At 34.6% G+C, this 72,089-nt stretch overlaps 3 protein-coding genes and 2 pseudogenes across 3 annotated transcripts; 2 read left to right on the top strand and 3 right to left on the bottom strand.

Annotated features, from left to right (window-relative positions):
* The first annotated feature begins 12,278 nt into the window (after nt 1–12,278).
* LOC143391078 (olfactory receptor 8G50-like) lies at nt 12,279–13,220 on the top strand. The gene has a single exon (XM_076843641.2). The coding sequence runs from the start codon at nt 12,288–12,290 to the stop codon at nt 13,218–13,220; it is 933 nt and encodes a 310-aa protein (XP_076699756.1). The 5' UTR covers nt 12,279–12,287.
* A 15,128-nt stretch (nt 13,221–28,348) lies between these two features.
* On the top strand, nt 28,349–29,278 carry LOC143391077 (olfactory receptor 8G50-like). The gene has a single exon (XM_076843640.1). It carries the CDS (start codon nt 28,358–28,360, stop codon nt 29,276–29,278), a length of 921 nt encoding a protein of 306 aa, XP_076699755.1. The 5' UTR covers nt 28,349–28,357.
* An 8,981-nt stretch (nt 29,279–38,259) lies between these two features.
* On the bottom strand, nt 38,260–46,935 carry LOC143386941 (mortality factor 4-like protein 1 pseudogene; annotated as a pseudogene).
* A 1,761-nt stretch (nt 46,936–48,696) lies between these two features.
* On the bottom strand, nt 48,697–49,635 carry LOC143391076 (olfactory receptor 8G50-like). The gene has a single exon (XM_076843639.2). The coding sequence runs from the start codon at nt 49,627–49,629 to the stop codon at nt 48,697–48,699; it is 933 nt and encodes a 310-aa protein (XP_076699754.2). The 5' UTR covers nt 49,630–49,635.
* Nucleotides 49,636–61,214: 11,579 nt separating this feature from the next.
* On the bottom strand, nt 61,215–62,155 carry LOC143386929 (olfactory receptor 8G50-like; annotated as a pseudogene).
* Nucleotides 62,156–72,089: the final 9,934 nt, after the last annotated feature.

Raw genomic sequence — 72,089 nt, 5'->3', positions numbered from 1 at the left:
ACCTGATCTTTTTAACTAATATATTGGAAAACATTTCTGAAATTGTGATCTAAAATAAACTGTTTTAACTATTTGGAATGTACAAAATATAACCTCTAATTTTTACAAAGTGTATACAACTATATTAAGAAATATTGAGCACACAATGTGTTATGGAATCATTCCTATTCAGAAGATAACAATACAATAAAAGAAATTGACAAAAAAGACAATATATTATGTACATTTAGACATATGTCCATGCAACATTCCTTTCTTGACCATTTTTGACTATGCTACTGCCTCTATTTTTCTGACAATTCTGTGAACATTACTCTATAGCCCAAAAAGTTAGTGCCTTATATTCCAAGCCCTTGTGTGGATTCTCAGACTGAGAAATAACATTTTTAGCTAATGCAGTGATGTTTTATTTAACCTCAAAGAATAGTTAAAAATCAAATAAGTCCTATTTAAACTCACTATTAATAAAAATTACTTGTTTTGTGGATCATGTAGGAGACTTCCAACCAATAAATTTTCTTTTCTCCCTTTGCCCTATTAAGCTCCTCTTGAAACTTTTGAAAACAGCTGCCAGAAAGACTTGAGTTAGTCTTCCTGAGTGATGTTCATCTCCATCAGCTAGTCTCAATAGGTCTTGGTGGCATCTACCAGTTGCTCAGCTCCCCTGCCTTCTCCCATGGTGGTGGCACTACCTAGAGGATTTTTCTCATTCCTCTCTAGCAAAGTTTCTCAGACTTTAAGAGACCAAATATTTCTGTTTTATGTGAGAGCCACATATACGTGGTAAATCATGGTTGTGTTTTTGTATGGCTCTAAGCTTCCAAGCCTTCAAAAAATGTTGCTTTGGAGACACAAACATTGACATTTCTAAAAAAAAAAACCAAAAACAAACAAACAAACAAACCAGCACATTCTTCTCTGTTCCTCTCTGTTATGCTATGCCCTGAGACAGAGAACAGTCTACTTATTATTCTTTAACCCTACACAAAGATTTAACCTCCTGAGATTGTATTTTTAAAGCCACCTATCTCTGCTGAAGAGGAGTTGAGAAATGATGTGGGTGTCATTTACATGACAGTGCATCAAATTAAGACTTTAGATATCTATTTTTTTTTTTTTTAGGAAAGAAGAGAACAGATCAAGAATGATTAGCATTATGTAGTACTTTTACTATGCCATAGATGACTCAATTTTGTCTCTCTAAAGTTTAACATTTGTATTTAAGCACTGCATCTAAGAGGAATAAGAGTGTTAAGTATGATTAAAATGGAATGTAAACTACATATGAATAAAAATACAATATTTTAATATCTACTAATATTCACTAAACGGTGTATGCCATGCTGGGTGAAATAGTCTATGTAATATCTCAGAAACTCTGTGTTCATTCCTGTGGGCTTATTTTAATTCTCACAGCTCTCCACCCAGAAGGGACTTTCAGGCTCAATTCTCTTCTCTTTCTTTTTTCTGGTTGGTTTGGCTAAATGCTTATGAATCTTGTTTATCTTTTCAAAGAAGTAAATCTTTGTCACATTAGTCTTTTGTATTTTTTCATTCTCAGTTTCATTAATTTTGACTCTGATCTTAATTATTTTCTGTCTTCTACTAATTTTGGAATTAGTTTGTTCTTATTTTTATAGGCTTTGAGGTCTGGTATTAGATTATTTGGAATCTTTCTATATTTTTAATGTAGAAACTCAGTGTTATAAATTTTGCTCTTAGAATGCTTTCATACCATCCCAGAGATTGTAACATGTTGTATCTCAATTGTCATTTGTAGCTAAGAATTTTTTCTCCTCCAATTTCTTATATGATCAATTTCATATTTAAAAATGTATTATTTAATCTGTAGGTATTAAAATGTTTTCTATTTTATCTACTTATTGAGTTATATTTTTATTACACTATGATCTGATAATATGAAAGGAATTATCTGCATATAGTTAAATTGCTAAGATTTGTTTTGCCCTAAATAATTATTTTAAGAGAAATTTCTGTGTGACTATAAGAGAAAAGTGAATTCAGTTTTCTGATGGATGAAATATTCTATAGATGTCTGTTACATTCATTTGATTAACAGTGTTTTTGTTTTTGTTTTAGTTTTGAATAAACTTTATTCAAAATAAAGTTTTATTTTTGTCTGGGTGACCTAACTAATGGTGAGAGAAGGATGCTGAAATCACCCAATATTATTGTATTGTCATCTATTTGATTCTTTATATTGAGAAGGCTTATGTATGTAGGTCTACAGATGTTTGGGGCAAAAATATTTATAATCATTGTATCTTGTTGTTGGATGATTCCATTAATCAGAATAAAATAACTTTTTTGTCTCTTCTGATTGATTTTGTCTTAAAGCTACTTTATCTCATATAAGAATAACTGAAATCACCTTCTTTTTTTTCCTTTTCCATTTAGTTTGTATATCCTTTTATTTTTAGTTTGTTGATATATTTGCCTATAAGTTGATTCTCTTGCAAAGAACATAAGGTTGGGTTTTGTTTTGTAATCCAATTTGCAAATCTATTTCTTATTATTGTAGAGTTTAGATCTTTTCAATGTAATTAAAGAAAAAATATTTTTTATTTCCATCTGTTTTCATTTATTTAATACTTAATACAGTCTTGATTCTGTTTAATTGACTACTTTTCTAGTGAAATTCATCCCTCTGCTGGTTTTCATTTCTCTGCATGAAATACTTCATTGAGTAGGTTTTGTATTGTAGGCTTAGTGGTCATGAATTCTTTTAGCTTCTGCTTGTCATGGAAGACTTTTATTTTCAATTCTAAAGGATAATTTTTCTGGATGTAGTAATTTTATTTGCTACCCATTTTCTCAGGATTGTAATATATAATTCCAAGTCCTGGCATTTAGGGTATGGTTTTAGAAATTAGTTGAAATTCATAATGACTTATCTCGAAATATGACTTACCATTTTTTCTTGTGACATTTAAAATTTTATCTTTATTCTGTATATTAGGAATTTTATTTATAATATGCCTTGCAGATGATCTTTTTGATCACTGTTTGGCATTCTAAATGGATTTTTTAATTTGAATATTTATATCAATTCTGAGGTTTGGAAATTTTTCTGATACTGGTTCAATGAAATGATTGTGCATTCCTTTATTTGTTTTTTGTTGTCTTCATACACTACAATAATTTTTATGCTTATTCTGTTAATATTAGCACAGATTTTTTGAATATTGTGATCATGAGGTTTTTTTTGTTTTGTGTTTTGAGAAAAATAAAAAAGAAGTTTTATTACTTTGATGGAAAATGAGAAACACAGGGGACTCTTGTCCCAGAGGCTATGATTCTCCCCATCAGCAGGAATACTGGTTTTTTTAAAGAGATGATTCAGAGTCTACATTCCACATTTGTTGTTGTTGTTGTTGTTGAAGTAATTTCACTTATTAGTTTGGGAGATAGTCATTTCTGAGATCTTCTGGTACCATTTCCAAAGTCTGGATTACTTATTCTTATGGTGGGTGTGTACTCAAGGACAGATAAATCTGCCTGAGGTGGGGAAGAAAGATAATCCTATTTTCCCTGAGATTAGAGAGGGAGAGGAATTAGAGAGGAGCAGAGAGAGAGGAAGAGGAAAAGAAATTGCAATAGCAGTGCAGCAAGGGGTATATTCAAAGCATAAAGTGGAGCACTGTTACATTTCCCCACTGTCAATTTCTACATTCCATTAATATGAAAATATGGGTGACAACATCTCCAAGCTATTTTTGCTGAAAGAAGGTGAAGTTGGTGGAAGTAACCCAAAGTTCTTGTTCTCTATCAAGTGTGGTGTGGATAGTTAAGGGTATTCAGCATCAGGGCAGTTCAGAAGTTCACAGTGGCAGATGGCAGGTGACTAGACAAGACATATATAGTGCAGGGATCATGCTAAGACAACAAACAAAATAGCATAATATTACTTTTTTTGTAAACAATTAACACAAAAGCAATTAGTATCTCAACCAGTCTCTAAAAACCATAACAGCAACTCATAATCATATCAGTGGAAAAAAGATAAAGTTTATCAATGTAAGAGGTTAGTAAGATTTGTAGGTCTATGAAATCAGGCTCAGATTAACTCAGGAGAAACTTGCACCTCTAGAGTCCTCTGTGGTCACTAATATTAGGCACTCCCACACACGAACCCAGCCTCTACAGCCTGGAGCTTCACTGACTTTTGGTCGGGCAGACACAAGTGTCCATCTTAAATTACATCAAAACAACACTGTTTTTCCTTTAGATGTCCATGTCGGATTATGCTTAGGTTCTACTCTTCTTCCAGGTGTTTAAGACAATTTGGTCAAAACTGACTTTGTTTTTACCTACTCTTCTGTGTGTGTATTTTTTTCAATTCTCAATTTTATTAGTTTTGTCTCTGATCTTAATTATTTCATGATTTATACTGATTTTTGAATTTTTAAAATTTGTTTTAATTAGTTACACATGACAGTAGAATACATTTATGCACTTTGATATATCATACATAGACGGGATACATTTTCTCATTTTTCGGAGTGTACATGTTGCAGAATCATATGGGTCATGCAGTCACATATATACACACAGTAATAATGTCTGTTTCATTGTACTATCTTTTCTATCACCACATCCCCCCATCCCCTACCATCACTTCCCTTTACCTAATCTAAGGTAATGCTATTTTTCCCTAGTGCCCCTTCCTTGTTGTGATTTAGCATCCACATATTAGAGAAAACAATCAGTCTTTGGTTTTGTGAGATTGGCTTATTTCCCTTATCATGATATTTCCAACCATTTACTGGCAAATGCCATAATTTCACTCTTCTTTAAAGCTTAGTAATATTCCATTGATTATATATACTACATTTTCTTTACCCTTTCATCTATTGAAGGATACCTAGGATGGTTCCATAGTCTAGCTACTGTGAATTGAGCTGTTAAAAACATTGATGTGGCTGTGTCACTATAATATGCTGATATTAAGTCCTTTGGATATAAACCAAGGAGTGGGATAGCTTAGTAAAATGGTGGTTTCGTTCTGAGTTTTCTGAGGAATCTCCATACTGTTTCCATAGTGGTTACACAAATTTGCAGTCCCACCAGCAATGTAACAGTGTACCTTTTTCCCCACATCCTCACCAACATTTATTGTTGCCTATATTCTTGATGATTGACATTCTGAAAGGGGAGAGATGAAATCTTACAGTAGTTTTGATTTGCATTTCTCTAAATTACTAGAGATGAGATTCCCCAGAAATCACTCTTGAGGATGTGTTTGAAGGCTCTTGGCTCCTTTAGCATTGCTCTATGAGTGGGTAGATGGGTCACTGTCCATACATGGGTCAGAGTATCACTGACCATACATGGCTTCTCTCAGAAGCATAAGGGATATTTCCCTCTCAGATAACCCTCCTCTTTGCAGAATGTGAACTATTTGGCTTCCTGTACTCTAGGGTCTTCTCTGTCTTCCTGATTGGCAGATAAGATCATGATCTCTTAATACATTTTCTTCATTGTCAACTTTGTTTTCATAATTATATCTGTGTCTTCAATGCCTAAGAATCTGTCTTCTATGTGATGTAATCTATTGATGATTTTTTTCCACAGAATTTTTATTTGATTCATTGATTTTTTATTTACAGAATTTCTGTGTTTTTTCCCAGAATTTATATATCTTTATAGACGTGATGTTTTACTATCTCTATTTTCTCTCTACATTCATCCCTTATATTGTGTTTTAGCTCATTGAACATTTTAACTATGAACTTCCTAAATTTTTTTTCCAACATTTCCTCCACTGATTTCTCCAATCAGTTGCTGAAGTATTCTGGGCCTTTTGGGTGATTTGTTCCTTTGATTTTTCACATCACTTATATGTTTACTCATCTGCTGCGATGATTATCACTCTTACTTTTATGTTTCTGCTTGATATACAAGAGATACAAAAAAAGCAAGGGAACAAATTACCCCAGGCATCCGAAAAAATTTTCGTGACTGATTCAATTGACACTACAATGATTTTCATTTTTTATGAGCCAAGAGCTGGCAAATCTTCAGGTACTGATTCTCCCACTGAATGTGAGTTCTCTGCTGTACCTACTATCAGCACCACTTCGAGAGAAAACACTAACCCCTATTTACTACAATCATTTCCAGACTGAAGCTATGTACTAATCAACCTTAGGAAAAGCAAACTTTGTGGAAAATGTTGTCCACAGTTCCTCCCTAATTCAGGAATAAATGTGTGACAATGTTCTGGACTAAGAAATTAATTACTAAAGATAAATTTACTCTTACATTATGTAGGGGCTGAAAGTGATAAGAGAGAAAATCTGGGCAAAGGAAAAGAAAACATTGAAGAAAAAAAAAAAAGATAATACAAACCAAGGTAAAAAGAAGAAGATTACCAGAGGAGATTTGAGAAAGCAGCAGGTAATGAAAGAGGGAATAGAGTGGATAAGAGGAGTAAGTGTAAACCTGAGATAGGAAATCAAAGATAAAATTATTTCAGTTAATGATTTTAAACTACTAAAATATATTGAAGGTATAATATCAGACACAAAGGGAACAACTATCAATTCAGAATAAATACGAGAGCTATTTATAATAATTTCTGATAAGATAGAGAAAATTCTTATTGGTTCTTTCTCTTTGAATTTCATCAATTGAAACCCTTAGAAGATACTGATCATTGTTCAGCCTAGAATTCTTCTAGAGGTGCTAGGGCACAGGAGCTAATTTCCCTGGTTGCTGTGGATTTCTCACCACCTGTTTCTTGTTTGTCAGTCTAGGGTCCTGAGGCTACATGCTCACAGGGTGCTCTGCTGCATTTGGTGATTGTTTTAATTGGGTGTAGGCTCAGGGTGTTGCACTGGCTGCTGAAGGATGCTGTGCACCTGGTCCCCTACACAGGAACTTTTTTAATGTGGCATAAAACCTAGTGGCTGTCTGGAAGCATAGGACTTGTGATTTCAGGTTCTCTGTGGTTAGTTTGTGTTTCAGAAGTCTCCCCTCCCTGACTGATGTAGATTGCCAGGGTACTGTCACTATGACTGGGATGTATAGTTCATTGGCCTACCTGTATCTGAGCTCCTGTTGCACATAGTTGTGAATTGTTGGTGCTGACTACCCTTCACTGAATCTTTGTTTTTGTTTTGTGTTGCTATCTAAGCACTTGCTGACTGTTTACAACTGCAAGGCCTATGGTTGTAGGTTCTCTGTGGGCCATCTATTGTTAAGAAGCCTCTGATCAGGCTTGTATAGCTAAAACCAGGGTTTTAGCCATCACCATGATGGATGCAGGATGTCAGTTTGCCCATCTTCGCCTGAGCTCCTGTGGAAACTCTCTGATCAGCTGTTCTTTTACTACTTCCTTTCTGGGCTGGGAGGTGGGGGCAAGGTGTGCAAGGGTTGCTGCCTAGATCCACTCTGCCATCTTCAGTGGAGGAAGAAAGAATGTGATTACATTCTCTTGCCTCTTCAAATTTTAGGGCTCTTTCCTTTGCTCCAGAAATGTGGCTAGGGATGATGGAGAGTCAGCAAGATCCAGGAAGTCCAGGTTTCTGCTTTTCTATAACATCAAATCACTCTATAAAATTCCACTTAGCAGGGCCCAGGCATTTACATTTCTCTTGAATGAAGTCCGTAATCATTTCCCTGAAAATCAATAGTTCCTTTTCCTGGCTTCCAGGGTGCTCAGCATTCTCCTGTGAATCTTCAAGTGCCTTTGTAGCAGAGAAACATGTGCCTGCTGGCATAGAAGAGCTTAGAAACGAATCCAAAGAATCTATTGCTATTTTTAATCTCAAAATTCATACATTATATAAAAATGGTAAAAAATATTAAATGTAATTTTTCACCCAAATAAGTAATTTATTGTAAAAATAAAAATTTCTATATCACATGTTGTCATTGTTTTCAAAATTTTTCTTTCATTTATAGGTGGGAAAATTTTGATCATTCTTTTTTAGTCAGAAAGTCCACCTGAGACATCAGCAATATCTAAGAATTTTAAGATTATATCTTAGTGCAACTGTTCTATTCATCCTCCAAGTTACACTGTCCCTAAAATCACTGGTTTATGAATATGCATATTATCTAAATGTATATATTAGTGATCAGAAATATTAAATCTTTCAATTTTATAGACCTTAGTGGCATTTCCTGCTTTTTTATTTTTCCATAGTATAATAAAATCTCTTCCTTTAGTGCATATCTCAAATTTTTTACAAAATTTTAATTTTTGTGTCTTGTCATGAAACTCACTGAGCTCTAACAATATCAATTACCTCCTTCTTGTTAATTCATAATCAAACAAGAATAATGAATTGCACAAGTGTGATGATGTTAAACACTTGAGAATCAATTTGGAAAAAAGGAAATTCTATTTGTTGATATTCCCCAGAGTAGACTTGTGTCATGAAATTCCAGTGGGAGGTCATTATAATTGCTTACTTCTTAAACTCTGATGACCTATATCCAGGATGCAAAAAATCATTGCATCAGCCAATTTTTGCAGAGAATTTGGGCATCAACTTCATCAGAGATCAGGATCAGTGACTCAAAAGAATACCTTAGGTCTATCACATCTTCTTACCATCAAAGTCATTTTTTTCTTCTAGAGTAACTAAGAAGAAGAAAAAGAAAAATACTGAACTCTCCATGAAGAAAGAGTGATAAGTCTTAATCCAAGACCTTGAGTTTTAAAATATTCGGCTGAAGTCTGTCTCTCAGACTTAATAGAAATCTGAATGGTTGTTTTATGTTCCTCCCTGTCCCCATTGTAAGAGTTAAACCTTCTGGTAAGCATAGATTCCTTTATCATTTTCCAGTATCCTGCAGTATAAAATCATGGCAAATGCTTCTTTGTTTACTCATTTTAATCCAGGCAGTGTAAGAGTTTTGCTCATTCATTTGGATTTTGTATAAACTTATCTGTAAATTTCTTGCAATAATGATATTATTAATCACATCTTGATTGAGACTTGCTCAGTGCAAGGCACTGTATCAGCCTGCAATAAAGCTACAATTAAGTGTAGAAGAAAAGATATTCTGGAATTAGTATATGCTACATAGAGGCAAAAGTAACATGCCCATAGGCACACAAAATTTGTTCTTGTTAACTGTGATGTCACTATTAAAGGTACTAAGTAAATTTTAACCATTATATGGGATTTCACAGGATAATATGATAGAGAAAAAGAGAAAGAAAATGAGTTATGAGTTAAGACTGAAGACCTACCAAAGGCCCTTTCAGGTAATAGTCATATCTTGATACTTATCTAGACATAGAAGAAAAGCTATCATTTTGTTAATCTACAGAAGCCTTCACTGACCCCTATTCTGTTATAGAACTATAATAACTGTGTCCTATAGCTCCTACACAAAGTATTGCCACAGTATCTAGTGGGCCTCAGTGTCCCCTTTTAGGTTTTAGTATTCTGAAGATAAAAAGGTTTCTATATAATTCACCCCAATACACAAACACCCACAGCAAATTTTTGCTGAGAAGTATTAAATTTGTTTTAATATTAGTCCACAATCACAGCCTAGAGATATCTTTTTTTTAAAAAATATTTATTCTTTAGTTTAGTTTTGTTTTAGATTAACATAATATCTTTATTTTATTTTTATGTGGTGCTGGGGATCGAACCCATTGCCTCACGTATGCTAGACAAGCACTCTATCACTGAGCCACAACCCCAGCCTTCCAGAGATACCTTCTTGAAGTATTCTCACCATATACATGTTCATTATTATGAATTCTTAATAATTTACTTGTGGCTTCATTCAAGTTTTTGATAAAAGATTTTCTCAAAGACAAGGTTAAATATAGTCCTATGGATTAATAAATCAAGATTTCTGATTTGCAGTTAATCTTTAGATATTTTCTGAGTTCACAAAACTATGAGATATTGTCCTCTATTTTCAACTTTACCACATAAGATCACATATGTGCCATGTCCATAAGACTATTACAAGAGATTTATCAAATAGTATACAAAACTACGTATATCCCAGGGCTATTCATTTATTCTATTCATATGGTTAAGTTGTAAGAATTTACTTTATGTATGTTACATGAAATTGACTTTTCCAATTCTTTGTTTTTTCTTCTCACTTTTTAGGTCGTGTTCTTTAAGGAAAAAAAAATTCATGTCCAATTTTTCTATGTTAGCCTCCAGAACAGTATGTTATCTAGGAAACAATAATCAAATCCAAGGTCACAAAGACTTAGACTTGTGATTTTTTTCTAATTGCTATAGTGTCTAACATTTAGTTCTATGATCCAATTTGATTATGTGAGATTCAAATTAATTTTTTACATGTAACTATGAAATTGTGCCTAAATCGTATGTTTAAAAACTTATTTTTCCATATTTTATTCCTATGAAGCACAACAGTCCAATTTATCACAGAAGTGAATTTATTTCTGAATTTTCAATTTTATTTAATTGATATGCATGTCTATACTTACAAAAATACAGCACAGTCTTACTGTAACTTTGTTCTAAGTATTATAATGGGTAAATGTGAGCCTTCAAACTTTATTATTATTTTTATTAATTTTTATTGGTGAATTGTAACTATACACAATAGTGGAATTCACTGAGATAAATATTAATATATACACATTGCATAATTTAGTCTGTTTCATTCCTAGAATCTCCCATTTCCCACCTCTCCTCACTCACTCCCTCAATTACCTTCAACTACTCTATTCTATGTTCTTTTATTTTTACTACTTCCCTTTTCTTTCTTCTTATCCCTCTAGTTTCCATGTTAGAGAAAAATTCACTTCATGCATCTGACTTACCTCACTTTCTATGATATTCTCCAGTTACAACTATTTTTCTACTAATGACATAATTTATTTCTTTATGCAGACTAAAACTTTAAAATTCTGTTAAATATGCATAAGCTCCATTAAATTTTCTTTACTAAATCATCTGTTGACAAACACCTAGGTTGGTTTATTTATGTAGCCATTGTCACTTGCACTGTTATGAACATGTGTTTGCATATATCACTGTAATATGGGGCTTGAACTCTTCTGGATAAATATCCAGAAGTGGTATAGCTGGGCCATTTGGTGGTTTCACTGCTACTCTTTTGAACCTCCATATGAATCTCCATAATATTTGTACTAATTAACAGTCTCATATTTATAGCATTTAATTTTTTTACATTATTAATGATTGGCATTTTAACTGGTGAGAGATAAGACCTCAGTGTAGATTTTATTTGCATTTCTGTGATTGCCAAAGATGCTAAATTTTTGCATAAATTTTTTACCTATATTTATATTTTTAAGAAGAGGGAAATGTAACTTTATTTTTCTATTTCATATTTGCTTTAGTTTCCTGAGTTCCTTGTATTGTCATAGAAATTTTATGACAAACCTTTCAAGATCTGAAAATAACAGAGCTTGGATTTTGATAGGAAATGCACTGATTTTTGCAGGGAAAAAAAAACTTTTGAGAAATTTCACAGTTTGAGAAAGTTTCTTCTTCATCTCATGAAGATAAAATGTCTTTTCATATATTTGTCTTTAATTACATTTATAATGCTTCTAATTTTAAACGAATGCCTTGAATTGGTCTTTTTAATCGATTCCTAAGTATTTTATTATTTTCCATGGTATTGTAAATGATTTTTTATTGTTCACAGCAAGTTTATAGGAATAAAATTCTGTTGGACTTTTTGTCTACAATCATGCTTAAATTTTAATTACTGCTAATACAACTTTTTACAGGCCTTTCCATAATGAAGATTATATCATTAATAGAAGTAATGTTACTTCTCTTTTTTCCAATTCAGATATCTTTTAATTTCATGTCCCAGGCTGATGGCCCTAGCAACACCACTCAGTATAATGTAGAAAAACAGTGCAGAGAGTAGATATCTTGTTTTGTTTAATAATGTTTAGGATACAGTTTTTCATACATTTGCAATTAAGAGTAGTATTACCTGAGGACATTTGTGTAGGTGCTTTATTATTTTTACTTTATTAGTTATTTGTTAGTTATAAGAACAGCTCTGTGAGAGATAAAGGACTAGGTACTATTAATAACAAATCATAAAGCACAAAACAAAATATGGATAGTTCTATTTGATACTCATTTAGAATTCACACATTACTGGTATCCCAAGGTCTTTGATGACACAGATGAAGTACTGGTAGAAAAACAAGGGACATGGCTGAAAAAACTTGACCTCTGTTTCAAAATTCATTGTGCAACAGATTAATAATATATATTACAAAAAATATATTTTATTTTTAGAAATCCCAGAAGAAAATGGCAGAAGGAAATCATTCTACAGTGACTGAGTTCATCCTCGCTGGATTAACAGACAAACCAGAGCTCCAGCTGCCCCTCTTCCTCCTCTTCCTAGGAATCTATGTGTTCACAGTGGTGGGGAACCTGGGCATGATCACACTGATTGTGCTCAGCTCTTACCTTCACACTCCCATGTACTATCTCCTCAGCAGTCTCTCCTTCATTGACCTCTGTCAATCCACTGTGATCACACCCAAAATGTTGGTGAACTTTGTGACAGAGAAAAACACCATCTCCTACGCTGAATGCATGACTCAGCTCTACTTCTTTGCAGCTCTTGCAATTGCAGAGTGTCACATGTTGGCTGCAATGGCATATGACCGTTATGTTGCCATCTGTAACCCCTTGCTTTACAATGTAACCATGTCTAATCAAGTATGCTCCTGGATGGTGTTTGAGGTGTATACCATGGGCTTGATTGGTGCAACAGTTCATATAGCCTGTATTCATAGCATGCTTTTCTGTGAAGCTATGATAAATCATTATGCTTGTGATCTTTATCCACTACTGGAGCTCTCCTGCTCCAGTACTTTCATAAATGAGATAGTAGGTCTGTGCATCAGTGCATTTAATATATTTTTTCCAACCCTGATAATCCTTAGCTCCTACATCTTCATCATAGCCAGCATCCTGCGCATTCGCTCCACTGAAGGCAGAGCCAAAACCTTCAGCACCTGCAGCTCCCACATCTCTGCTGTTGCTCTTTTCTTCGGTTCTGGTGCATTCACGTACCTCCAGCCATCGTCAGTCAGTTCCATGGACCAAGGGAAAGTGTCCTCTGTGTTTTATACAACTGTTGTGCCCATGCTGAACCCTGTGATCTATAGCCTGAGGAATAAGGATGTCAAAGTGGCCCTAAGTAAGTTTCTTGGAAAAAGAAACTTCCTGTAAAAAAAAAAATTTGCTTTAGAAAAAATTTACAATTCCTTGCTGTTTGGTAATGAAATGATCCAGAGAAAGCAATGAATATTCACAAGAAATAGGATTAGTGAGAGTTCTTGATTGTTTGGAAGAATGGTACCAAGGTTAAATTAGAATCCTAGTAGACTCATGAAGGACAGTGTTCCTCCTGGAGGCCCCAGAGTCTATCTACCCCCAAATAATCTGTATTACCTCTAAATATTCTTAAGAGTTCTTCAAATCCCTCCAGAGGCTTGATAATGCTTTATACATCTAGAACATGGCTCTTGTCAGGCAATATTCATTTAGTTTCACTCAGAGAATAGATAGCTTTGGTCATATCCTTTGATATTGTCAATACTTTGTATACGTGGCCATACCTGTCAATACTTTGTATACCTGGCTTTGTAAACCTGGTGTTACTCTTTTACTATTGCATTCATATGGAGTATTTGTTCACACAGGAAAACTAAATTTGTACAATTGCATTCTTCAAGGGAGCTGAAAAGGTGAATTGCTGCCAACAAATTCTTTTATTCTTTCATGCCCAAATAAGTTCCTACTGGTACTCTTGAAAACAGCAGAAAGAAAACTAGTTCTCCTGAGAGGTAATTGTCCCCATTAGTCAGTCTCGGTAGACTTCATGGCACCCATCAATTGGTCAGCATCCCTGCCTTCTCCTGATATTTTCTCCTACTCTCTCCATAAAAGAGTCTCAAAGATTCATGGAGACCAGATATATCTGTTTTATGTAGGAGCCGCTTCTAGATGAAATGTCAGGGTTATGTTCTGTCTTACACCTCTAAACTTCAAAGCCTTGAAAAAATGTTGCATGAAGGAGGCAAGCCTCATGCCTCCAAGTAACATCATGAGCCTCTCTCTAGCTCTCTGTTATGCTATGCCCACAGGCAGAGCACTTTCCACTGCTTCTTTACCCAATATGAGCATTTCAAGTCAGTTATGTTTTATTTTTAGAATCATCTGTCTTATCTAATGGGCATAAAACATTGCTTGCATGTGTGTGCCACCACCCCACACACAAACAGAATGTTGCCTTAAACCAGAAGGTGAATCAGGAGTGGTTCTGTTGCTTATCACAGGTATTGTTTCCTTTAAATTGTTGCTCTACTACACTACATGATGTTTCTATACAGCTGTATCCAGATACTTCCTTCAGCTCCACCACCTGGCCAACAGACACATATGGAAAGGGAAGGGAATTACCCCCAACAGTGACTGGAAAAAATGGACCTCCCCTCTACCTATATTGCTGTGATAAGGACTTAGTCACACAGACAGACTTGGAAGCTGAAATAGGGGCTGAAAAATGCTGTGGGTATCTGGCAACGTGACAAACTAAGACTCAGGGTATTAGTCTTTGAGGAACAAAGAGAGAATGACTTTCAGGAGTGAACCATTATTCAATGCTTGTATTAACCAGAGATGACTTAATTTGGTTCTCTAGAATTTAAAATTTTGTATTAACATTTCATCTATAAAGAATATTAAATATTAATGTAAAAATACACTATTTTAACATCTTTTAATATCTACTAATAAGGTGCAAGCCATATCAAGCAACAAAGTCCCTATACTACCTCAAAAACTCTACTTATTTCTAAGAACTTAGCTTCATTCTCATAGCTTTCCTATCCTGTCATAGCTTCCTGATTTCATTTTGTCTTTGGATATTTTCACATCTTTCAAGTATAAACACAAGTATTTAATTCTCAGGCATTTCTTACCACCCCAGGCAATAAATGGACACATCTCTGGTTCATCCACGTATTAAATAATGATGTCTCCACTGGTTTGACTTACTATTAATGATTGCTTATTGGTTCTACTTATAAAAATGTCTAATCTGGTGAAAAACTTTGTGTACATATACAAATTAATTTGAAATTAATATATTTGCACCAGAGAAATGAAAGAAAAACTGTATATGAGAATATAACACAAGCTTATCATATTATCTTGTGAAAAAATACTGTTTTGTTATTTTCAATTATTAAAACTTTTGGTTACATATACATCCTATTTCCAGTCCTAATGTTTGATCATTATTGATGAACAATATATGTTATGGGACTACAAATGATTTTACTAAATTTTTGCCCTTTAAAATTAAATGATAGACTTTAACAATCCCCCAAATACTTTTAAACATCAAATTAAAGGTCCATATCTTGAAAAAAATATGATGAATTTCAGAGTAAATTTAATTATAAAATACTCCAATTTGTTGTTTCAAAATTATGTAACATTTATGAACATTGGGTAAATTATTAAATAAATTTTACTCCATAATAGTTTACATAAAAATAACTTCAATGATACATTTTAATTATTCCTCCAAATTTCTTTTTTTTTCATGAGGAAAAATTAGGACATTTTTCCATTCTAGTCTTGTTAGGCACTTCTTGCAGGTATGTATCAATATACAGAATTTTAGCAGAGAATTAAATGAAAGCTGTTTTTATTTCATGTGTAAGAAATACTGTTTAATGGATCAATGACATTAATTGAATATAATTAGTACAGGTGAATGAAAATAGAAACAAGTCTTAGAAACTTTGCTTATATATTATACTTTTATATTTTTCTTTCAAAAGAAATAACTTTAGACAATTAAGTGTCTCAACATATTCCTGAAATTTTTAATTTTATATGACTGTCATAAAATTCACTAGAAACCCAACAATACCTTTCATATAGTTTTTTTTTTTTAAATCCAGAGTCAAACAAGAACATTGAAAATACTAAACACTTGAGAACCAAAGTGAGAAAAGAAAATCCTAATTTTTTATTATCCTCAGAGTAGGCACTTGTGAGATGAGACTCCAGTGAGAGGTCATTATATTTGTTTGTTCCTAATCAGACTCTGATTATCTCTACGCAGCATATAAAATCATCACATCAACCAACTTTTGCCAAGTGGCAAGTAGCTTTGGGCTGGAACTTCAGCAGAGATCAGGATTAGTGATGCAAACGATACCTTTGGTCTGATACTTCCTCATATCATCAAAATCCTTTTCTTCCAGAGCAACTGAGAAGAAAAATACACAACACTGGACACTCTGAGAAAGGGAGGAGTATGTCTGAATCCCAGACCTTGACTATTAGAATCTTTTGTTGCAATTTCTGTCTCAGGAGATGACATGGTTGCTTATGTCTCTTCCTATTTTCATTGTAAGACTACATATCTGGTGAGCACATATTCCCATATTACCTTCCTGTCCTGTGCAGTGTGAAACCATAATAAACCCTTTTTGGTTTAACTGCTTCAACTCAGGCAGGGTGAGAGCTTTGTTCATTCATTTTGAATTTGTATTAACCCATGTCTGTGCTTCTTACAGTAAATTTATTGCTCATCATTTATTGAGACTTGTGATATGCAAGACACTGTGCCAGCACTGTAATGAATTTACAATTAAGTATGGAAGAAACTTAGTTACGCACATATCATTGTTTTTAAATTATAGAACAACTTCATCACATCCCAAACAAAAACCTATGCCCATCAGCAGTCCCATTCAGCCCCTCAGTGCCCACAGTCCCTGAAAGACACTAAGCTACTTTCTGTCCCTGTGAATTTTCCCGTTGTGATACTCTGAATCAATGGAATCATACAATGTATGCTCATTTCTATATGCATTGTTTCACTTGAAGAGTTTCAGGTGCCTTCATGATGTGCCATATCTCAGTGACTTTTTATTGAAGAATAATGTTCCATTATAAGAATATGCTACATTTTATTTATCTATTCATTCCTGAATGAGCATTTGAGTGGCTTTCACTGCTTGGCTCTCATAAGCAGAGCTGCTCTGGACATTCACATACAACTTTTTGTTATGGATGTATTTTTCATTTCTTGAGAGTACTTTACATAGCAGTGAAATTTCTGGGCCAGGAGGTAACTCTACATTTCAGAATTTGAAGAACTGCCACAACTGTTTTCCTCAGTTTGTTCTATTTTGCAGTTCCACCAGTAATGGATAAAATGGATACAGGTTCACAATTCTTCTCATTCTTGCCAACACTTGTTTTTAATCTCTAGTTTTGATCATTAGTTTCCTGATGGATGTGTGTTATTTAGATTTAGATACTAGGTAATCTGTAAAACCTTACTTGTGAGACAATGCAAAGAAGTTTAGAGGTTAAACATTTGGGATATAAGAGCCTTAATCTAATAAGTGTATTAGCCCCCTGATAGAGATAATTGGGTGGTAACTGTAGACTGGTAGGTTGTGACTTGAGGAGGCAGGTCAATGGAAGCATGATACTGGAGTATAAATTTTGATCCTAGTAAGCAGCTTGCTCTCTCTCTCCCCTGTCTTTCCTTATGGAATTCCATGTCATGAGTCACTTCCCTCCATCATGCCTGTCTGCTCTGATGTTCTGCCTCACCTCAGGCCCAGAGCATTGGAGCTGCCATCTGTAGACTGAGAACTCTGGAATCATGAGCCCCAAATAAACTTTTCCTAACCTAAAATAATTCTTATCAGATCTTTTTGGTCACAATAGTGAAAAGCTCATTAATGCAGTGTGAAATGTTTTATCACTGTGATTTCATTTGAATTTTCTTAACAATTAATGATAATAAACTTATTTTACGTATTTATTAGTCATCCACGTATCTTTCTTAGATATAATGTCTATTAAAATTCTCTGACTTTTAAAAATAGGTTCTTGACCTTTTCATTGTTAAATTGTTAAGTGTTCATTATGGATCCTGACCACAAACTCTTCCTTGATATTAGTATCCAAGAAATTAAATATACATTGAAAGTATATTCCCAGTTTTATACACTGTCATAAAATCCCTTTCTTCATGTTGTTCTTTAAAGGCCTATCTGTAAACTTTATCATGATATTCACTTTATTTTTTGCTATGGTAGTCTCTGGTTTTGGCACTTATCTAAGAAATTTATATCAAATCCAAAGCCACAATTATTTAGAATATTTTTTTCTAATATTGCTATTATGCCTTACATTTAGTCCTATGACTTATTTTGAGTTAATTTTTTGTGGGTGCTATGAGAAACAGTTTTAAATTAATTCTGTGCATGTAGTTATCTTGTCCATAATTGTTCAGAAAAACTCATTCTTTTCCTGTTGCATCTTCATGAAACCCTTATAACAACTCTATTGAAATTTTTTTTCAATGAATGTATAATGACTTTTATTGCTTTTAATTAGTTAATTCCTTAGCATTTTATTATTTTTTGTTATTATAAATAGAGTTGATTTTGTGAATTGCAAATGTGTAAAATCAATTGAATTGCTATGCTGACTTTGTGCTCTAAAACTAGGCTCAAGAATAAAAATATTTCCAACAATATTTTTTTTCTTATTCATAGGTTCTTTATGCTTTTCTGTATACAAGTTTTTGACATTTAAAAGTAGAGAAGGATCCACGTGCTGCTGAGAAAAAAAAAGTATATCCACTTGATGTTGGTTGATATATTCTATATATGTCAATTAAGTCTAAGTTACTAATTGTTTTATAGTTTCTTTATTCAACTTTTGTTTGGAAGATCTGTCCAGTAGTGAAAGAGGTGTGTTAAAATCACCCAAGATTATTGTGTTGTGGTCTATTTGTCTCTTGAACTTAAGAAGAGTTTGATTGATGAACATAGCTGCACCATTGTTTGGGGCATATATATTCATGATTGTTATGTCTTGTTGGTGAATGGTTCCCTTTAGCAGTATGTAGTGTCCTTCTTTATCCCTTTTGATTAACTTTGGCTTGAAGTCTATTTTATTTGATATGAGTATGGACACCCCTGCTTGCTTCTGAGGTCCATGTGAGTCATATGATTTTTCCCAACCTTTCACCTTCAGTCTCTATATGTCTTTTCTTATCAGATAGAAGAAACCATCAAAAGATTACCACCCAAGAAAAGCCCAGGACCAGACAGATATACAGCCAAGTTTTATAAAACCTTTAAAGAAGAACTAATACCAATATTCTTCAATCTATTTCAGAAAAAAGAAAAAGAGGGAGTACTTTCAAATTCATTCTACGAGGCCAATATCACCCTGATTCCAAAACCAGTCAAAGTCGCTTTAAAGAAAGAAAACTTCAGAACAATATCTCTAATGAATATAGATGCAAAAATCCTCAATAAAATCCTAGCAAATCGGATACAAAAACATATCAAAAATACCGTGCACCATGATCAAGTGGGATTTATCCCCGGGATGCAAAGTTGGTTCAACATATGGAAATCAATAAATGTAATTCATCACATCAATAGACTTAAAGACAAGAACCACATGATCATCTTGATAAATGCAGAAAAAGCATTTGATAAAATACATCACCCCTTTATGTTCAAAACACTAGAAAAACTAGGGATAACAGGAACTTAACTCAACATTGTAAAAGTTATCTATGCTAAGCCTCAGGTCACCAACATTCTAAACAGAGAAAAACTGAAGGCATTCCCTCTAAAATCTGGAACAAGACAGGGATGCCCTCTCTTACCACTTTTATTCAACATAGTTCTTTAAACACTGGTCAGAGCAATTAGACAGATGAAAGAAATTAAAGGAATAACTATAGGGAAAAAAAGAACTTAAACTAGCACTATTTGCTAATGATATGATTCTATACCTAGAAGACCCAAAAAACTCTACTGAGAAACTTCTAGAATTAGTAAATAAATTCAGCAAAGTGGCAGAATATAAAATCAACACGCATAACTCAAAGGCATTCCTGTATATCAGTGACAAATCCTCTGAAAAGGAAATGAGGAAACCTACCCCATTCACAATATCCTCAAAAAATAAAATAAAATACTTGGGAATCAACTTAACAAAAGAGGTGAAAGGTCTATACAATGAAAACTATGAAACCCTAAAGAGAGAAATGCCGCAGTCTCTGGCTGGGCACAAATCACGAGCCTCCACACAGCTTGTAGATTCAAACAGCAATTCTTTATTCCCGATCTTACACCGGCCTTCTACAAACACGTTCTGGGGAAATCCACGTTCTCTGCCCAAATCCACACCTCCTGGGCTTCTGTCTCCCAAATATACTGTCTGACCCTAAGAACTCAAGAGGAACTCAGGCAGCAGGATACGCCCTATTCTAAACGGGGAACACCCTAATCTCATATTATGCTAAACCAGGAACACCCTAAACACGGATCCGCCCTGGTCCTTGAGCAAGGTCACCTTACATGCAATGTCCTGCAAAATGTCCTATTTCCATGAGTCCTTCCACTAAAGAAACATGGGGGTATGCTGGCAAGGAAATTGTCATACCTACTTGGCTGATGGCTCCCAGCAGAGAAACAGAAGAACTTAGAAGATGGAAAGATCTACCTTGCTCATGGGTAGGCAGAATTAATATTATTAAAATGACCATATTAAAACTAGGAATGGAAGCACCATATGACCCAGCTATACCAGTCCTCAGTATTTATTCTGAGACTTTAAAGCAGCCACTATAGTAGTGATACACACATACCTATGTTTATAGAAGCACAAATTGCATTGGCCAAATTGTGGAATCAGCCTATGTGTTTATTAATGGATGCATAGATAAAGAGGATGTGGTATATATGCACACTGGAGTTTTATTCTGTCATAAGGAAGAATGAATTTATGTCATTTGCAGAAAAATAGATGCAACTTCAGAGCATTCTATTAAGCAATACAAGTCAAATTCAGAAAATCAAGGATCATATGTTTTCTCTTATATGTGAAAACTAGAGAGAAAAAATAAATGTTGCTGATGGATTTCATGAAAATAGAACAGAGACCAGAAGAGTAGAAGAACAAAATGGAGGGAGGGGGTGATAAGGAAAGAGGAAATATGGGAAATCATATTGACCAAATTATATTGTTGTATTGCATGTATGCATGACTGTGTAACAATGAACCAACTGTTATACAGAATTACAATGTACAGATTAAAACATGGACAAAATAAAATATGTAAAGCATACACAAATCATAAAATATTTTAACATCTATTAAAATCCACGAGAAAGGTATATGCCATGCTGGGTGAAATAGTCTGCATACTATCTCTAGAATTCTGTGTCTATCCCTGTGTTCTTGTCTTCATTCTCACAGCTTCCCCACCGGGAATGGCCTCCTGAAACCAACAGCTTACTTCTCATGCATTTGTCACCAGTCCAGGTCACAATTGGGTACACCTCTGGTTCATCACAATTACTGTAATGATGTGTCTGCTAGTATTGTTTATTGTTAATGATTGATGTAGATTACACTTATAAAAATAATTAAATTCTTGAGAACAAAAATTGTGTATTGCTTTTCAAGGTTTGATTTTTATTGATAAGCAACATTTTTCATGTGGCGATAAATTATATTATTAAGTTTTTGCCCTTTAAAACTTAAATAGCAGACTTGAGCAATTCCCAAAATACTTTGTAACACCAGAATAAGGGTCTAGATCTAACAAAATTTCACATTTCAGGTAAATTTAATCATGAAAACTTACTGCAATTACTGTCTCAGAATTATATAATATTTAGTGGATATTTGGTAAAACCATTAAATACAATTTAACTCCCAGTTATTTTTAGATGAGAATAATATTTGTACCATATGTTTTCTTTTTTTATTTTAAATATTTTATTGTAAAATAATTCAGATACACCAAAGGCATAGAGATTATTACAATGAATGACAGTATAGTAACTATTCATTTTAAGCAACATGATATCATTCAATTGGATGAAAACCCTGTGTGCTGTTCCCCAACCATCTTCACCTCCTATCTCTGGAGTTAGGCACTGAGCTGGCTTTGCTGGTCACCATTTCCTGAGATGTTTATAATTTGTATTCACTCTGTAGATGCCCACACAACACATTCTGAGTTAGGTTTTTTTTTTTTTTTGCATATTTTAAAAATGTATTTTAGCCAGGTTCATGCCTGTAATCCCAGACACTCAGAAGGTAGAGTCAGGAGGATGAAAAGTTTGAGGCCAACCTCAGAAATTTAGCAAGGCTCTAGGGAACATAGCAAGACCCTGTCTCAAAATTTTAAAAAAATAAAAAAATACTGGGATGTAAATCAACCATAAAGCATCTGTGGATTCAAGTTCCAGTACCAAACCAAACCAAACCAAACAAAATAAAACACCTTATTTAAATTAGATATTGTAGTATATGCTCTTTTCTGAAATTTTATTATTAAACTTTTAAAGAAAATATATCATGCTAACTCATGAAATTCTGGTTTATTTGCTTTTCAATTTATCTCTGTAGTGTTTTCCACTGCGTGACTATTGCAATGTATTTATTTATTTATTTTATTGATTTTAAAAATAGTGAAATGCATTTGCTCAATTTTCTCTTTTACTTTATATGAGAAAAGTCCTCATCTCTATTTTTCAGTCTTGTTAGGTATTCTTCACTGGTCATAGTCAATATAAAATAGAGTTGAGCATAAAAACTAAATAAAAATTTTACCTTTCCTTCATATTCAAGTTAAAATATTATAAGAAATAATAATCTTATGAATGTGTCAGATTATATACAGAGAGTACAAATAAAATAAATAAAATAATTTCAAGTCTTAAAAAATTGATTTATCCTTGCTTACATAATATTCCTTTCCTTTGCAAAAAAAAATCTCTTTCAACAATTCCTTCAGTGCATGTCTCTAATATTTCCAGAAATTTTTAATTTGTAAATATCATGGCATGAAATTCAGAACTCCAAAAATATTTCTCACATTCTTCTTTTTCATCCATAATCAAATAAGAATACTGATGATATTAAACACTTGAGAACCAGTGTAGAAAAAGGAATATAATAATTGTAGATTTTTCCCACAGTCCACACTTAAGGAATGGAGTTCTAGTGGGAGGTCATATGACTATTATTCTTTGTTTCTAATAGTATCTCATTATCTATACCCAACTTAAGAGATCATTGCATCAGCCAACTTTTGCAGAGAGGCAAGTGTCTTTGAACATGAGCTTTAGCAGAGATCAGTATTAGTGACTAAAGAAACCTTTGGTCTGTCCTCTCCTCACACCATCAGCGCTATTTTCTCTTCAGAGCAATTGAGAAGAAAAACTAGGCAACACGGAACTCTCTGGGAAGAAGGAGGGATATGTTTACACCCCAGATTTTGATTTTTAATTTTTTAAATATTCTGTTACAGTTTATCTCTGTTTATAGATTTGCATTTGCTTTTTATCTGTCTCTCTCAGTCCTCATATTAAGAACTATCTCCCTGAGTAAACACAAATTCCCTTATCATTTTCCTGTCCCCTGCAGAATGAAATCATTGCAAATGCTTCTTTGTTTACTCATTAGAGCTCATGCATCCTAAGGGTTTTGTTCATTCATTTTGACTCTGCATAAAGTTTAGGTTTCTTGCTGTGATTTTATTAATTATTTTTACATTGAAACTTGCTATATGCAAAGCACTGTGCCAGCACTATATTGGATTTACAGTAGAGTTTAGAAGAAAATTTCATAAATAACTCAATGAAGCCAGATTTAGTACATGATAAAACATAGAGGCAATAACAGACTCATGGACTCAGGAAATTTGGTCTTCTCAAGTGGAATGTCACTATTAAAGGTCTTTTTATTTATTTATGTTTGCTGTTGTTATTACTGGAGATTGAACCCAGGGACAGTCAACCACATTCCCAGCCCTTTTTTTCATATTTAGTTTGGAGACAGGGTCTCGCAGAGTTGCTTATGGCTTTGCTAAGTTGCTGAGGCTGGCTTTGAACTCACAATCTTCCTGCTTCGGCCTCCAGAGCCGCTGGGAACTATTAAAGATCTTAAATAAATTAAATAAGATTACACAGGATAAAATGATAGAAGAGAAGAGAAACAAAAGGAACATTATGAATTAAAACTGTGAGCTTGCTAAAATCTTTTCATGTGTTATTCACATCCCTGTTGGTAACAGACAAATTTAGTCTACAAAAATCTTCAGACTTCCACTCTGTTCTAGAACCATTTTAACAGTATTCTGTAGAACCTGCCCAATCATGGTATTTACCAGTATTTATTCAGCCTCCTTGTCCCCTTCTAGGTTCTAACATTCAAAAAAGCAAGTATTCTTTATTCATGTCTTTACCTTAACCAGGACAGCAAACTTGTATCTCATCACTACTAAACTCCTTTTAATATAAATCCACACTTACAGTGTAGCAGTATTTTCTTGATGAATTATCACCAATATAATTCCTCATTACTATTGACTATGATTTTCAAAATAATTTTTGATGTGGTATAATCCATGATTATGATAGGATGCTTTTTTTCAAAACAAGACTGAATATAAAGCCCTATGGGGAGAAAACCCCAACAATATCAGCTGAGTTCACATTACTATGAGGTATAGTTCTCTATATTTACTTTACCACATAATTGACTAATGTCTATCAAACCCCTACTAGAGTTTATCTAATATTTTACTAAAATCAGGATAACCAGGGAGTAACCTATTCTTTTACTCTAAAAATATAGCAAAAATCATCAGTTATGTTAGATGAAGAAGTCCTGAAAATGTTCAATACAGTATGATTCCTAAGGTTAACAATATGGTGTTTTACTTCCAAGTTGAGAGGAGATCTCATATTAAGTATTCTTACCACAAGCAACAGAAATAAAAACAAAGAACAAAGGGAGACAAAAAATGGGAGGTGGTAGATATATGTCAATTATCTTGAGTATGGTGGTAATATCACTAGTGTTTGCCTAGATCTAAACTAAATAAATTGTATACAATAAATATATACAAGTTTTGAATATCAATTATGCCTCAATAAAACTGTTAAGAAAAAAATATACCTTTTTTCTCTTAAATTGTTTCTGTATTTTTTATTATGATTCATTGATCTCAAAGATGAATCAAATAAGTGCAGACTAACACTATTGCAGGGAAGGTTAGTGGAAATTCTACACAAAGACATTGAAGCACCCAGGTTGTGTTAGCAAAGCAAGATAGGAAGCAGTCGAAATGAGGAGCATATATCAGAGTCAGACTTTAGTGGGGACTGGTCTCATGGATTGGGTCAGTGTACCATACCTGCTGTCAGAATTGCAATGACTGAGCAAGATATAATGGAGCTTCTGTGATAGGGTTAGCATTCAGTGGGACAGTCTTGTGGGAGGCCAAGAACACTGAAAAAATTGTCAGCTTGAAAATCATAAAGAGTACGACATATGGAAGGATATGTGTCTTTGTCCATTTTGTGTGTTTCTGTAGCAGAATACCACTAACTAGGTAATGTATGATGAACAGTAATTTATCTGGCTTAATATACTAGAGACTTGGAAGTTCAAGGTGAAAGGGTCACTTCTACTGAAGGCCTTCTTGCTGCATCCCATGGTAAATGATCAAGAATGAAAATACCCACACGAGACAGAGAAAAGGGACAAACTAATAATTATATTAGGAACCTACATCTGTTTTGATCAGCTCATTCTCTGAACAGGTCATGAGTAACCCTATGCTTCATAATTTGAAGAACTGACACACTATTTGCATAACAGTTTGTATATTGTATAGTTCCTTTAGCAATGGATGAGGGTTCCAACGTTCTCACACTCTTGTCAATCTTTCTGTTTATGGGTCCTGTTAGTTATTATTCTGATGGATGTGAAATGTTTCCTCACTATGGTTATGATTTGAATATCCTTAACAAATGATGAGTAACATATTTTCAGGGTTTTTTCATTTTTATGTCTCAAATAGAAGAATGCTTATTGAAATCCTCTGACCTATTTCCCACTGTGTTGCTTGTCCTTTTTATTGTTAAATCATTAGAGTTCTTTCTGAATACTGACCATGAATATTTCCCTGCTACTACTAGTATCTAGAAAAACTAATATTAACTGAAAATACTTTCCAATAATGTGTGGTATTACAGAATTACTATGAGCATTGATATTTTTTTCAGGAAGAGTAACAGTGTGATTTTTATTAGGATATAACTGAAAATTCTCTTTTTCATTTTTAGTCTCTCTGATATCTTTTTTACTTGTTCTTTTTACATATACATAATAGTTAAGTGTATTTTGCCATATTATACATACCTAGAGTATAACTTAGGTGGATATTGTTCTTGAAAAGATTTTTTTCTTTCTTTTTTTTATGGTGTCCAGCTTACTATTGTTTTTTCTATGGTGGTCTCTGGTTTTGGTATCTTCTCTGAGAAACCATCATTAAATCTTAGGTCAGAAGGATTTGGCATTTATTTTTTAAATTATTATTATAAAGTTGGTTCTTCCTTTTAGTTCTAGTGCATTTTGTAGTTCATTTCTTGGGGATAGTGTGATAAAGACTTCCAATTTTATGTATTTAAGTATGTATATATGTATGTATGTATGTATGTATGTATTTTGCAATACTGATGATTAAACCCAGGGCTCTGTGCTACTAAGAATGTGCTTTACCAAGAATTTACATTCCCAGCCCCAAATTACATCTTTTAGAGTTTATTGTTCCAGCACCACCATCAAAAGAATATTTTACCCTTTAAACTTCCATGAAATCCTTGTAACAACTCAATTGATCACAGATGTGTTTTATTTCTGGATTATCAATTCTATTCCATTGATCTTTGTGTTTATCCTTAGGACAAAATCACAACATCTAACTTTGTAAAGATATTTCAAAGAGCAAAATGTGAGTCCTCCAAATATGTTCTTCTCTTTCAAAAAAATTTTTAATACTGTGAATTCCTTTTATTTTCATAAGAATTTATCATTGGCCTGGGTTATGGTTTTGATCATTTGTAACACAATGCAAGAACATTTGGAAGTAAAATGATTGGTCATGAGATCCTTAATCCTTTAGGGCGTTAATCCCCTGAGTGATGACTGAAGGCAGGTAGGGTTTGGCTGGAGGAGGTGGGCATTGGAGGTGTGCCTTTGGAGTATACATGTTGAATTTTTTGAGTGCACTCTCTCTTCTTTTGGATCTTCATGACTTGAGCTGCTTCCCTCCATGACATAATTCTACCTGATGCTCAGCCTCACCTCAAGCCCTGAGGAATGGAGCTGGCTATCTATGGACTGAGAGCTCTAACACTTTGAGCCCCCACATAAACTTTTCCTCCTCTGAAATTGTTCTTGTCAGGTCTTTTAGTCATAACAGTGAACAAGCTGAATAAAGCAGCCTGTCCAGGCTTGTAAAAGAGAGAGCTGGGAATTGGAGAAGGATGACACTAAATTTGTAGATCCATCTGGGTAGTACTGATGTTTTTACTGATTGAGTCACTTGATTAATGAAATTGGATGTCTTTTCATTTATGGAGATTTTTTTTGTATTTAAATTATCTTTTAATTTTAAGTGAAATATATTACATTTCAATTTTTAGTTTATTCTTATTTATTTTATTGTTCATGTTATTTAAAAATGTTTGATTGCTCATTGCAAATTTTTAGAAATATAATTGAGTTATTTGGTTTGTCTGGAATTCTACCACCTTGCTTCACTTTGATTTAGTCCCAGTAGTTATTTTTGTAGATTCTTATAGATTCCTTATAGGATTTTCTATACATAAGATTATGTCATTTACAAGTAAGATAGTGTTACTCCTTGTTTTCCAATATTCATTTATTATATTTTTATTTTCTTTCCTGATTGCCCTAGCCAGACCTATATATGGTCTGTGTTGAATAAAAGTGCAGGGAGTAGACATCTTGCCTAGTTCATTATTTTAGAAGGAAAATCTTTCTGTTTTCCATCATTATGTATGATCTCAGCATGTGTGTGTTTTTTAATGCTGTTGTTGTCTTAACATAAAAAAAGATTGTAAGAATATGCTCTGCAGAGAACTTGAGAATATTATACATAAGGCACGGAAAATACCCAGAAAACTCAGTTACCAAAACAGTTCCCTATGTATTCAGACTGGGTCCTACTAATAACACATTTTAAAGCACTTAACAAATAGGGATAGTTCTATATAACATTTATTGACGTGTCATATATTCTTGTGATTCCAATATCATTGACAGCTGATATAGTTGATGGGCTAGGAAAAAAAAGGAAATGCCTTGCTAAAAAGACTTGAATTATCCCTTGTACACATCACTGTGTGATTGGACAATAAATATTTCAAAAATTTTCTTCTCTTTCTGTTTAGGATTCTCAGAAGACAATGGCAGAAGAAAATTATTCTACAGTGACTGAGTTTATACTGACTGGATTAATAGACAAACTAGAGCTCCAGCTGCCCCTCCTCCTCTTCTTCCTAGGAATCTATGTGCTCACAGTGGTGGGGAACCTGGGCATGATCACACTGATTGGGCTCAGCTCTCACCTGTACACACCAATGTACTATCTGCTCAGCAGTCGGTCCTTCATTGACCTCTGTCAATCCACTGTGATCTCTCCCAAAATGCTGGTGAACTTCATGATGGAGAAAAATACCATCTCCTACACTGATTTCATGACTCAACTCTACTTTTTAATTTTTTGTTTGTTTGCAATTGCAGAGTGTTATATGTTGGCTGCAATGGCATATGACTGCTATGTTGCCATCTGTAACCCCTTGCTTTACAATGTTACCATGTCTAATCAAGTCTGTTCTTGGTTAGTAGTTGGTGTGTATAGCATAGGTATGATGGGTGCCACAGCTCACACAGCCTGCATGCTAAGAGTGCTTTTCTGTAAGGATGATACAATACACCATTACCTATTGGAGCTCTCTTGTTTCAGTGCTTTTATAAATGAAGTAGTTGTTCTGTGCTCAAGTGCATTTAATATCTTTGTTCCAACCCTGTCCATCCTAAGCTTCTACATCTTCATCATAGCCAGCATCCTGCACATTCGCTCCACTGAGGGCAGAGACAAAGCCTTCAGTATATGTAGCTCCCACATCTCAGCTGTTCTTCTCTTCTTTGGTTCTCTAGCATTCATGTATCTGAAACCATCATCAGTCAGCTCCACGGACCAAGGGAAAGTGTCCTCTGTGTTTTACACTATTATTGTGCCTATGCTGAATCCTCTGATCTACAGCCTAAGGAATAAAGATGTCAAAATGGCCCTAAGTAAACTTCTTGGAAATAGAAGTTTGTGAAAGTGTATTATTCTTTAGCAAAAATTTATGATTTGTACAGATTTAGTAAGGAAGCAATTCGGAAACACTGATGGGCTTTTCACAAGGCATGAGATTATTGCTAGCACTTCATTATTTGGAAGAAAGATCAGGACTGGATTCACGGGATCAGACACATTGAGGACAGCACCCCACTGGGAAACCCCAGAGTCCATCTACTATGAATAACCTCTACCACCTCCAGATATTTGAAAATGTTCTTCAAATTCCTCCAAATATAAAATATTGTTTATATTTTATGTGTTAGAAACATGAGTTTTTTTGGAAATAAATACATATCATCATTGCTCTTTGATATTATCAATATTTTATGTTAGTCTATTGGCAAGAATTTTATAAATTGTTATCTAAAATAAACAATTTTAACTCATTGGAATATACAAAAAAAAATAACCTCTCATTCTTGCAAAGTATATAGCACTATACTAAGGGATAGGAAGGCACATAAAGTGTGATGAGATTATTTCTATGTGGGAAATAACAATAGTGACACCAGTCTTGGAGATCAGAACAGGTACTTGTTTCACAGGTGTTGAAGATCAAACACCCGAGAAATGCTATGGCAAGCACAGAAAGAAATTTTTTTTTTTTTAAGAAAAAGATACCAACAGGCTTTTCCAAAGAGAAGGAGACCCAGAACTGGTTGTTCATGATTCTGGGTTCGTCTTGGTCTTTTATAGACCCCAGAAGTTCTCACCTTCTCTTTCTGTTCATGTTTCTGCCTAAGGTCAGGAAAGGACAAGAGCACAGGGGGTAATTGTTAGCAACCCATTGAGCTGGGAAGTGTGTTCCCAGAGGTAAGCTGTAAGCAACCCATTGTCTTTTCTGTTTGATAATCAGTGATAACCAGTCATCAACCTGTCTCAACTCCCGTCACTCAATATCTACACTAACAGACCTTTACCCCCTGCCTTAGTTTGTTGAGGAATGTGTCATGTCCAGTCCCCTCTGGCCAGGTGGGGCTACAGTCATTATGTGTTTCAGCAAAAGAAAGTCTGTGGGAAGGCAGTACAACAGGTTCATTTTACAAAAACTTTTTCTTAACTTCATGTTCCCATCATTCTCATCTGTCTATCTATTCTCCACTCAAGGACTTTTGGCCCCTAAATTCTTTTAGGGTATATAGATGTCAGCTCATTCTGGATACTTCCTGCTGAAAAGGGGTGACATCTAGAGGAATAAAACTCAAAGTTCTTGTTCTCCCTTAGAAGGGGCATGGAGAGTCAAGGATATTTAGCATCAGGATAGTCCAGAAGTCCATGATGATAGCTGGTGAGTGCCTGGATGATGTGTACACAGGACAGCAATCATGCTAAGGAAAAATAAGACAGCAAAGCATTTTTTGTAAACAATTATTATGAAAGTAATCAGTATTATTGGCTGTCCTCTGAAAGCCATGAAGATGGAAATTCATTAATGCTCTAGGTGGGATCCATATGCCACTGATTTGTGAGTGGAGGCCAGCTAAGGCTTTAGAAACATCAGCAGAGTTGTTAGAAACATATACACAATATTTAGTTTTTATAATGCCACAGATGTCCCAATAAGATGTACTTAAAGTATCTAATGCCATCTGATTTTTATAAATATGTCTCTATTGGCATTACCTCTCTGTTTAGTAGAGATCACTAACTTTCTGTCACTTAGGGATAGATCATAATTCTAGCAAACACAGACAAAGCCTGCCTATAGAGGAGTTGGCAAGGTCTGTAGGTCTTAAATTGATGCCCCCCACCTCAAAAAAAAAAAAAAAAGAATAAGATAGCTTTTTAAGTCCCAGAGCAACTAAAATTTAAATGTGACACATTTCTTTGGTCTGGTCTTAAATTGCTTTGGGCAATTGCTCATTCAATTCTAGCTGTAAAACAGAGTTATAGTTTATATTTCCCTTAAGAGTTATCTCTCCCTTTCCTCCAAGTAGTATTTGGGCCAAGCTTGGGTACAGAAAATATTAGGCAGCTTTTCCCAGGGTTTGAAGGTCAAAGGAATTTCAAGGCATAAGTACATGTGTCAGATGGTATGTTATCTCTCTGAAAGTGAAGGGGGGAGAAGGTGTCCCTAAGCACCTCTCCAATGTCTGAACCAGAACAAGGCATCCTTTGTATCCTGTGTACCTTAAAGGTGTTGGCCACCACCCTTTGAGGCCTAAATAGGACTCTTGAGTCATTCAGATTAGTCTCCCTTTACAAATGCATCCCTCAGAGTTCCCTCATTCTGGGTTTCTTTATCTCCTATGGTCCTCGAAATGTTAGTGTTTACATATTGAGATTGAAAAAGATTTGGGCAGGTTGGATTTGGTTGTTCCTTACCAAAGAATGACCCCCAAATCTCCTTTGTGTTACTTCCCTCTTAAAGGGAGAAACCCTGATTTCTCTGTACTATGTTTACTCCCAGGTATAGAAGCACTATTGATTGCATTGAGCATCTTGGAAGAGTCAAGCCCATTGTAGAACCCCAGAGAATGAGAAAGTGCCACAGTGTTCAAGCCTTTCCTGATCATTAGAGTTAAAGACTAAAATAAAGACTTTACATTTGCTGTGGGCAAAAGGATTTTCCAAAGGGCAAGAAAAAAATCTAGTGATTATTGAACACTTAATGCTCTTTCCCTGGAGGAATCTAAGGAAGAGGTTAATTGAAAGACCAAGGCTTTTCCTTACCTGTATTTATACATGTACCTAGGAAATTCATGTCAAATTCATTCCACTGTCTTTTCTATTCCTATCTCCCCTCCCTCCCGGCATTAGTCACGATTCTCTAGAAGAAATAGAAACAACAGAAGGTATGATTATAAAGGGGGCTTTATTAGATTGGCTTAAATAACCAAAAGCTGGATATTATATAATTGCTATCAGCTGTTTCCTAGCTGTAGGAACCAGTAGCTGTACAGTCCAAGATGTTAAAGCCCCAGAACAAGAGAGATCAATAATACTACCCTAGTCTGAAACCAAAGGCTTCTGGAAACTCCCTGTTAGAATCACTGCAGACTTTGCTTTAGAAGAGTGAATTAGCAAGAGTTCTCAGGCATTCAAGAAGAATCAAGTGGGTTTCAAGATGGCAGAATAGAGAGGCCACTTCCTTGGCTGCTCTGTGCCCTGAAATCAAGAAGAGAAAATGGGCATCTTCTCTGCAAGGTGGGTGAATAAACAAAAATAGGGAGGACTTTACTGGAATTTAATAATGAATACTCAAAACAGATTAGAGAATCCAGGAGTTGGATATAATAAAATAAGGAAGAAATTCCCAATGCTACAGCCCTGGCCATGACCAGGGGCATAAAGAAGAATGTTCTTCCACAAAAAGAGTGAAGGGATAAGGGAATTAAAGAAACCTACATTTTTAGGAGGACTGAGGCATGTCTGAGTACAGAAATTTTTGAGATCAAAGACACTTCTCAACTAAATTGAAAGTTGTGTGCACAATATCCTTGCATGGGAAAGAACCAGCACCTATACCAGCAGCATACAGAAGACAGAGAAAGGAACCACTTTCAGCCATGGCACAAGGGCTGGCAGCTGAAGGATCTGATTTCTGGCAAACCTGAATCTGACCTGACAATCACGCCTGACAAACCCTTTATTTGCAACAGAGTGTACCCAAGTGACAAAAAGAAAATCAAACATGGAAAGAGCTTTACAAAGGTGACAACTGGTGGTGGAAACCCACCCAGATTCCCCTCCCTCCTCCTGCAAGAGAGGAGAGAGTAAGTGCCACTCTGTATCCCTTTTATAATTCACTCTCCATCCAGCTCTGCCTAGTGACCCCTTTTAAAGATTTCACCCTCATTCTACCATGGAAATGGATATGGAGAGACCAGAAACATTCTGGTTCAGAATGGTGGGGGAAGTGACTGTGGGGCCTCTTGTGGTCACCCTGTCAGGACTGGAGCCATAGCACCTGGGAATATGGATGTCTTCCAAGGAAGGAAGGAAAGGATCCTCAAATTGTGCTCCTACCTGCACGGATGTGAATCCAGGCCATGGCCTTCCTTTCCTGAAGCTCCCCCTTCATCTTCCTGTTCTTTCCATAGTCATGTAGCCAATTGCTCAGCCAGGACAGTTGCCCCGCCAGAGGAGTCAACATGCTGCACAATATACAGAGACTTATCTGAAGACTCTGGGTTAGGGCAGGAAGCTGCCCCCATAGCATGCAAGGATCATCAATCCCTCCTCACTGGCCAGCCTCAAACTGCTGCCAGATGGAATTAATTGGCCTCTCTCTAATGCTTTCACTTGCAAGGCATAATGGCAGGCCATGTGCACCTGGGTAATAATACACAGCATCTTGAAAGGTCTTAAGTTTTAAGTCCAATTAACTATTGTATCGCTGCTAGAAACCCCCAACAAAGATTAACCTGACAAGGATTAAAGAGTTAGGTTAATACATACTTGCTTTATATTTCACAAGTATATGCATGTTCTTTTTGCTTTTCTTTTACCCTCCAAAGAATTAGGCATGAAGAAATACCAATAACCACATTAGATGAGACAAAACTAATTCATACAGAAGTTAAATGATTTGCCCCCAAAGTTAGTCTTCTCACACATGATTGAGGGCAAACTGAAGCACAATTATTCAGATTCTGGTCATAATGCTCAAAATAAAACCATAGCCATGAAACAGAATATTGTTGACCATGAGTTTTTTTAAAGATAGAGAGAGAGAAAGGAGAGAGAGAGAGAGAGAGAGAGAGAGAGAGAGAGAGAGGGAGGGAGAGAGAGAGAGAGAGAGAATTTTTAAATAATATTTACTTTTCAGTTTTCGGTGAACACAACATCTTTATTTTATTTTTTTTATGTGGTGCTGAGGATTGAACCCAGCATCCCACGCATGCCAGGCAAGCGCATAACCACTTGAGCCACATCCCCAGCCCTGGCCATGAGTTTTTACTCACTTCTCCTAAAATCTTTAGTTTTTAGTCAGCAAATCAAGTAAAAATTATTTTTTTTACCATGACCTCTTTTTCTTTCTTTTATTCTCTGTGTGTGTATGGCTGGACATTAAACCCAATCCTCATGCATGCTAGGGAAGCACTTAACCACTGAGCTACATCCTCAGTCCTCATGATATTTTAAATTTGGACTAGCCGTCATGTCCTCTCTGATCAGCCTCATTTCAGACCGGAATATCCAATTCCTTCAATTCTTCCATAAGAGGAAGTCTTATAGCAAAACCCCAAGGAAACCCATGCTTATTCTACCATTCTTAAAACAAAGATTACATTGATTCTCAAAATACAGTTTCTAAAATATTTTCTCTTATAATCCTGTTACCTCTACTAATAATGTTTCAATTATGCTCATTTGCTTATTTGTAAATAACCAAACTGATTTTCACATGCAAACTGCTCTTAAATCCATACCTTTTCTTGTTATGTATTTGAGAATAAACAACTATAACCAGTTCTTGACCTTTATTTTCACTACTTATTGTTGATGCTGTTATGTTTTTATGAATAATTGCAACTCATTGTTCAGATGTTGTTGGGAGACAAGGATTCTTTTTCTAAAATTTTATTTCTCACTTCTATCATTAACAAGTGGAAAAACTTGGGTCTACATTCTGAGTAAAATCATGATTGAAAATGTGGACTGCTGAAAAATTCATATCTTCTTGTGTTAACAGTTATGGTTTTGAAATCAAGTCATTATTCAATGCTATGAGCTTCCAACTAGCCTATACTTTGTCCATTATATCATCACTAAAAAATATTCAATTTCCTTCCTGAAATTCAGGTGAACCAAGTCTCCCATTCATTTGATCTGTTAGCTGTGTTACCATGGAAAAGGAGACACTAGTCTGACATGCTTTGTTTGCAAGGAATCTTTGTGAGAACTTGATGGTCCTTGCCTTATCTTGCAAGTGTTAATAAATTATACTTTAATTCTTTGCTCAAGAATGGTGTTTTCCTATGTAAAACAATGCTAGATGAATATGTAATTAAAAATTTTCCAGTGTCCATATTTTTTAAAAATAAAAACAGTCCCATTCACTTTCCCATGTTATCTTATTTTATTTCTGGTGCTAAGGATTATATCCAGGACTTGTTACACACTACATTGCTCTACTCATGTATCATAACCCCAGCTACTAATGTTCTTCATTTAATGCCATATGCTAAAAACATCATCATTTTAATAACATTTTAATTTTTTTTAAATTTGTCTTAGTTATATATGACAGTAGAATACATTTATGCACTTCGATATATCATACATAGATGGGATATAATTTCTCATTTTTCTGAGTGTACATGTTGCAGAATCATATTGGTCATGCAGTCACACATATAAATAATGAAATAATGTCTGATATTTCATCAAATATATATATCACATTTTCTTTATCCATTCATGTATTGAAGGGCACCTAAGTTGGTTACATAGTTTAGCTATTGGGAATCGAGCTGCTATAAACATTGATGTGGCTGGGTCTCTGTAGGATGCTGATTTTAAGTCAGTTGGGTATAAACCAAGGAGAGGGATAACTGGGACAAATAGTGGTTCCATTCCCAGTTTTCTGAGGAATCTCCATACTGCTTTCCAGAGTGGTTGCACCAACAACATATGAGTCCTACAAGCAACATATAAGTGTAACTTTTACCCAACAGTCTTGCCAACACTTACTGTTGACTGTATTGTTGATGATTGCCATTCTGACAGGAGTGAGATGAAATCTTAGAGTAGTTTTGATTTGCATTTCTCTAATTGCTAGAGATTTTGAGCATTTTCTCACATATTTGTTGATTGATTGCATATCATCTTCTGAGAAGTGTGTATGTTCAGTTCCTTGGGCTATTTATTAATCGGGTTATTATTATTATTTTTTGTGATTTTTGAGTTCTTTATATACCCTAGAAATTAATGCTTTATCTGAGGTGGTAAATATTTTCTCCCAATCTGTAGACTCTCTCGTCACCTTATTGATTTTTTTATGATTAAAAAGCTTTGTAGTTTGAATCCATCCCATTTATTGATTCTTGATTTTACTTCTTGTGCTTTAAGGGTCTTGTAAGGAAGTCAGATCCTAGGCCAACATGGTGAAGGTTTGGGCCTACTTTAGCTTCTAGTAGGCCCAAGGTCTCTGTTCTAGTGTCTAAGTCTTTGATCCACTTTGAGTTCATTTTTGTGCAGCATAAGAAAGGGTGGTTTAATTTTATTTTGTTGCATGTGGTTTTTAATTTTTCCCAGCACCGTTTGTTGAATAGGCTCTTTTCTCCAGTTAATGTTTTTGGCAACTATGTCTAGTATGAGATAATGGTATTTGTGTAGGTTCCCCCCTGTGTCTTCTATTTCTTAATATTGGTCTACATGTCTGTTTTGTACCAATACCATGCTGTTTTTGTTACTATAGCTCTGTAGTATAGTTTAAGTTCTGGTATTGTGATGCCTCACTTTTCTTGCTAAGGACTGCTTTAGCTATTCTGGGTCTTTTATTTTTCCAAATGAATTTCATGATTGCTTTTTCTATTTCTTTGAAGAACATTGTTGAAATTTTAATAGGAGTTGCATTAAATCTGTATAACACTTTTGATTGTATGGCCATTTTGACAATATTAATTCTGCCTATCCAGGAGCATGGGAGATCTTCTCAACTAATGTCTTCTTTAATTTCTTTCTTTAGTGTTCTGTGGTTTTCATTGTAGAGGTCTTTTACCTCTTTATTTAGATTGATTCCCAAGTACTTTTTTTTTTGAGGCTATTGTGAATGGGGTAGTTTTCCTAATTTATCTTGCAAGTGGATTCATAATGGGTGTATCAGAATATGTTTGATTTGTGGGTGGTGATTTTATATCCAGTTTTCTCATGGAATTTTTTGGACCTTCTAAGTATAGAACCATGTCATCAGCAAATAGTGATAGTTTGTGTTCTTCATTACCTATTTGTAAGCCTTTAATTTCTTTCTTCTAATTGCTCTGGCTAGAGTTACAAGAACATGGATGAATAAAAGTGATGAAAAAGGGTATCCTTGTTTTGTTCCAGTTTTTAGAGGAAATGCGTAGATTTTTCACCATTTACAATGATATTGTCCTTGGGTTTAGTATAGATAGTTTTTATGATGTTGAGGTCTGTTCCTACTATCCCTAGTTTTTCTAGTGTTTTGAACATGATACGGTGTTGTATTTTTGTCAAATGCTTTTTCTACATCTATTGAGATGATCATATGATTCTTGTTGTTAAGTCTATTGACATGATTTACTATGTTTATTGATTTCCATATGCTGGACCAACCTGCATCTCTTGTATGAACTCCACTTGATTATGGTGAACTCTTTCTAATATGTTTTGTATGTAATTTGCTAATTCTTTTTCCTTTTTTGAAAAAATTTACTGAAGATTTGAAAAACTATTCCTAAAAAATTGACTTTTCCAGAAAACTGTAGCTACACAATTCATTGAGTCTATCATGCTAAAACATGCATGAGACACAAATACAAAAACCAAGCCATCATTTTTCAGCAATTTGAGCAAAGATATAATGCCTAAGGAACAACATGGTTGACTTGAGAAGGATGGACTCTTTACTTTAAGCACCATTTAAAAAAAAAAAGGGAGCACAAATGGATGAGTGTGTTCAGTTATATACATTGAACCTTTGGCACTAGGAATCAGGGCATTTTGTCATATAGCATTAACACATATTATAAAAGTGTGTAGTGTCAAAGGAATAGAACCACCAGCATTCAAAAGCAGTTTTGTCAACTAGGCAAACATTCTACATCATGTTTCTCTGTTGTCCATCATTGAATACACTGGTAGCAACTTTGAAAGAAAGGAAAAAAAGAGCAGTAACCCCTTTTATTTTCTCTGTTTAAATTCAAACAGAAAACAAACATCAATTCTGTCATACACTAACATCTTCAAAGTACATCATTTGTACAAGAGAAGGACTAAGAACAAAAATGTGGTTACAGAGATACAAACACAGTGAATGAAAACACCCCCTCACACTGCTTTCAGATGGTATTCAGGAGGGGCGACTTCATAATCGCTGGCACTAAACAAAGTTGCAGAATTCTTTGCCAGGTACTTGAGGAAATCTTGAAGATAATTCAGTAATAAAACAAGGCTCTCCTCATCCAGAGGTGTATAGGCCAACATTGCTCCAATTTGTACAAATAATCTCAGTAGATGGGGTGCTCCATACACCTGGGACATGGGTGCATCAGGATGATCTGCAAGGATTTCAGCATACTGTGGTCTCTCAAACTTGTAGAGCAGTTGAGTGCCCAGCAATACATTGAAGTATTATTTTATTCCTTCCACAACTTCATTAACAGCATACTCCTTATTATCTGTGCTTCCTCGAGATTTCTTGAAATTTGCATAATCCTCAAGAACAGAATCCACATTCTTCTTCTTCAAAGGAAGATAAAACAGCTGTTTTTGTCTGGTAATTAAGTCCCAGTCATCAACAAGCCAAGGTTCTAGCTCTTCAGGAACCTTTACTTTAACTTCAACTCTGTTCATAAATGTTTCTTCATTTTCAACAGTAGTATCTACCTGGGCCCTTTTCTTCCGAGGAGGCTGAGGTATCTCACTGGTACTGCCACCATCTCCATTTCCGGGTGTTTTCTGTTCTTTTTGGTTTTCATTTCAACATTTTTCTGTTGCAGACCAGATGTCCTCTTCCTGGAGCAGCCCCTCTCTTCCCCTCTGCATACTGCTCCTGATTGGCTTTTTGGAGTTCTTGCTGTTTCTGTATATTGGTGTCCACGTACTTGAGCACTCTGCTCTCTGGAAACCATTCATCCCAATTTTTATTCCAACCACTGTAATGTATAAAGTATTTCACTTGTTTGTCCTTTATGGCAACCTTAATGCACTTTGCTTCATAAAGTAGAGGCCCATGAAAGCACAGCACTCGCTCACCCTCCTGGAATTTCGGCTTTGGGTCCTGCTTGGGTGCAATTTTTAAGTGATTCCCACCTCCTCCTTCTCCCAGCACCCCCAGCTACTACCCCCTCCTCTCTACCCCACCCAACTTTGCATCAGATGTGCCATCAGGCACAGTCAGCTCTTTATTTTTGTTTTAATTAGTTATGCATGACAGTACAATGCATTTATGAACTTTGATATATCATACATAGATGGGATATAATTTTTCATTTTTCTGAGTGTACATGTTGCAGAATCATATTGCTCATGCAGTCACATATATACATACAGTAATAATGTTTGTTTCATTCTACTATCTTTCCTATCCCCACATCCCATCCCTTCCCTTCACATCATTTTCCTCTACCTAATCTAAGGTAATGCTACTCTTCCTTAGCTCCCCCCCACCCACCACCACCTTATTGTGAATTAGCATCTGTGTATTAGAAAAAACATTCAGCCTCAGGTTTTTGGGACTGGATTATTTCGCTTAGCATGATATTCTCCAACTCTAACCATTTACTGGCAAATGCTATAGTTTCACTCTTCTTTAAAGCTAAGTAATATTCCACTGAGTATATATACCACATTTTCTTTATCCATTTATCTACTGAGGGACACCTAAGTTGGTTCCATAGTCTAGCTATTGTGAATTGAGCTGCTATAAATATTGATGTGGCTGTGTCACTACAGTATGCTGATTTTAAGTCCTTTGGGTATAAACCAAGGAGTGAAATAGCTGGGTCAAAGGGTTATTTGGAAAAATAAGAGACCCAGTATAGCTAAAACAATTCTTAGCAAGAAAAGTGAAGCAGGAGGCATCACAATACCAGCCCTTAAACTATATTACAGAGCTATAGTAATACAACTGGCATGGTACTGGCACTAAAATAGACACGTTGACCAATGGTAGAATAAAGGACATAGAGACAAACCCACATAAATATGGTTATGTTATACTAGACAAAGGTGCCAAAAATATTCACTGGAGAAAAGATAGTCTATTTGATAAATGGTGCTGGCAAACCTGGAAATCCATATGTAGCAAAATGTAATTAAACCTCTATCTCTCACCCTGCACAAAAAAAAATTATCTCAAAGTGGATCAAAGATTAGGCACTGGAACAGAGACCCTGTGTCTAATAGAAGAAAAAAAAGGCCCAAATCTTCACCATGTCGGCCTAGGCTCAGTCTTCCTTAACAGACTCCTAAACCTCAAATAGTAACATCAAGAATTAATAAATAGGATGAATTCAAATTAAAATGCTTTTTCTCAGCAAAGAAAATAATTAATAAAGTGAGGAGAAAGCCTACAGTTTCAGAGAAAATCTTTACCACATTCACTTCTGATAAAGCATTAATCACAGGATATATAAAGAACTCAAAAATCTTAACACCACACACACACACACACACACACAAATAACCCAATCAATAAACGGGCTAAGGAACTGAATAGACACTTTACAGAAGAAGAAATACAGTTGATCAACAAATATATAAAAAAGTGTTCAACATCTCTAACAATTAGAGAAATACAAATCAAAACTACTCTATCATTTCATCTCACTCCCATCAGAGTGGCAATCATCAAGAATACATGTTTGCAAAATGTGGTGAAAAAGGTACACCCATACATTGCTGGTGGGACTGCAAATTGGTGCAACCACTATGGAAAGCAGTGTGGAGATTTGCCAGAATTTCATTGAGAACTTTTGCATTCATGTTCATCAAGGATACTGGTCTAAAATGTTCTTTCCTTGATGTGTCTTTGACTAGTTTTGGTATCAGGGTGATAGTAGCCTCATAGAATGAGTTTAGAAGGATTTTATTCTTTCTATTTCCTGGATTAATTTAAGGAGTATTGGTGTTGATTCTTCTTTGAAGGTCTTGTAGAAGTTGACTGAAAATGCCTCTGCTCCTGGGTTTTTCTTGTTTGATAGACTTTTAATGGCATTTGCTATTTCATTCCTCGAAGTTGATCTGTTTAAATGATGTATGACATCCTCATTCAATTCAGGTAGGTCATATGTCTCTAGAAATTTGTTGATGTCTTTGAGATTATTTATTTTACTGGAGTATAAATTTTCAAGATAGTTTCAAATTATCTTCTGCATTTCAAATATGTTTATTATATTTCCTTTTTTAACACAAATTTTAGTAATTTGAGTTTTCTCTCTCCTTCTTTTCATTAGGTTTACTAAAGTTTTATCAATTTAATTTAGTTTTTCACAGAACCTGCTTTTTTGTTTTGTTAATTTTTTAAATTATTTTTTTTGTTTCAATTTCATTGAATTCAGCTTTGATTTTAATTATTTTCTGTCTTCTACTGCTTTTGGTGCTGATTTGTTCTTCTTTTTTCCAGGGGTTTGAGATGTAATGTTAGGTCTTTTATTTGTTGAGTTTTACTTCTTTTAATGAATGAACTCAATGCAATAAGATTTCCTCCTAGTATTGCCTTCATCCTACCCCAGAGATTTTGATATGTCTTATTGATGTGTTCATCTACCTCTAATTTATTAAAAATTTTCTCCATGATTTTTTTTACTATCCATTCATCACTCAATAGCATATTATTTAGTCTTCAGGTGTTGAAGTAGCATCTATTTCTTATTTTATCATTTATTTCTAATTTCATTCCATTAGGATCTTATAAAATGCATGCAGGTATTCCATGTTTGTTTGTTTGTTTGTTTTGATTTGTTTTTTGTGCATTTACTAAGAGTTGCTTTGTGGCATAAGATAACGTTCTATTTCAGAGAAGGAGTTATGTGCTACCAAGAAGAAAATATATTCACTCATTGATGGATGAAATATTCTATATATGTTGGTTAACTCTAAATCATTGATTATATGATTTTGTTCTATAGTTTTTTGTTTAGTTTTTGTTTGGAAGATCTCTGTCCAAAAGTGAGAGAGGTGTGTTAAAGTCACCCAGTATTATCATGTTGTGATCTATTTGATTCTTGAAATTGAGAAGGGTTTTTTTGATGTGTGTAGATGCTACATTGTTTAGGGAAAAAATATTAACAACTATTTCATCTTGCTGATATATAATTCCCTTAATTAGTATCAAATGTCCTTCTTTGTCCCCTGTGATTATCTTTGGCTTGAAGTCTACTTTATCTGAATTGAGGATGGAAACTACTGCTTGTTTACACACATATGAGTCATATATTTTTGCATCCTTTAACCTCAGACTGTGGATGTCTTTGCCTATGACACAAGTATTAAAGACAACATATTGTTGGGTCTTCTTGTTTTTTAAAATTTTTCTTTACTTTCTTTTTTTTTTAAATTATAGATGAGCAAAATACTTTTATTTTATTTATTTATTTTTATGTGGTGCTGAGGATTGAACCCAGTGCTTCACACATGCCTGTCAGGCACTCTATCTCTGAGCCACAATCACACCCTAGGTCTTGTTTTTTTTAATACTATCTGCCTGTCTGTCTTTTGACTGATGAGTTTAGGCCATTAACATTCAAGGTTATTATTGAGATACATTTGTATTTCCTGTCATTTTAATTTATTTCTGCTTTTTAATTTGATGTAGTTTCTTCTTTTACTGACTATTCCTTGAGTGGTAGTTGCTTCCTTTCCTAGTTTTCAATTTTTTTTTTATCCTCATGGAATATTTTGTTAAGCATGTTCTGTAGTAAAGACTTTCTGGTTGTGAATTTTTAAATTTTTGTTTATCATCAAAGATTTTTATTTCATCTTCAAATCTGAAACTTAATTTTGCTGGATAAAAAATTCTTGGCCTGCATCCATTTTCTTTCAGAGATTGAAATATATTATTCTAGGACCTCCTGGCTTTGAGGGTCTGGGTTGAGAAATTAGTTAAGATGTGAATGGTTTGACCCTATATGTAGCTTGGTTTCTTTTTTGTTTTTTCCCTCTCATGGCCCTTAAGATTTTATCCTAATTCTGAATCTTAGTCATTCTCATTATAACATGTATTGGTGCAGATTTGCTCTATTTTTCTACATTTGGGGTCCCATAAGCCTCTTGTATTTGATTTTCCATTTCTTTCTTTAGGTTTGGGAAATTTTGTGATATTACATCATTGAAAATATTGTGCATTTCTTTGGTTTGTATCTCTGCTCCTTAATCTATGCCAATAACTCTTAAGTTTGGCCTTTTCATGTTATTCCATAATTCTCAGAAGTTCTGTTCATGGTTTCTTACCATCATCTCTACATGGTCAACTTATTTTCAAGATTATATATTTTGTCTTCATTACATGAAGTTCTGTCTTTTAAGTGATCTAGTCTGTTGGTGATGCTTTCCATTGAATTTATAATTTGACTTATTGACTCCTTAATTTTAAGAATTTCTGCTTGGCTTTTTTTTTAATCTCTGTTGAATTTATCATTCACTTTCTATATTTTCTCTTGAGTTTACTCTTTATACCATCCTTTATTTTCTAGATCAATTTAACTATGTACAATATGACCTCATTCTTGGACATTTCTTCTACTATGTTGTTAGTGGATTCTGTTATTGGAGCATCTTGGTTTGTTTGGGGTGTTATTTTCCCTTGTTTTTTAATGTTGCTTGTATGTTTTTCCATCTATCAGTATGGACCTGAGGCAGTACAGATTCTACTCTGTGGACTTAAATTGTCCCTAAAAGCATCCAATACCTTGCCTTTAAGTGTGAGAGCAATATCAACAGCATCCAGTGTAAACAATATATAGCCTTAATGATAATAATCATAATCATAATCACACAAAGGCATCTGCTACTTTCTCACAATAAACTAAAATGATGAATTCAATAACTATCTACAGGATAAACAGAAAATTTGCTAAAATGATTTAAAAATTTCAAATGGTGGATGAGAGAACAGATGTAGCATAATACATGATATTCATGAGGGAGGAAGAGAGAAGCTAGAAGCAAAAATTCATAGGAAGAGAGGAGAATAAGCCAACAGAGATTGGCTATTGGTTGGAGAAAATGTCGAAAGGAAATCCATGAAAACAGACAAATGAGAGGAAGATACAAAGTAAAATAATAAAAAATATAAGAATACAACACTGAAAAACACCATTCATATATCACCATTCTCCACACACTGATGCTTAAAAACCTCCCTAATATGGTATAGATGTTACAGAATAAAAAAATAAAATAAAATAAATGTCAATGGAAAATCAAACTGTCTTCACCATCGTTCAAAAGTTTCTCAGCCCTAACTCTAAAATCTCATGGGACCACCAGGCCATTCAGACCCAATAACTATTCCAAGAGACTAACCCACATAATTATAATTATCTTATATTAGACAAAGACACCAAAAAACATACATTGGAGAAAAAATAGCCTCTTCAACCAATGGTGCTGGAAGAACTGGAAATCCATATGCAAAGAAATGATATTACACCCCTATCTCTCACTATGCACAAAATTTAACTCAAAGTGAATCAAGGACCTAAGAATTAAAGAGAGGCCCTGCATCTAATAGAAGAAAAAGTAGGCCCCAATCTCCATATTGGATTAGGCCTCTACTTCTTAATAAGACTCCGACAGCACAAGAATTAAAATCAAGAATTAATAAATGGTATGGATTTAAACTAAAGCTTCTTTTCAGCAAAAGAAACAATCAGTGACGTGAATAGAGAGCCTACAGATTGGGAGCGATTTTTTTCCACTTGCACATCAGACAGAGCACTAATATCTAGGGTACATAAAGAACTCAAAAAGCTAAACACCAAAATAACAAATAGCCCAATTATTAAGTGGATCAAGGAACTGAACAGACACTTCTTAGAAGGTGATATACAATTAATCAGCAAATATATAAAATTTTCAACATCTCTAGTTATTAGAGAAATGCAAATCAAAACTACTCTAAGATTTCATCTCACTTCAATCAGAATGGCAGCTATTAAGAATACAAACAACAATAAGTGTTGGCGAGGATGTGGGGAGAAACTGGTGGGACTGCAAACTGGTCCAGCCAATATGGAAAGCAGTATGGAGATTCCTTGGAAATCTGAGAATGGAACCACCATTTGGCCCAGCTATACCACTCCTTGGCCTACACCCAAAGGACTTAAAAACAACATACTACAGGGACACAGTCACACCAATGTTTATTGCAGCACAATTCACAATAGCTAAACTGTGAAATCAACCTAAATGCCCATCAGTGGATGAATGGATAAAGAAAATGTGGTATTTATGCACAATGGAATATTATTCAGAAATTAAAGAGAATAAAATCATGATATTTTCAGGTAAATGAATGGAGTTGGAGAATATAATGCTAAGTGAAGTTAGCCAATCCCCAAAAAACCAAATGCTGAATATCTCTCTGATATAAGGAGGCTGATTAATAGTGTGGGTGGGAGAGGAATCATGTGAAGATTAGATAAACTCTAGATAGGGCAATGGGGAGGGAGGAGAAGGGAGAGGGCAAGGGGTGTAAAAAAGATGATGGAATGAGATGGATATCATTTCCATAACTACATTTATGAAGACATGAATGGTGGAAATATACTTTGTATACAACCAGAGATATGAAAAAAGTGCTCTATATGTGTAATATGAATTGTAATGCATTCTCCTGTTATATACAACAAATTAGAAATTTTTAAAAAAAATTATAAAGGCAGTGGTAAGTAGCTATAAAATCTTTGATATTAAAATTGAAATCCAGTACTTGAACTTTAAGATTTGTAGAGCTGGCTTGTTAGATGTTTAAAACTAAAACTTGAAGACTAAAGCTAGGAAAATAAAAGGTCCAAGAAAGAAAATAGCCAATATTTGGCTCTTTCTCTCTGAGATTAGCTGAAATCCATGGAACAAGAGGATCTCTCTAAGGGCTGTGCAAGTCTGGGCCACATGACTTCCCATACAGGGGGATCAATGGGACATGGAGAACAAGAAGCCAACCAGTACACATGCTGTAAAGATGAGCATTATTGGAGAAGAAAATGTTGTTGGTACTTCCAAGAGAAGCCATATGTCGTCAGGAAGACCATGACGTATCCTGGCATATGATACTTGAGAAGCTAAGAGGCTGCTCCAAAGTTACCAAGAGTGACACTTTGATGAATGTCAACTGATTTTAATAGTATATAAGAACAAGCTCAATTTGACCAACTTGGTCTTAAACATGCAGGAGAATTATAACCAAAACACAGCAATATATGGACATTTTAAAAGGAAAGACATTAGTTCTTTTAATGAAACTTGAGATGTACGTTTGTGTCAGCCACACAAAAAGTAGGTAAAACTGGAGGGTATAAAGAAGGGTTCTTAGGCAGGAGTGTCTGATAACTATCAAAAGATTATCATAGTCAGAGGTTTTTTGTTGTTATTGTTGTTTTGTTTTTTGTTGAGTCAATTTAAGACCTACAAATATTCATAATTTCCTCTATAGGCAGACTGAGTCTGTGTTTGCTAGAATGATTGTGTAAACTTAAGTGACAGAAATAAAGGGGTCCCTGCTTAACACAGAGGTAATGCTAATAGAAAGGTATTTTCAAAAATCACATGGCATTAGTAGCTTAACTAAATCTTATGGGGACATCTGTGGCATTATAAAAACTAAATGTTGTGTATATGATTCTAACAACTCTGCTAATGTTTCTAAATCCTTAACTGGCCTCCACTCACAAATCAGTGACATATGGATCCCATCTATATGGGACCTATATATTAATAATCCATAGAGCGTTAATGAGTTACCATCTTCATGATTTTCAGAGACGAGCCAATAACACTCATTGTTTCATGCTAATTGTTTCTAAAAAGTATGCTTTGCTGTCTTATTGATTATTTTATTATCAAACTCCTGCTTTGTGTGCCCTTCATTCAGTCACACATGCAATAGTCCTAGGGACATTTGGACTATCCTGATGCTAAGAACCCTTAACTCTGCATGCCCCTCCTGAAGGAGAATAAGAACTTTGGGTTTCCTTCCTTTAGATGTCATGTCTTTTCAGCAGGAAGTAGTCAGAATGAGTCAACATCCAAATACCATAAAGAATTTAGGGTCCTAAAATCCTTGAGGGGGGATGGAAGGGGACAGATAAGTGTGGATTTGGGAACAAGTGGTTAAAGGAGCACAATGTACAGAATTCCTACACGTTTTCTTTTGCTGAAAAGCAGCCCCACCTGGCCTGAGGGGACAGGATATGTCACATTCATCAACAAAATGAGGCAGGGGGTGACGGTTTAGTAGTCAGTATAGATGAGGAATAATGGGAGTTGAGAGAGGGTGATGACTCATTATCACTGGTTATCAAACAGAGAGGACTATGGGTTGCAAACAGCTAACCTCTGGGATTACACTTCCCAGTTCAATGGGTTGCTAAAGATTACCCCTGTGCACTTGCTCCTTCCTGCTCTTAGGCTGGGATGCAGAGAAAAAAGTGAAGGTGGGGCTGGGCAAACACCTGTAATTCCAGCAGCTTGCCTGGCTTGCTCAGGAGGGTGAGGCAAGAGGATCCTGAGTTCAAAGCCAGCCTCAGCAAAAGTGAGGTGGTAAGCAACTCAGTGAGACTCTGACTCTAAATAAAATACAATCTGGAGCTGTGCATGTGGCTCAGTGGTTGAGTGCCCTGAGTTCAATCCCTGATACCACCCACCAAAAAAAAAGAGAAGGTGGGGTTCTGATGTCTATTAAGGAGCAAGTCATGTCCACTACCATGGACACCCAGCTTTGGGATCCCTTCTGTTTGGAGAAGTCTATTGCTATCTCTTTTCTCAAATAAAATGTGCTTTCTACACTTGTCATGGAATTTATCAAGTGTTCAGTCTTCAAAACCAGTGGAACCTGTTCTCATAACCAAGACTGGTGTCACTATTATTATTTCCTGAATAGACATAATCTCATTACTCATTATGTTCCTCAGTAATACTTAATATTGTTCTATACACTTAGTAAAAATTAGAGGTTATATTTTGTATATTCCAAATAGTTAAAGCTATTTATTTTTTATTTTTTATTTATTTTTATGTGGTGCTGAGAATAAAACCAAGGGCTCCACACGGGGAACGCACACACTCTACCTCTGAGCCACAACCCCGGTCCTAAAACCATTTGTTTTAGATCACTATTTCAGAAATACTTGCTGAGACACTTAGTTAAGAAGGCCAGGTACATAAACTATTGATAGTTACAAAGAATAATGATCATATAAATTTATTTCCTGATTTAATGTAAATGAATTTTGCCTGAAAATACTCATGTCTCAAACATATAAAATATGAATAATATTTTACATTTTGAGAACTTTGAAGAACTTTTTCAAATATTGGGAGGTTCTACAGGTTACCCAGAGTAGATGGATTCTGGGGTTTCCCAGTGGGGTGCTGTCTTCAATGTGTTTGATGCTGTGAATCCAATCCTGTCCTTGGCACCCTTCTTCTACATAATCAAGTGCAAGCAAACAATCTCATGTCTTCTGGACTTCCATTGTCACAGAACTGCTTCCTTATTAAATCTGCACAAATTATAAATGTTTGCTAAAGAATAATTATCTTTCAGAAACTTCTATTTCCAAGGAGTTTACTTAGGGCCACTTTGGCATCCTTATTCCTCAGGCTGTAGATCAGAGGGTTTAGCATGGGCACAATAATAGTGTAAAACACAGAAGACACTTTACCTTGGTCCACAGAGCTGACTGATGATGGCTGTAGGTACATGAATGCTAGAGAACCAAAGAAGAGACCAACAGCTGAGATGTGGGAGCTGCAGGTGCTGAAGGCTTTGGCTCTGCCCTCAGTGGAGCGAATGCGCAGGATGCTGGCTATGATGAAGATGTAGGAGCTAAGGATTGTCATGGTTGGTAAAAAGATGTTAAATGCACTTGAAGACAGACCTACTACCTCATTTATAAATGTACTGGAGCAAGAGAGCTCTAGTAGAGGAAAAAAATCACAGAAGTAATGGTTTATCATATCATCCTTACAGAAAAGCACTCTTAGCATGTAGGTTGTGTGAACTATGGAACCAATCAAGCTTATGCTATATACCCCAAATACCAACCATAAACAGACTTGATTAGACATGGTAACATTGTACAGTAAGGGGTTACAGATGGCAACATAGCGGTCATATGCCATTACAGCCAACATGTGACACTCTGCAATTGCAAAACTAATGAAAAAGTAGAATTGAGTCATGCATTCAGGGTAGGAGATGATGTTTTTCTCCATCACAAAGTTGACCAGCATTTTGGGGACAATCACAGTGGATTGACAGAAATCAATGAAGGAGAGATTGCTGAGGAGATAGTACATGGGGGTGTGCAGGTGAGAGCTCAGCCTAATCAGTGTGATCATCCCCAGGTTCCCCACCACTGTGAACACATAGATTCCTAGGAAGAGAAGGAAGAGGGGCACCTGGAGCTCTTGTTTTTCTGTTAATCCAGCCAGGATGAACTCAGTCACTGTGGAATAATTTCCTTCTGCCATTTTCTTCTGAGAATTCTAAATAGAAAGAGAAAAAAATTAAATAGGTTATTTATTTTCTGATCACACAATGATTTGTATAAGAGAGACTTTAATTGTCTTTTTAGCCAGGTATTTTTTTTTCAGTCCTGAATTATGTCAGTAGTCAATGATGTTGGTATAGCAGGAATATGTGACATGTCAATAAATATCATATATAACTATTCCTATGTGTGTTATGTGCCTTAAAATATATTATTAGTAGGATCCAGTCTCTGAACACACAAGGAATTGTTTTGGTAAATTTTAGTTTTCTGAGTATTTTCCATTGTTTTTGTAATCCTCTCCAGTCCTCTGAAGAGCAAATTCTTAATTTTTTATGTGAAAAATAACAATAACATTCAAAGAAAAACACACCAAGATCACATGTAATGATGAAAAGCTGAAAGACTTTCTTCCTAATGAACAAGGCAAGATATCCACTCCCTGTACTTTTATTCAACAGCATACTACAGGTCAGGCTAGGGCAATCATAAAAAATGTATAATAAATTAATATTGGAAAACAAGAAGTAACACTATCTTTCTTATAAATAGGATAATCTTATGTATAGAAAATTTCACAAGGAATCTACCAAAATAACTGCTGGAACTAAATAAAAGTGAAGGAATGGTAGAATAGCCTATCAGCCAAATAACTCAGCACTGAGCAATCAAAAATCCTTTTGAAATAGCATGAACAATAAAATAAAATAAATAAGAATAAACAAAAAATTAAATGCAATACATTTCACTTAAAATAAAAAGATAATTTTGAATTAAAAAAGATCTCCACAAATGGAGATCTTTAATCAAGTGACTCCACCTGTGTAAACATTAGTACTACCCAGATGGATCTGGAATTCGGTGTCATTTCTTTCCAACTCCCAGCCCTGTTTTTTGTGGGCATTGATAGGCTGTTGTAGTCAGCTTTGTTACTACTGTGATTAAAAGACCTGATAAGAACAATTTCAGAGAAGGAAAAGTATCTGGGGGCTCACAGCTTTAGAGGTCTCAGTCCATAGACAGCCAGCTCCATTCCTCAGGGCTTGAGGTGAGGCTGAACATCATAATTCAAGAATGCAATGGAGAGAAGCAGCTCAAGACATGAAGATCCAGAAGCAGAGAGACTGCACTCACAAATACAAAATAGATACACAAAGGCACACCCCCAAAACACACCTCCGCTAGGCACGCCCTACCTGCATTCACTTGCTATTCAGTGGATTAATTCACTTATTGGGTTAAGGCTCCCATAACCCAATCATTTCACTTCCAAATGTTATTGCATTATCTCACACATGAGCTTTCAGGGACACCTACTATCTAAACCATAATCCAGACTGATAATAAAATCCTTACGAAAATGCAAGGATTCAGAGTATCAAAAAAAATTTGAAAGAGAAGAACAAAGTTGGAGGGCTCTCATTTTGCTATTTGAAACTTTATTACAAAGTTAGATGGTGTGATTTGTGTCTCAAGTATAGACATGCAGATCCAAGGAATAAGAGTGACAATCCAGAAATTAAAACACATCTCGGGTCAATTGAGTTGCTATAGGTATTTCATGGCAATTCAGTGTGGAAAATATTCTTTTATATTCTTTTGAGCAAATGGTGCTAGAACAATAACTATGAGTAAAAGATATAATTTGGGCTGGGGAATGCAGCTCCTTTGTAAAACACAGAACCAGCACCATAAAGCCCTGGGTTCAATCATCAGTATTTAAAAACATAAATAAATAAAATAAAAATTAATTTGGACTTATTTTTTTAAATCACACTATCCACAATAAATGAACTACAAAATGCTCCTAGAACTAAAAGGAATAACATAAGAATAATTTTTTAGAAAGACTGAACCCTTGTGACTTAAGTTTTAATAATGGTTTCTCAGAGAAAATACCAGAGACCACCATAAAAAATAGTAAGTTGGACACCATAAAAATGTAAAAAAAAAAAAAAAAAAAGTCTTTCAAAGAACACTATCCACTTAGGTTATACTTCAGGTATATGTAATATAGCAAAATGTACCCTACTATCATGTATAACTAAAAGGAGAAAATAAAGACATTATAATCCAAAAACATATTTTCTAAAAGCAAAACAAAGAAACCATTCATAAAATAATATATTTAATTTTATAGATGAAAAAGAGAAATAAATTTGTATATTGTATAAATAAATTTTCAGTTACATCCTCATTAAAAGTCACATTACTTTCCTTGAAAAAAATATCCATAGTAATTCTATAATAACACACTATATTGGAAAGTAGTTTCAATTAATAGTAGTTTTGCTGGATACTAGTAATAGCAGGGAAGTACTTGTGGTCAGTATACATCTATGTATAATATTCCAAAGTGAAAAAATGCATCCTATTGTCATGTGTAACTAATTAAAACAAATTTAAAAATTTTTAAAAAGAACTCTAACAATTTAACAATGAAAAGGACAAATGGCCCAGTTGGAAATATGTCAGAGGATTCCAGTAAACATTCTTCTCTTTGAAGTATACAAATGATCAATAAGCCCCTTAAAATATGTTAGTCATCATTCATAATTTATTAAGGATATTCAAATCATAACCATAGTGAGAAAACATTTCACATCCATCAGAAAGTCTATAACCAACAGGACAGAGAAATATAAGGGTTGACAAGAATGTGACAGCATTGGAACCCTCATCAATTGCTGGTGGGACTGTACAATATACAAAGTTTTAGGCAAACATTTTATCAGTTCTTTAAATTATGAAGCATAGGATTACCACATAGCCCAGCAATTTCAGTGCTGGGCGCATATGAGAATTAAAAAAAAAACTTACACACAAAAATTTGCATGTGTATGACCAGAGTAATTGTACTTTTAAGAGTTAAAAGATTAGAAGCATCTACATGTTTATCTAGTGAAGAATAAACAAGCCGAATGTAGCATGCCCATATGATAAGAGTATTATTCTGCAATAAAAAGGAATGAAGTACTAAGATATGTCAAAACATGAATGAACCTGAAACATAATAAATGAAAGAAACCAGACACAATACATTGTATTATTCTATTTATAGGATGGGTCCACAACAGAGAAATACATACAGAAAGCAAGCTTAGAGTCTGGTGGAGACTGGGAAGGGAGTTATTAGGGTGGGACTGCTCATGGGTATAGGGCTTTATTTTGGGTGGTGATGAAAACATTCTACATTAGAACACAGTGATGGTTGTAGACTTCATAAACATGCTAAAAAATTGAAATGCATACATAAAAGATGAATTATAAAATGTTACTTATATTTAAATAAATGTATTATTAAATTAAAACAAGAAAATAATAATAAAATCATTTACCCTGGTGCTTAGGCCTGTGATTCCAGCATCTTGGGTGGCTAAGGCAGAAGGATGGCAAATTCAAAGTCAGCCTCAGCAACTTAGCAAGGTCTTAAGCAACTTAGCAAGACCCTGTCTCTAAATAAAAAAATTAAAAATGGGCTGGGCATGTGACTCAATGGTTAAACACCCCAGGGTTCTGTCCCTGGTAACAAATCATCATCATCATCATCATCATCATAATCATCATCACCATTCTTGACACAAAACATCCCATCATAACATTCTGCTGAATGTCACCCTATAAGTCTCCTCATCTAGTTTAGGCCTGGTATATTCTGTACTTGTGTAAAATCTGTTCATTGTACTTTTATCCAAAAAAATAAAGTAAAATTTTTCCACATATGAAAAAATATGCTGGTTAGCCTGAAAACCTGTACCAATCTTTTGTTATCATGGGAAATTTTCTCTTCAATACATCATCAAGGAAAACATAGGCATTTTAAGCTTCTATTAAAAAGTGATAGACATAATGCAGACACATACTCAATTTAAAATATTCCTTCTATGTCTTCATCAGAGAAAAATATCATCAAATAGTAAAATAAATAAAAATAATTAAAGAAGAATAAATCACAGCACCTAGAAAGATTGTCAGAAAATCTCTTACATATTTAAGTAGGGACCTAGCAATTTGCTTCTTGACACCTGCTTTCTTCAGACTCTCCATGGGCCACTTCTTGCAGAGGACAACTATCCCTAATTCTGGGCCAATTCTATACTTTTACTAGAAAAGCTGAAGTATGTCTCAAGTAGAATTGTTAACTAATGATCAAGCCCAAATGTTACTGATATTGTAAACCCAGACCTGGGAGCTTCCTACTTACCTCATATAAAAGCTGTTATTTATTTCAGCACATCTCTCTACTTTACCTCTATTCCTGAAGCTGAGCTTCCATAGTGCTATGGTTTGAATGTGTCCTCCAGAGTTCATACATTGCAAACTTTATCCCCAGTGCAACACTATTGAGAACTGGGACCTTAAGAAGAGATTAAGTCATGAGGTGACTGGATTAGTGGTGTTCTGAGAATGGGCTAATCATCAGAGGTGTGGGTTCCTAATATAAGAATTAGTTTGTTCCCTTTCCTCTATTTCATGTGTGTCCTCTTTTGTCCTTGCTCATTCTACCGTAAGCTGCAGCAAGAAGGCCCTTGTCAGATGCACCCTTTGACCTTAAACTTCCCACCCCCCTAATATAGTAAGACAGATAAATTTCCGTTCATTATACATAATCCAGTGAGTGGTACTTTGCTACAGAAACACAAAACAAACAAAGAAATATATTCTCCCATAGTTCCTACTCTTTACAATTTTCTAGCTGATGACTTTTTCTGTGTTCTTGGCCTCTCACAAGGCTGTCCCACAAAATACCAATCCCCATCACAGAAGCTCCATTTTTTCTTGCTCAGTCATTGCAACTCTGACAAAATATGTGGGACTTTGACTCATTCCATGTGACCAGCTCCCTCTGAAGTCTGACTCTGACACATGCTCTTCATTCCTACTGCTTCCTGTTCTGATTTGCTAACAGTACCTGTGTGCTTCAATGTCTTAAAACTTCCTGGAGATTTTCCATCAACCTACCTTGCATGAGTAATCTTAGCCTCATTTGTATGATGCATCTTCAAGGTGAATGAATCATAAGCCAAATACCAAAACAGTCTAAGGGGATAAAAAGTTTGATTTGTTCACTTGATTAACATTTTCATTGAGATAAAATTGATATACAAAAACTGTACATGTTTATTATATACAATTTGTTTAGTTTAGTCCTAGGCAAACACTAGTGACACCACTACCTCAATCAAGGTATTGACATACTTATCTCCTCCAAATATTTACTTGTTTCCCTTTGTTCTTTTTATTTGTTGTTATTGTTGTTTGTGGCAATATTGAATATGAGATCTCTCAATTTTGAAGTACAATACTATATTGTTTACATCAGGCATCATACTGAACTGAACATTTTCAGGACTTGTACATCTAACATAACCTATGATTAGTAACTATTGAACAACTACTCCCTGTTTCTCCCACCTCCCAGTCCCTGGTTATTATTATCATATTCTCTGTTTCCATGAGTTTTACTGTTATAAATACCTTAAAGGAGATCATGGAGTGTTTGTACTTTTGTGATTGGCTTATTTTATTTTGGGTAGTATCATCCATGTTCATCCAAGTTGTATAACATAGCAAGTTTCTATTGGGGGAAAATTGTTTTTACTTCTTATAAAAGGAAACAGTGTGACTCAGATAAGATTGATAAAGTATTCCAAAAATTTGCATTTCATTGGATTCTTACTGCATTATTAAACTAAAATAGTTGGATACTCCTGGGTTATCCTGAATTTAGTAAAGTATTAGACTTTACTACAAATATCTTGTAATCTTATGGACATTGAACAGTTCTGTGGTGTAGGTGAAAATACAGAATAATACTTCATAGGTATGTGAAATCAGGAAATATATTTGACTAAATGTAAGTCAGAAATATTGAATTATTTTTTCCATAGGACTTTAGTTTTGTCTTCAGAAAGCAGTCTACCAAAAACTTGGATGATGCCATCAATAAATTAATATGACATCATATGTAATAGTAATGAAGATTTACATTGGGGATAATGCTTCAAGAAGATACTGTTAAGGGATAAAAGTAGACTTATATTAAATGAAGATAATCCTGACACGGTGGAGCACCCCTGTATTCCCAGCAGCTTGGGAGGCTGAGGCAGGAGGATTACAAGTTCAAAGCTAGCCTCAGCAACAGTGAGGTATCAGGCAACCCTGTGAGACATTGTTAGTAAATAAAATACAAATTAGGACTGGGGATGTGGCTAAGTGGTTGAGTGCCCTTGAGTTCAATTCCCAGTACCAAAAAAAAAAAAAAAAAAAAAGATTAACAATGATAAGCAAAAAGTTGACTATGGGTGTTCAGGATAGAGAGATGAATAAAGAATATCCCCTGTTCAGAATGGTAGAGCCTAGAAGGGGACAGGGAGGATGATTAGCTACTGTGGTAAACACCTTGATTGGGCAAGTGCTACTGGACACGCTAACATCGTTCCAGACCATGATGGGTGTCTATGAAGGCTTCTGTATTAAAACAAACAAAAGTTTTCCTCTTCTATTTCCCAAAATATATCACATGACAGGCCTATTACATGAAAGTAACTATGTTTGCCCTCAGATTTAAGGCAGAATTTCCTTTTGTTTCTCTTTTATTCTATCACATTATTTTGTGTAATCCTATTTAACAGTTAAAGCCCTTTCTATAATAGTGACATCACAGTTAATGAGACCAAATTCTGTGTGTCCATGAGTGTGTTATTTTTGCCTTGATGTAGCATGTACTAGTTGGAATTATCTATCAGTAATTTACCAGTTTTTTATCTGCACCTAATTGTAAATTCATGACAGGGCTGGCACAGTGCCTTGTATATAGCGAGTCTCAATATAAATGTGACTAATAAAATGGTTACAAGAAGCTTAGAGATGAGTTAATACAGGTTCACAATGAAAGAGCAAAGCCCATGAATTGCCTGAGTTGAAATGAGCAAACAAAATAAGTATCTGCCTTGATTTCATACTGTGAAGAAAGGAGAGATGATTAGGGAACCTGTGCTTACCCGGGAGTGTGGCTCTGAGAGTGAGGACAAGGAGAGACAGGTCAACAGACACCTGCTTCTCTATTAACACTTAAGAAAGGCTGCAGCAGAATGTTCTAAGATTTTAAAAGTCATGGTCTGGAATTTAGACATACCCCTCCTTCTTTTCAGCAGGCCAATGCTGTATAGTTTTTCTTCTGTGTTGCACTAGATGGAAATAACTTTGATGATGTGAGGAGGTGACAGACCAAAGGAATCTGTTGAATCACTAATCTTGATCTCTGCTGAAGGTGATGCCCAAAGCCACTTGACTCTGCAAAGCTGGACTGATATGATGATTTCTTATGCTGGATATAGGGTATAAATGGGAACAAACAATGATAATGACGTCCCACTGAAACCTCATCTCACAAGAATGAACTCTGGGGAAAACTGACAATTTGAATTTCCTTTTCCTCATTACATTTTCAAGGTACTATCAATGCTCTTTTGTATTTTATTTAGTTAGTTAGTTGTTTTTTGCTTTTATTGGTATATTATTTATTTTGACATGATCATTCATGCATAGAGTTTAATTTACTCCATTTCAGTTTCTGATGCCCCCTTTCCTTCTCGTTTCTTTCCTTTCCTTCACTTTCTTCCCCTTCCCTCTACCCTCCCCCTGGTACCCTCTTTCTACTCTACTGATCTTCCTTTTCATATTTAATTTATTTATTTATATTGGCACTTTATGCATATGCATATGAGTTGAACTCACTGTGGTATATTTATACATGCACATAACATAATTTTGTCAAATCCATTCTGCATTTCCTCCCCTTTCTCGTCTCTCCTTCTTTCCTCTTAATCTCCTTCTTCTACTCCAGTGATATTCCCTTTTCCTTTTTGATATTCAACCCACTATTTTTTCTATTACTTTTGTTTAGCTTCTGCATATGAGAGAAAATATTTGACCCTTAATTTTCTGAGATGAATTTATTTCATGCAGCAATGATGTTCTCCATTTCCATCCAGTTACCAGAGAATGCCATAATTTTATTCTTTATGCTTAAGTAATATGTGTATATATGACATCTTAATCTATTCTTCTACTGATGGGCACCTGGACAGGTTTCATATCTTCGCTATAGTTGCCCTACTCAAAATATTTGTATGGTTGTATCACTAGAGTATACTGATTTTATTTCTTTGGGATAAATACAAAGAAATGGGACCGCTGAATCATATGGTGTTTCTGTTGCTAGTTAAATCTTCACACTGTTTTCAGAGTGTACTAATTTTTACTCCGACCAATAATGTGTGAGTGTACATTTCCCCCCACACCCTCTCCAGAATTTATTATTATTTGAATTCTTGATCTGACTGGAGTGAAATAAACTCTGTGTGTTGTTTTGATTTTCATTTCTTTGATTGCTAGGGATGTTGAACATTTTTTTCATATAGGCGTTGGGTATTTGTGTTTCTTCTTTTGAGAAATGTCTGTTTAGCTATTTCTTGATAAGAAATCTTAGGGTAATTTTGAGTTCCAATTCCATGATCGTTAAAAATGTTAAAAATTTTTCAAGCATTTATTAGCTATTTGTATTTCCTTGTAGAAATTTCTGTTTGGTTCATTTGTCCATTTATTGATTGGGTTATTTGTTTTTTCCAGTGTTAACTTTATTGAGTTTTTAATATATTCTGGATATCAATACTCTTGAAGAGAGTAGCTAGCAAAGAGTTTCTCCCTTTCTGTAGATTGTCTTTTAATGTTCATTGTTTCCTTTTGTATGCAGAAGCTTTTTAATTTTATGGCATCACATTTATTAATTCTTAGCACTATTTCCTGACTTTTAGGGGTCCTATTAAGAAATTTATTGCTGGCACCTATATTTTGGAGAGCTAACACCACATTTTCTTCTAGTAGTTATAAGGTCTCTGCTCTAATTCCTAGGTTTTTGAACCATTTTGAGTTGATTTTTGTGTAGGGTGAAAGATGGGTATTTAGTTTTCCTCCTTCTACATATGAATAACCAATTTTTTCAACACTAATTATTAAAAAGACTGTCTTTTCTCCATGGCATGTGTTTTGCCCCCTTGTCCAGGATCAATGATTACATCTGTGAGGGTCTGTCTCTGTGTCTTCTACTTCTGTTCCATTTATCTATGTGTCTTTTTTTAGGTCAGTGCTATGCAGCTTCTCTTGCTCTAGTGCTGCAGTACAATTTGAAGACACTTATTCTGATACCTCCAACAGTTTGTGTTTCTGCTTAGAATGCTTTGCTTGTTCTGGATCTTTTATTCTCCTAAATACATTTTAATATTGTTGTTTCTAGTTCTAATTTTTAAAAATTGGTATTTTGATGGAGATTGCATTGAATTTATATGTAGCTTTTGGTAGTATGGTCATTTTAACAATATTAATTCTGCTTATTCATGAACATTGAAGGAAAGTCTTTCTCTTTCTGAGGTCTTATTCAATTTCTTTCTTCAGTACTCTGTAATTTTCCTTGTACAGTTCTTTTACTTCTTTCCACATTGCATTTGAACCACAAGTAGCACTATTATTACTGATAGATGCAACACTCTATCCAAATGTTAAACTCTAGGAAAAACAAAGTGACTCATTTCTGGCTTAATACAAGTATTGGATAACACAGATGATGTAGTCATTTCTGATGTTCATTCTTCTTTTCTTCCTCAATAATAAACATCCTGAGGTTTAGACTGACACACTACTATCTACATATTCATGATATTTTTGTCACTATATTTGTCTATGTGAGTTTGATGTTTTCAAAGAGATACAGATTGAGGAATCTGTCAGACAGTGCTCTCCAGATCAGGAGATGTTCCCTCTCTGTCCATATGTTTCTGTCTGATGGTCAGTTGGTGGATATGAAGAATGGATCTGGAGACATTGACAACAAAGGTGGATACTACAAGAAATGGAATAGAACAATAATTTAAAATAAGCTTACATCTATGATGAGTCATGAAATTAACCCTGAATCATTTACTGGCTCAAGATGCTAGCGTGTGTGTGTGTGTGTGTGTGTGTGTGTGTAAATGTTTGTGTAATGAACAGCCAAAAGTAATACAAACTAATACAGAATGTAAAGTATGATTTGACCTAACATTTGTTCCTATGACCATCCAAATAAATCTGAAAAAAACTTATTGTAAGAGGAATTCTTTTGTTTTGGAAATAATGTGTTTGTGTCAGAGCAATGAAAGACAAACTACTCTTTTGTTGTTGTTGTTGTTGTAGATCTTCCATGGAATCTATCAGATAGTAATGTTACTATTTTAAAAGCATGATATTCAGCAAAATTACTATAGTAATTTCAGATATTTTTATTCTTTAAAACATGTTTCACAGTATAAAAGCATACATAAATGCTGGGAAAGATAAAATTTAATAAAGTTATATTTGTCAGTTATCTACAATATAAAAATATACTATTTGTTGATTGTTTAATATCTAGAGCAATAGAATCAAAGTCATATACACACAAACTTTATAAAACATAGCCAAGCAAGATATATGCAATATACAAATACATGCAGTACACAATAGTATATATACAATAGGAATCACGTATATATACACTTATGTATAGATAAATGTGCATACATAAGGATATGTTGGTAGGAAAATAATAGGGTATGAAGAAAATGACTGACTAGTACATGAAAAATGCAGGATTTTCTCCTAGTTTTCAATAAGGTACATAACCTCCTCTCTCATTGTACTTTTGGCTTTATAGGGTGACGTACATTGACATGACATTAAGGTGTTTATGTCACACCTTTGAAGGAAAATATGCAATGTTTTCATAATTTAGATAACTTAGATAATCAGAAATTATACAATAATAGTGAAAGAAAACATGATATGGGGGAGATTAGTAAAAACAAGTATGGAATTATCAGGAAATAGAAGAGGTAGAACAGTCCTGATATTGTACATTAAAGAAAGTTGCATAGATACATGTCAAAATACTGATGGCATTTCCAATCTTGTCTCTTGTTGGCAATATCTTGCCTTGTGATAATTTTTTTCTGGGTTGAAATTATTTTATTACCGATTATATGCCTCCATATTCCTTAATGTAGTTCTGTGAACTTCATAAGTATTAGAAATTATATTTTTATAATCCAAATATTAGAACTATTTATTTTAAAATCAAATTTTCAAAATTATTTACTAATAGTTTAAAAAACCAGGTACACAAAGCAATGAAAATACCAAAAGTTAATGATGAAATGTATTTATTCTATGAATTAAGAAAGTGAATGTGGCTCATAAAGACTCATCTTCCAAACATGTAAAATATAATCCACCATCTGGAGGATGTTGAATAACTTTAAAAAATATTTAGATATGATCCAGGTCATGCTCGGTAAATAGACTCAGGGCTTCCTAGCTTGGTGCTGCCCTTTGTGTTCTAATCTTGTGAATCCAGTCTTACCATTGGCACCTTTCTTACAAATAATCATCTGCTAGAAGCAATCTGATGACTTGTGGATATTTATTGTTCCCAATGCACTATTTATTTACCAAACTTCCATAGTTTATTTCCTAAGCAAGATCCTTTCTTTATGGGAAATTTCTTTTTCCAAAGAGAGTATTTAGAGCATCTTTGACATCCTTATTCCTCAGGCTATATATCAGAGGCTTAAGCATGGGCACAATAATAGTGTAAAACATAGAGGACACTTTACCTTGTTCCTTGGAGTTGACAGATGATGGCTGCAGGTACAGGAATGCTAGAGAACCAAAGAAGAGAGCAATAGCTGACACATGGGAGCTGCAGGTGTTGATAGTTTTGGCTCTGCCCTCAGTGGAGCTGGAGCGAATGTGCAGGATGCTAGAAATGATGAAGATGTAGGAGCTAAGGATGGTCAGTGTTGGAACAAAGATATTAGATGCACTTAAGCACAGACCTACTACTTCATTTATAAAGGTACTGGAGCAGGAGAGTGCCAGTAACCACAGAAATAATGGTTTATTATATCATCCTTACAGAAAAGCACCCTTAGCATGCAAACAGTGTGAGCTGCAGCACCAATCAAGCTCATGCTATACACCCCAACTACCATTCAGGAACAGACTTGATTAGACATGGTTACATTGTAAGTCAAAGGGATACAGATGGCAACATAGCGGTCATATGCCATTGCAGACAACATGTGACACTCTGTAATTGCAAAAATGGTGAAGAAGTAGAGCTGAGTAATGCATTCATGGTAGGAGATGGTGTTTTTGTTTATCACAAAGTTCACCAGCATTTTGGGGGTAATGACAGTGGATTGGCAAAGATCAATGAAGAAGAGACTGCTGAGCAGGTAGTACATGGGGGTGTGCAGGTGAGAACTGAGCACAATCAGTGTGATCATGCCCAGGTTCCCCACCACTGTGAGCACATAGATTCCCAGGAAGAGGAGGAAGAGGGGCAGCTGGAGCTCTGGTTTGTCTGTTAATCCAACCAGGATGAACTCAGTCACTGTGGAATGATTTCCCTCTGCCATTTTCTCCTGAGAATCCTAAGTATGAAGAGAAGAAAAATTATGAAAGAGGCATTTATTATCCAATAACTTTGTGAGAATAAAGTTCAAGTCTTTGCAGACAGTTGTCTCCATTTCTTTCCAGCTCCTGCACTTTTAGCAGTAAAGGACATTAGGATCACAGGAATATGTGACATGTAAATTAATATCAGAACTGTCCCTATTTGTGGTCTTTGCTTTAAGATTTGATATTAGTATTATCCAGTTCCTGAAATCCCACAAAACTACTCTGATAAATAACAAAATAAAATAATAATGTATCCGAAGCATTCACAAGAAACCCATAGTCAACAGTGGTGTAAGACAAAAAGATTTTGCCCCTAATATAATGAACAAGACAATATGTCCACTCCCTCCACTGCTTGAATTTCTTGCAAGAGCAATTAGAAAAAAATAAAATAAAAGTAAAAGAGACCCATATTGTAAAACAAGACGTATTACTCTCTCCATTTGCACATTTGTAAGTGGCATAATTTTCAAGGTGAAAAATTTCATAGAATTTGCATAGAGGATCTTTAAAATAATGAAAATTCTAACATGATGGTGGCATATAAGACCAACATAAAAACTCAATTTTATTTCTACAAACTTTCATTGAACAATGAAATATGGATTTGTAGTAACATAAAAAAATAAGAAAATATTTTATGGAAAACATTGCAGAAAAAATTATTATGTAATGTCAAATGGAATTGAAGCCATTCATAAAAGGAAAAAAATCCATCTTCATGAATCAAAAGACTCAACCTACCTAGCATTTGTGGCACATGCCTGGTAATCCCAGTGACTCAGGAGACTGAGGCAGGAGAATCACAAGTTCAAAAGCCAGCTTCAGCTATTTAGTGAAGCCCTAAGCAACTTAACAAGACCTTATCTCAAAATAAAAAGGAAAAAAGGGCTGAGGATGTAGTTCAGTGGTTAAGTTCCCTTGGATTCAAACTTACAGTACCAAAAAAAAAAAAAAAAATCAACCTAGGGTAAATGGTAAAAATTTCCAAATTTTTCTACAAATGCATTGAAATTCTTATTAAATTCCAGGACTGTTTTTCTCAGATTTAGACAGGCTTGTCAAAAAATTCTTTATGTAAATGCAAAAAAAAGAGATAATAAAATCAAAAATAGAAGAATTAGGGCTAGGGCTGTAGCTCAGTGGCAGGGTGCTTGCTTGGCATGCATGAGGCAGTATGTTCGATACTTAGCACCAAATAAAAATAAACAAATAAAATAAAGGCATTCTGTCCATCTACTACATCAAAAATGTTTTTTAAAATAGAAGAATTAATTGAGCGAGCCTACATTTTTTTCATTAGAAAAGTTGCTACAAAGTTACAGTAATCAAGGCAGTGTTTTATTATTGTAAATATATGTTTACACACCAATATAGATGTACACAGATCAATAAAACATTGACATTTCAGAAACAAATTCACATCTGAGATGAATGAATTGTTCTATTGTTTTCATGGTAATTCAATATGTGAAGAACAATTTCATCAACAAATGTTGCTGGCTAAATTTGGTAGATACATGTAAAAAAAATCACTTTGAATCATGTTCTTATACCATACACAAAGGTGACTCAAATGGAACAAAAAAAACAAATGTAAGAAACATAATAATACTAAAAGAAAACATAAGACTAAATTTTTGTGCATGTGAATTTGATATTTGTTTTTAAAATAAGATACCAAAATCAAAGCTACCTAGGGAAAAAATAAAGTAAATTGGACACCACAAAAGTTCATTTTTTTTCCTTAAGAATGCAAATCAGAAAGTGAAGTGAAAAAAAAAATTAACTAACATAACTAAGGTATAATTTTATTCAGGTTAGATAAAGAAATCTTACAATTTAACAAATAAAAGGATGAACAGCCCAATTGAAAACAGAGGATTTGAATAAATACTCTTCTAATTGAGATACACAAATGACCAATAATTACCTGAAAATATGTTCAGCATCATTTATTATTCAGGGAATTCAAGTCAAAACTACAGGGAAATAATGTTGCACATCTATCAGGAGAGTTTGAAAAGAGGACAAAAGAAAATGTGACCCATCATCTATTGTTGATGGGACTGTACAATGTCACACACTGTTAGAAAAAGAGTTTGGATGCCTTTCAAATTATGAAACAGAGTTACCTTTTGGCCTGGCAGATTGTAGACATATATCCACATAAAATCTTGTCTATGGATATTCAAAGTAGCTTTATGTATAAAGGCCAAAAATTAGCAGCCACCCAAATGCCCATCCACTGATGAATAGATAAGCAAAATGTAGAATAGCCATACAATGGAGCATTATTCTGTAATAGAAGAAATAAGTACTGAGGTATGCCATGTCATGAGTGGACCTGAAACAAGGAAAGAAACCAGACGTGAAAGGCCATATGTAGTGTGATTCCACTGACACCCAGTGTCAACAAATAAATGACCTCACACTGCATCTCAAAGCCCTAGAAAAAGAAGAAAAGAACAGCATCAAAAGTAGTAGAAGGCAAGAAATAATTAAAATTAGAGCTGAAATCAATGAAATAGAAACACAAGAAACAATTGAAAACATTGACAAAACTAAAAGCTGGTTCTTTGAAAAAAATAAATCAAATTGACAGATCCTTAGCCACACAAACAGAAGGAAGGAGAGAGAGAACTCAAATTACAAGCATACATGATGAAAAGGCAATTTCAAAACAGACACTACAGAAATACAGAGGATAATTAGAAATTATTTTGAAATCTTATACTCCAATAAAAATAGAAGACATTGAAGGCATCAACAAATTTCTTAAGTCATTCGATTTGCCCAGATTGAATCAGGAAGACATACACAATTTAAACAGACCAACATCAAGTGAGTAAATAGAAGAAACCATCAAAAGCTTACCAACCAAGAAAAGTTCAGAATCGGATGGATACACAGCTGACTGTTAAAGAAGAACTAATATCAATACTCTTCAATTTATTTCAGGAAATAGAAAAAGAGGAAGTAATTCCAAACTCATTTTATGAAACCAATATCACCCTGATCCCCAAACCAGACAAAGACACACCAAAGAAAGAAAACTCCAGACTAACATCTCTAATAAACATATATGCAAAAAATTTCAATAAAATTCTGGCAAATCGAATACAAAAACATATCAAAAACATTGTGCACCATGATCAAGTGGGATTCATCCCAGGGATGCAAGGTTGGTTCAACATATGTAAATCAATAAATGTAATTTATCACATCGAATAAACTTAAAGATAAGAATCATATGATCATCTCAATAGATTCAGAAAAAGCATTTGACAAAATACAGCACCGCTTTATGTTCAAAACACAAGATAAACTAGGAATAACAGGAACATATCTCAACATCTTAAAGACTATCTATGCTAAGCCTCAGGCCAACATAATTCTAAGTGGAGAAAATTTGAAGGCAATTCCTCTAAAAACTGAAACAAGACAGGGATGCCCTCTTTCACCACTTCTATTCAACATAGTTCTTGAAACACTGGCCAGAGCAATTATTCAGACAAAAGAAACCAAAGGTATATGTAAAGGAAAAGAGGAACTTAAATTAGCACTATTTGCTGATGATATTATTCTATATGTAGAAGACCCAAAACACTTCACCAGAAACTTCTAAAACTTGTAAATGAATCCATCAAAGTAGCAGGATATAAAATCAATACCCATAAATCAAAGGCATTTCTGTATATCAGTGACAAATCCTCTGAGAAGGAAATGAGAAAAACTATCCCATTTATAATAGCCTCAAAATAAAATAAGATACTTGGGAATCAACTTAATGAAAGAGGTAAAAGATCTATATAATGAAAACTAAAGAGAGAAATCAAAGAATTCTCCCTTAAAAGATGGAAAGATCTACCTTGCTCTTGTATAGGCAGAATTAATATTATCAAAATGACCATACTACCAAACACACTATACAGAATTAATGCAATTCTGGTCAAAATCCCAATGGTATTCCTCATAGAAATAGAAAAAGCAATCATGAAATTCATCTGGAAAAATAAGAGACCCAGAATAGTTAAGCAATCCTTAGCAAGGAGAGTGAAGCAGGTGGCATTGCTATACCAGACCTTAAACTATACTATAGAGCAATAGTAACAAAGCCAGCATGGTATTAGCACTAAAACAGACTGGTAGACCAATGGTACAGAATAGAGGACACAGAGACTAACCCACAAAATTACAATTATCTTATATTAGACAAAGGTATCAAAAACATGCACTGGAAAAAAGATAGCCTCTTCCACAAATGGTGCTGGAAAAATTGGAAATCCATAGGCAACAAAATGAAATTAAACCCCTATCTCTCGCCATGCACAAAACTTAACTCAAAATGAATCAAAGACCTAGGAATTAAACCAGAGACTCTGTGTCTAATAGAAGAAAAAGTAGGCCCAAATCTTCATCATGTGGGATTAGGACCCAACTTCCTTAATAAAACTCCTATAGCACAAGAATTAAAACCAAGAATCAATAAATGGGATGAAATAAAAATAAAAAGTTTCTTCTCAGCAAAAGAAACAATCTGTGAGGTGAACAGAGAGCCCATATCCTGGGAGCAAATTTTTATCCCTCACTCATCAGATTGAGCACTAATCTCTAGGGTATATAAAGAACTCAAAAAGCTAAGCACCAAAAAAACAAATAACCCAATCAACAAATGAACCAAGGACCTGAACAGACACTTCTCAGAAGAGGATATACAATCAATCAACAAATATATATATAAAAAAAATGCTCATCATCTCTAGCAATCAGAGAAATGCAAATCAAAACTACTCTACGATACCATCTCACTCCAGTTAGAACGGCAGCTATTATAAAGACAAACAACAAGTGTTGGTGAGGATGTGGGGAAAAAGGTACACTCATACACTGCTGGTGTGACTGCAAATTGGTGCAGCCAATATGGAAAGCAGTATGGAGATTCCTTGGAAATCCGGGTGTGGAACCATTGTTTGACCCAGCTATCCCTCTCCTCGGTCTATATCCAAATGACTTAAAAACAGCATACTATAGGGACACAGCCATATCAATGTTTATAGCAGCACAATTCACAATAGCTAAACTGTGGAGCCAACCTAAATGCCTTTCAGTGGATGAATGCATAAAAAATGTGGCATATATACACAATGGAATATTACTCAGCATTAAAAGAGAATAAAATCATGGCATTTGCAGGTAAATGGATGGAGTTGGAGAAGATAGTGCTAAGTGCCAAAAAAAACAAATGCCAAATGTTTTCTCTGATATAAGGAGGCTGACTCATAGTGGGGTATGGAGGGTGAGCATGGGAGGAATAGATGAATTCTAAATAGGGAAGAGGGGTAGGAAGGAAAGGGAGGGGCAGGGGATTATAAAGGGCAGTGGAATGTGACAGACATCATTATCCACAGTACATGTATGAAGACTCTAATTGGGTGTCAACACACTTTATATATAAATAGAGATATGAAAAATTGTGATATATATGTGTAATAAGAATTGTAATGAAAAAAGTACATCTATTAAGGCATGAATTGGCGTGAACATACTCTATATACAAAGATATGAAAAATTGTACTCTATATGTGTGATAAGAATTATAAAGCATTCCACTTTCATGTATTTAAAAAAATAAAATCAATAAAACTAAAAGAAAAGTTATGTAGCATTTAATAAACATTGGGTAAAATGTTATATTAAATAAATTTTACTCCATAATAGTTTACATGAAAATAATTTCTATAACACATTTTCATTATTCCTCAAAATTTCTTTTATCTTTCATGAGGATAGGACATTTTTCCATTCTAGTCTTGCTAGGCACTTCTTGCAGGTATGTATCAATATACAGAATTTTAGCAGAGAAGTAAATGAAAGCTGTTTTTATTTTATGTCTAAGACATACTGTTTCATGTATCCTATCACATTAATTGAATATAGTTAGTACAGATCAACGAAAATAAAACCAAATCTTCCAAACATTGCTTATTCATTATACTTTTATAATTTTCCTTCAAAAGTAATAACTTCAGATAATTCATTCAGTGTCTCAAAAATTTCCTGAAATTTGTAATTTTTAAATGACTTCTCATAAAATTCACTAGAGCTCTAACAATATCTGTTGTGTCTTTCCTTTTAATCCATTGTTAAGTAAGAATATTTTGAAAATACTATACACTTGAGAACCAAAGTGAGGGAAAAAAACCCTTAATTGTGGATTATCCTCAGAGTAGGCACTTGTGAGATAAGATTCCAGTGAGAGGTCATTATCATTGTTTGTTCCTAATCAGACTCTTATTATCTATACTCAGCATATAAAATCATCATATCAGCCAAACTTTGCCAAGTGGCAAGTGGCTTTGGGCATCAGCTTCAACAGAGATTAAGATTAGTAACACAAAGTCACTTCCTCACATCATCAAAATCCTTTTCCTCCGGAACAACTGAGAAGAAAAGTACATAACACTAGACACTCTGGGAAGGATGAGGAGTATGTGTGAATCCCAGACCTTGACTATAAAAATAATAGTCTTCTGCTTCAGGAGATGCCCATAGTTGCTTATGACTCTTCCTATTCTCAATGTAAGACCATACTCCCTGGTGAGCACATGTTCCCATGTTATCAACTGGTCCTCTACAATGTGCAATCATGGCAAACCCTTTTTTGTTTAACCGTTTCAATTCAGGCAGGGTGAGGGTTTGTTCATTCATTTTGAATCTGTAGTAACTCATGTCTGTGCTTCTTGCATTAATTTTATTGATCACCTTTTATTGACACTCGCTGTATGCAAGGCACTGTGCCAGCAGTGTAATGCGTTTACAAATAAGTATGGAAGAAACACTGGTAAGTAACTCAGTGAATCCAGAATTACTACATGCTACAGAGCATCAAAATAACATCTCATGGACACACAGAATTTGGTCTTATTAACTATGATGTCACTATTAAAGATCTTAACTAAAGGGTCTTAACTATTAAATAGGATTTCACAAGATAAGTTGATAGAGGAGAAACAAAAGAAATAATGAGTTAAAGTCTCCACAGCTTTCATACATATACATACATACATATTGATATATATATTTTGCAGGTATGTATCAATATACAGAATTTTAGCAGAGAAGTAAATGAAAGCTGTTTTTATTTTATGTCTAAGACAAACTGTTTCACTGTATTCTATATATGTATATGTTGAATTCCTTTGATTTTCAAAGTAATGTTTAAGATTTAGGCTAGTGAGGCTGAGGCAGAAGGATTGCTAGTTCAAGTTGATTTCTTCTGATTTTCAAAGTAATTCTAAACACAATATTTCTGGATTTATAACTTAAGATATCTCACCTTACGATTATTGTTCAGACATTCCCTGATTTCACTTAACTATGACACATTGTTCTCTATGTTCATCTACACCACATCCGTAGTTTGTTCATAAGACCACTACAAACGATTTATCAGAAAGTTTACAAAAATCAGGATAACTCAGGATTATCCCATATTTTCACTCTATTAATACATTAAGTGTCCAAAGAAACAAAATCTGCATATACTTTGTATTTACAATGGTCAAACTGAGTGCCAGAGGCGAGAGGGGGAACAACAGTAAGCAGGCAGAGGTGGGAGGTAGGAAATATATACTCATATATGATGTTTATATGGGTATAAACAATTACTTATGTTAGATGAACAAGTTCTAAAGATGTTCTATTGAATATACTGCCTATGGTTAACAAGATAATATTGTGCATTTCCACACTTTAAGAAGACAGATCTCATATTACATATTCTTAAAAAACAAAAAACATAATCAAAACCAACAAAAATCACAAAAGGACATAAGGGAACTTTAGGAGGCAGTAGATATATCAATTACTTTAAATGTTGTACTAATATTATGAGAATTAGGTCCAAACTCAACAAATGGTGCACACTAAATATGTATAGTTACTTGTATATAAATTCTTCCTCAATAAAACTGTTAGGAAACAAACAGAATCTTTTTGCTCTCACACTATTTTGGTACTTAGCATTTGGTACATTTATCTCCAAAAAGGATCTGACAAACAGAGCCAAGATCACTATGAAGGACAGGTTATTTGTAAATTCCCCCTGATGCCTAAGACATTCACACACATGTGCAAACACACACACACACACACACACACACACACACACACTTGTAGAGAGAAACAGGAAGCAGTAGGAATTAAGAGCATATGTCAGAGTCACACTGATGCATTAGGGGATCTCAATCCATGGAATGAATCACAGCTCACAACAGCTGTCAAAATTGGAATGATTGGGTTAGAGATAATGGGCCTTATTTGTTGGGAACCAGTATTAGTGGGACAGACTTTTGAGATGCCAGGAACACAGAAAAATAAGTTGACTTAGAAATTTAAAGAATCAGAAATGTGGAGGACAGATTTCTTTGTCCGTTTTGTTCTGTGATAGAAGCATACCACAGACAGGCCAGGCATGTTGGCACACACCTGTTATCCCAGTGCCTGGGGAAGCTGAGGCAGAAGGATCACAAGTTCAAGGCTATTCTCAATAACATAGAGAGACCCTATGCAGCTTTCTCAAAATAAAACATAAAAAGGGCTGGACATGTGAATCAGTGATTAAGCACACCTAAGTTCTATCCCCAGTACAAAAACAAATAAATAAATACCATAGATCCAGTAATGTACAATGGTCAGAACTTTGCATGTCTCAAGGTTCTGAAGACTAGATTCTAGTCCAAGGTCAAACGGTCACATCTGGCAAGGGCCTTTGCCACAAAAATCACATAGTGGAATTTTTAAGGACACAAGACACTCACTTGAGAGAGAGAGGGAAGCAGCCCATCTCATTCTTAAATTAGGAACCACACCCATGGTAACTAACCTGTTCTCAAAACACTGTAAATTCACTCAACTCATGACTTAATCTCCTCTGTAAGGTTCCAATTCTCAACACAATTAAAATTGGGCATCAAATTTACAATACATGGAATTTTGAGGACATTTAAAACATATTAGTATGGGAGCTCTGCTTTGTTGTTACAATCAGAAAATGCAGTAAAATAAAAAAGTGACGTTTTATGAAAAACAACTAGAAAACTGTTGTGTTGGGTTAACGAAATCAGCCACATTTTATCTCAGTCATGAAATAATGATTTCCTACTGTAGACATACTTCAGCTTTACAAGAAAGCATAGAATTGGCCCACAATTGGGGAAGTTTGTGCTCTGCAGGAGATGACTAAATGGAGAGTCAGAAAGGGCTGGTATCCTGGAGCAAATTCATAGTACTTCACTTAAATCTGCTATGTATTTCTGACAATTTTATAAGTGTATTTTGATTCAATCTTGCTTAAGAATATCTATCTTAGCTTTTTGATCTTTTACTCTGCTAAAGACATAGAAATAATATTTTTAATTAAGTGTTTCTACTTTGTGTCTGCAATTTCTTAATAATCAATAGCTAGAAAGTGCTATTCTTTTCATGTTTTGAGAGTATATAGCATATTTTTGTGTGACATCAGAGTTTTGTACATTGTTTGGAGGGAACTGAATGGATACATTTGAAAAAATACAAAGATGAATATTAAGGTTTACAGAATAGTAAAAAGTGAGTGATTTATAATGGAATACTCTTTGTGTTCAGCATGATGTCCTTATTATTTTGTATTTGTTTTAATTTTTATAAAATATTTATTGAAATGTAGCTAAAATAAAATTTATCTTTTTCAACTGTTCAGTTCAGTGATTTTTGTATGTTCATGTAGTTATCTACACATCACTGTTTTTAAATTATAGAACAGCTTCATCACATCCCCAACAAAAAACTATGCTCATTGACTTACATTCAGCGCCTCCCTGCCCAAAGTCCCTGGAAGACAATAAGCTACTTTCTGTC

The sequence above is a fragment of the Callospermophilus lateralis genome, chromosome 2 (assembly GCF_048772815.1).
Source record: "Callospermophilus lateralis isolate mCalLat2 chromosome 2, mCalLat2.hap1, whole genome shotgun sequence".
NCBI lineage: Eukaryota > Metazoa > Chordata > Mammalia > Rodentia > Sciuridae > Callospermophilus > Callospermophilus lateralis.
The sequence above is the reverse complement of the archived record's forward strand: the minus strand, read 5'-3'. Positions and strand labels throughout refer to the sequence as shown.

What these genes read in the sequence shown, in the direction of transcription:
- LOC143391078 (XM_076843641.2), top strand. Translation starts at nt 12,288, where the DNA reads ATGGCAGAAGGAAATCATTCTACAGTGACTGAGTTCATCCTCGCTGGA.
- LOC143391077 (XM_076843640.1), top strand. Translation starts at nt 28,358, where the DNA reads ATGGCAGAAGAAAATTATTCTACAGTGACTGAGTTTATACTGACTGGA.
- LOC143391076 (XM_076843639.2), bottom strand. Translation starts at nt 49,629, where the DNA reads ATGGCAGAAGGAAATTATTCCACAGTGACTGAGTTCATCCTGGCTGGA.